At 41.7% G+C, this 72,089-nt stretch overlaps 1 protein-coding gene across 1 annotated transcript; it reads right to left on the bottom strand.

The window, feature by feature from the left end:
* Positions 1-27,440: 27,440 nt before the first annotated feature.
* Positions 27,441-71,659, bottom strand: LOC127570484 (proline-rich protein 36-like). The gene is made up of 16 exons (XM_052016112.1): positions 71,594-71,659; positions 70,328-70,375; positions 66,657-66,707; positions 63,719-63,790; positions 61,245-61,292; positions 59,746-59,796; positions 58,286-58,336; positions 54,827-54,928; positions 45,052-45,114; positions 44,609-44,665; positions 40,180-40,215; positions 37,280-37,315; positions 37,094-37,141; positions 33,187-33,222; positions 30,738-30,773; positions 27,441-27,514 (listed from the first exon to the last, which is right to left on the bottom strand). The coding sequence occupies exons 1-16, from the start codon at positions 71,652-71,654 to the stop codon at positions 27,441-27,443; spliced, it is 870 nt and encodes a 289-aa protein (XP_051872072.1). The 5' UTR covers positions 71,655-71,659.
* Between the last annotated feature and the right edge of the window lie 430 nt (positions 71,660-72,089).

Below are 72,089 nucleotides of genomic sequence, written 5' to 3'. Positions count from 1 at the left end.
TTACTCTGTACTGTTATTGTTTTTACCTGTACTACCTCAATGCACTCTGTACTAACTCAATGTAACTGCACTGTGTAATGAATTGACCTGTACGATCGGTACACAAGACAAGTTTTTCACTGTCCCTCAGTACAATTTACAATAATAAACCAATACCAATACCAATATAAACTGGAGGAATAGGAGATTGACCTTGTATGAAGAACAGCATAAATCATTGCAAGATATAGGGTAGTTAAGCTCAAGCTCAGAGGTGAACTCAGAGGAAAATGCAAGTAGAATTTTTGCAATTCTGCTGAATTCATTGAATCATGGAATCATGGAAACTATGTTGCTATGGCATGCTATGTTAGCGCCAGAAGCATGGCGACACTTGTGGGCTGCCCGCAGAACATTATGCAAAAAATACAGATGCATTTCACTGCATGTTTCGATGTACATGTGACTAATAAAGATATCTTATCCTAAAACAATGCTGTATGACTCGATGAATTCAGCAGAATTCATCAAGCTAGGAAGGTCAGCATCCCATGTGCTTATACAGTAAACCTTGTTATTTACCTGTGCTGCCACCTTCAAGGATCTTTGGGCTTGTACACCAAGGTCCCTCTGTTCCTTAATACTCCCTAGGACCTTACCATTCATGGTGTATGCCCCAGCCTCATTAGTACTCCCAAAATGCATCACCTCACATTTATCAGGATTAAACTCTATCTGCCATTTCTCAGCCTGTTTCACCAACATATCGATATCACCCTGACTACCCTCCACACTGTCAACAACTCCACCAATCTTCATGTCACCTGCAAACTTACTGATCATGCCTCCTACATTCAAATCATTCACGTATCCCAGCAAGGATCTCAGCACCAAACTCTGTGGAATACCTTACTGCAGTCCCTAAGTCTCAAGGTACTTGCCAACTATATGGTACTATATCTATTAAAATCTCCAGGATCATCAATCTGTTATGATCCTTCTTCTTTTCAATCTTTTTATTAGTTTTCAAATTAATACAGATTGATATATAGCATCAATATTTATACATGTAATACAAAGAGATCAGGATAACAATCATAGCATATATAATCATAAAGAACAATAAAATATTTTTAAAAATCTGTAGATCTAACGATCTCTTAGTAAATGAATATAATATAAAAGAAAGGAAAGAAAAAGATTTATTATATAAATTTTAAAAAAACCCAAATCAATAAAAAAATATAAACAATATAAACTAATCTGTTATGATCCAGAGTCAATGCGCTGACCAGCTATTCTGTCCCAGTATGCCAAAACTATGGATATACTTGATTGTTCTCATTCCTTCCTTTTCATAAAGCAAATGGTTATGAGGGCTAAATTGGCATTAATTAATTATTAACTTTGTCATCCAGAGGAACAATAATATTGTAATAAGGGAACTGTTCTACCATAGAGACAGCAGCATAGAAACAGGCCATTTAGCCAACCCATTCCAACCAAGATGTCCATCTAAACTAGTTCCATTTACCTGTATTTGGTCCATATCCCTCTAAACATTTCCTATCCATGTACCTGTCCAAATATCTTTTAAATGGTGCTATTGTACCTGCCTCAACCACTTCCTCTTCCTCTGGCAGCTCATTCCATATATCCACAACCCTCTTTGTGGAAAAAGTTACCCCTCAGGTTCCTATTAAATATTTCCCTTTCACCTTAAACCTATGCCCTCCAGTTCTTGATTCACCAACCCTGGGATAAAGACTGTGCATTCACCCTATCTATGCCCCTCATGATTTTGCACATCTCCATAAGTCCACTGCTCAGTCTCCTACACTCCAAGGAACAAAGTCAACCCCTCCCTATAACTCAGGCCTTCAAGTCCTGGCAACATTCTTGTAAATCTCTGACATCTTTGGTCTAACAAGGTCACCAAAACTGTACACAATACTCTAGGTGTGGTCTCACAAACGTCTTGTACAATTTCAACATAACAACCCAACTCCTATACTCAGTGCCCTGACTGATGAAGGCCAGTGTGCCAAACGCCTTCTTCACCACCCTACCTACCTGTGATGCCGCTTTTAAGGAACTATTTAATAGGCCTTCCAGAGTAAAGGGGGCATGGAGATTAAACAAAGTAAGAACTAAGCTCACACGAATACATATGATTCTTATTGGGCTTAATGGAGTTTGTTCCCTCTAGTTGCAGTCTAGAATTAGGGGCATACATTAAGCGGTTAGCCACTTAGTTCTGAGATAAAGATATAAGATAAGATTTCTTTATTAGTAACATGTATATCGAAACACACAGTGAAATGCATCTTTTGTGTAGAGTGTTCTGGGGGCAGCCCGCAAGTGTCGCCACGCTTCCAGCGCCAACACAGCACGCCCACAACTTCCTAACCTGTACATCTTTGGAATGTGGGAGGAAACCGGAGCACCCGGAGGAAACCCACGCGGACACGGGGAGAACGTACAAACTCCTTACAGACAGCGGCGGGAATTGAACCCGGGTCGCTGGCGCTGTAATAGCGTGACGCTAACCACTACACTATATGGTTTGTGAATCATTGGAAATCTCCAGTACAAATTGTGTCTGTTAAATGTATGCAAGGCTGAGACCAATGGATTTTAGAATCCAGTTGTATTCAAAGAAAATTGAGAGGTGAGGTAGGGGTTAACCTGGAAAGATTTTATTCCCTAGTACAACAGGCCTCTTTCATTCTTCCATTTGGTTTGAAACTCATTAACCTCACTATGACAACTGAATCAACATTTGTGATCAAGCACTACCTGGATTCTCGTGCTAAAATCTACCTGGTTTGCTAACAACTTACTTTACAGGATGCACATAACATGGTCTGACCAATAGAGATCACAATAAGTCATGGCTATACCATCTCTCCATTTTGTGAATGGGGTGAAGCACCCTGACTGTTGGCTCATAAACCACGTTTCCTAACAGCAAAGCATCTCCTACCTTTGGGAAAACTAGCCAGATACAGGCTTAGTCTTAAACTGCCAGAATACTAGTGCCTGAAGAGGAAGGACAAACAGCTAACCTGTTTATTACTCTGACTCTGCTGGACCCCCATAACAATACAATCAGAGAGCAGAGCTGTGTCAGAATCAAAGAGCCTCCTTTAAGCAATGAAAGGGCACAAATTTCATTCACTGAGTTCCTCGCTAGGATGCACAGGACCATGGTATACCAGGGTAGTGAGTGACAAATATGGCCAATCCTTTGTAAATCTTAACTGTTCAATCATACACATTGACATGCCTCTCCTATGAACATAATGACTGCGCTATTATGCATATCACTCACAGCTTCATAGGACAATACAACATGGATACAGAGCCTTCAGCCCAACCAGTCCATGCTGACCATGGTGCCCACCCAGCTAGTCCCAATTTCCTGCATTCAGGGATTATGTGAGGCATGGCTTCTGGGAGCTCGTTCCATATACTCACCATCCTCTGCGTGAAAACGTTGCCCCTCAGGTCCCCTTTAAATCTTTCCCCTCTCACCTTAAATCTATGCCCCCAAGTTTTGGACTCCCCTACCCTGGGGAAAAGACTGTTACCGTCCACCTTATCTATGCCCCTCATAATTTTAAACACTTCTATAAGGTCGCCCCTCATTTTATGTTCCAAGGAATAAAGACCCAGCCTGGCCAACCTCTCCCTATAACTCAGGCCCTCTAGTCCTGGCAACATCCTCATAAATCTTTTCTGCACTCTTTCCAGTTTAACCACGTCTTTCCTATAACAGGGGGACCAAAACTGTACACAGTACTCCAGGTGTGGCCTCACCAATGACTTATATAATTGCAACACAGTGTCCCAACTCCTGTTGCTAAATGCCTTTTTCACCACCTTGCCTACCTGTGATGTTAACAAACTATGCATTTGTACTCCTAGGTCCCTCTGTTCCATTACACCCCCTGGTTCCCTACCATTCATAGTACAAGTCCTACACTGATTTGACTTTCCAGAATGCATCACCTCCCACTTATCTGTATTGAAATCCATTTGCCACTCCTTGGCCCACTTCCCTAACTGATCAAGAATGTGTCCATGTGATCACGAATGTGTATATGAATATAGTTGTAGAGTTATTGGACTAGTACCAAAGGTCTGCGACTTGAATCCCACCAGTACAAGGAACGAAAGAAATCTATGCCAAAAGTTTCAGTCAAAGTTTCACTGTGCTGGTGCCAGTAATGGTGACTATGAAACCACCACATTGTTATGAAAACCCATCTAGTCCACTGATATACTTCAGAAAAAGAAAACTGCCGGTCTGGACTGAATGTGATTCCCAGACCAATTAAGTGCCTGACTCTTAAAGGCCTTCAGTAGAATTAGGGACGGACAATAAATGCTCACCTAGCCAGTAACACTCACATCCTATGAATAAATAAGTAATTATCAAAAACCAGCAGAAAAAGCAATCTCAAAAAGCAATGGGAGAGAAGATGAAATATGAAGGTAAGCTAGCCGATAATATACAGGAGGATACCAAAGGTTTTTTCAGATACATAAAGAGTGAAAGAGAGGCAAGAGTGGACATCGGACCACTGGAAAATGATGCTGGAGAAGTAATAATGGGAAACAGAGAAATGGTGAACGAACTGAATAAGTATTTTGCATCAGTCTTCACTGTGGAAGACACCAGCAACATGCCAGAAATTCAAGAGATCCAGTGGGCAGAAGTGAGTGTAGTCGCTATTACTAAGGAGAAGGTGCTTGGGAAGCTGAAAGGTCTGTAGATGGATAAGTCACCTGGATCAGATGGACTACACCCCAGAGTTCTGAAAGAAGTAGCTGAAGAGATTGTGGAAGCATTGGTAGTGATCCTTCAACAATCACTGGAGTCAGGAACGGTTCCAGAGGACTGGAAAATCGCAAATGTCACTCCACTCTTTAAGAAGGGAGGGATGCTAAAGACAGGAAATTATAGGCCGGAAATTAGCCTGACTTCAGTGGAAGGTAAGATTCCATTTTTAAGGAAGAGGCTTTGGGGCACTTGGAAGCTCATGATAAAATAGGCCAAAGTCAGAATGGTTTCCTTGAGGGGAGAGCTTGCCTGACAAATCTGTTGGAATTCTTTGAGGAATTAACAGGTAGGATGGACAAAGGAGAGACAGTGAATGTTGTTTACTTGGATTTTCAGAAGGCCTTTGACCAGGTGCCGCACATGAGGCTGCTAAACAAGATAGGAGCCCATGGTGTTACAGGAAAGGTACCAGCATGGATAGAAGATTGGCTGACTGGCAGAAGGCAAGGAGTGGAATAAAGGGAGCCTTTTCTGGTTGGTTGCCCGTGACTAGTGGTGTTCTGCAGGGGTCGGTGTTGGGTCCACTACTTTTCACGTTAATGATCTGGATGACAGAATTGATGGCTTTGTGGCCAAGTTTGCCGATGATACAAAGATAGGTGGAGGGGCAGGTAGCGTTGAGGAAGCAGCGAGTCTGCAGAAGGACTTGGACAGGTTGGGAGAATGGGCAAAGAAGTGGCAGATGGAATACAGTGTAGGGAAGTGTTCAGTCATGCACTTTGGCAGAAGGAATAAAGGCATAGACTATTTTCTAAATGGGGAGAGAATTCAGAAATCGGAGGTGCAAAGGGACTTGGGAGTCCTAGAGCAGGATTCCCTAACGATTAACTTGCAGGTTGAGTAGGTGGTAAGGACGGCAAATGCAATGTTAGCATTCATTTCAAGAGGACTAGAATATAAAAGCAAGGATGTAATGCTCAGGCTTTAAAAGGCATTGGTCAGACCACATTTAGAGTATTGTGGGCAGTTTTGGACCCCATATCAAAGGAAGGATGTGCTGGCATTGGAGAGGGTCTAGAGGAGGTTTACAAGAATGATCCTTGGGATGAAAGGGTTAACGTATGAGGAGCATTTGATGGCTCTGGGCCTGTACTTGCTGGAGTTTAGAAGGATGAGGGGGGATCTCAGAGAAACCTACAGAATATCGAAAGGCCTGGATAGAATGGACGTGGAGAGGATGTTTCCATCAGTGGGAGAGTCTAGGACCAGAGGGCACAGCCTCAGAATAAAGGGACGTCCCTTTAGAACAGAAATGAGGAGGAATTTCTTTAGCCAGGGGGTGGTGAATCTGTGGAATTCACTGCCACAGACGGCTATGGAGGTGAAGTCATTGGGTATATTTAAAGCGGAGGTTGATAGGTTCTTGATTAGTAAGGGCGTCAAAGTTACGGGGAGAAGGCAGGAGAATGGGGTTGAGAAGGAAAAATACATCAGCCATGATCAAATGGCAGCGCAGACCCGATGGGCCGTATGGTCTAATTCTGCTCCTATGTCTTGTGGTCTATTAAAACTGTAGCATGTGGTGGTTTTCTGGCACAATACTATAAAATATCTTTTTTATTCACCATGCCAACCTTAAATTGTTACCTGGTCCTTGCCAATTTTCGCCCTACCAGAATGGACCTGAAGTTTTGTTGGACTGCCCCAACTCTCAGTGTCTATCAAGCACCTTGTCTCACTAGCCTTTACTGCATTTGTGAGCACACATCGGTTGCTTAGCTAAAAGTGCCGGCTACTTGGACTGCAAATACAAATCAGGATTGTTAGAATCCTAGACTTTATGGTCACCTTCTCCAGCTTTGCATCTGCAGTTGCTGGGGTTCACTGTGGTGCTGTTGAGCTTACTCGACAGAGGACAGAGCATGAATTAACCTGGGACCTCTCAGGTTTGTACAGATTGGCAACTCCAACTGAATACAGGCATGAGCAAGAATTATCCCCAAAAGAGGATTCCAGTAACTCACGAGCATTTTTTTAACATTCATGACTCACGTGCAGCTTGTTGGTCTCTTTCCTGGGCTTCTCCGAGTTGCAGGAGTGTTTCCACTATCTGTATCAGATTGACCCTTGTTTCCTCATGTGCCTGTTGCAATTCTGTTAGCTCAACCATCAGCTGCTGTTGTACTTCTGGGGCAATATCTGGGCATTCTAGTCTCTCCATGAGGCTTTCCATTTTCGCTTCCTGTTGAGTGAGCAGCTCCTCAAACTCCTGTTGTACTGTCTTCATTTCAACGATTTCTCTGTTTTGGTCCCTTGGTGGTGCTCCTTGATTGAATGTAGCCCACAGATCTTGCACTTGGTTCTCACTAAAATCAAAATTCGGGGACTGTGCCTCTGTTAACAAAGAATGACAGCACATTCAGCAAGACCATGTACAAAGAAAATTGAGCACAGGAAGGGCTAAACGGAGAATATGAGTCTAACAACATTAGGTAAATAATTCAGGGATGCCTTGGGATTTTTATTGGGTTGACAAAGAAAAACATAATATATGGAAAGGATGGAATCCAGGATAAAAGTTCAAAGAGTAATGCAATTGAAATGATCGAGGAAATATCAAGCAAATCCAGTGGGCAGAGGACGTGGTGGCAGGTTCATGGCAGGCTCAGCTACATTTACTTTAATGCAAGGAACCTCACAGCTAAGTCAGATGAACTTAGAGGATAGAGCACCACTTCGAATTCTGATATTATTACAATCACAGCAGCTTAATGTTCCAGGGTATAGAAGTTTCAGATGTGTCAGAGGGGGTTACAAAGGAAAGGGGTGGTAGTGGGGCCACATGACTGATTATGGAGAACATCATGGTTGGACTTGGACGAGATACACCTGAGGGATCATCCAGTGAGGCCATGTGAGAAGTGATTAGGAAATGAGAAGGATTATACGATAGGTTTCCTAACAGTTAGTGGGAATTAGAGGAACAGATATGTAAGCAAATTGCAGAAAGGTGTAAGAGAAAGAGAGAGACAGTAGGTGGTATCTTAACTTCCCCAATATTGACTGCGATTGCCTGAGTGCAAGAGGCTTAGATGGGGCGGAATTTGTTAAGTGCATCCAAGGAAGTTTTTGATATAATACATAGAAGGTCTTACTAAAGGTGGTGAAGTACTTAACCTTATCTTAGGAAATGAAACTGGAAATGTTAGTGGGGAAATCACTTTGGGAACAGTGACCATAATTCTGTACGTTTCAACGTAGTTTTGGAAAGGAGTAACTTGGACATACAAGAGACTGCAGATGCTGGAAATCTGGAGCAACACACAAAAATCTGGAGGAACTCATGGGGTCAGGCAGCATCTATGGAGGGAAGTGGACAGTCAACATTTTGGGTCGAGACCCTTTATCAGAACTGGAAAGAGGGGAGATAGCCAGTATAAAAAGGTTGGGGAAGGGGTGGAGGGGGGTGATAGGCAGGTGAGGAAGTGGGGGAGAGTGGGAATGATGTAAGAAGTTGGGGGGGGGTGATAGGTTGGTGACAAAGTGCTGAAGAAGATGGATCTGATGGGAGAGGGCAGTGGACCATCGAATAAAGGGAAGGAGGTGAGGAGGGGAACTGGTGGAAGAAATGTGTGGGTAATGGGCAGATCGAGAGGATGGGGAAGGGAAAAAAGCAGGGGTGATAAGGGCCAGTGGGATATGGAATAAAAAAAGGGGGAAAAGGTGGGAAAAGGGAAAAAAATCCAGTAATCACTCCCCTCTGTCCCTGTTTTTTCCCCTTGTCCCACTGGCCCCCATCACGGTACAAAGCTAGGTTGGGATTGTGAGCAACAGGGAGGTTATAACGAATCCTGTGACTCTGGATGGAGACAAGCTGCGTGAGTGGGCAAGAACCTGGCATATACAATATCATGTGGTGCACCAAAAAATGGTGAGTCTTTTTTTAAATGGCGAGAGATTGAAAAATGCTAATGTTCAAAGCAACCTACATAATCCTGTATACAAAGCCAAGGCATTGGTTATCTTCTGGTCTCACACCAGTGTCTGATTAGAAGGCAAACAGAAATTTGGTTACTAATAAGAAGATTTGAGTACAGTCATAAAGAGTACTTAATGCAATTACGCTAGTGAACCCCCATAGATGCAGTTTGTTCTATCTAGAGAATCTACAGCAGTTCATAGCTCCCTGAAAGTAGCAACACCAATGAGTAGGATAGTAAAGAAGGTGAACAGCATGCTTGTTTTCATTGGTTGGGGCAATGAATATAAAAGTTGGTGAGATATGTTACAGCTGTATAAAACTTTGGTTAGGCCACATTTAGTGTACTACGTGCAGTTCTGGTCACCACACTAAAAGGAAAGATGTGGAGGCTTTAAGGAGGGTGCAGAAGAGTCTCACCAGGATCTTGCCTGGATTGGACAGTAGTATCTGTAAGGAGAGGTTGGTCAAACTTGGATTGTTTTCTCTGGAGCATTGGAGTCTGAGGAACGACCTGATAGAAGTATGTAAAATTATGAGAAGCACAGATAGAGTAGATAGTCTTTTTCCCCAGAATGGAGATATCAAATACTGGAGGGCATAGGTTTAAGATGAGAAGGGGAAGGTTTAAAGAAGATTTGTAAGGCACATTTTTTTTTTACCCAGAGAGTGGTAGGTGCCCGGAACGTGCAGGCAGGGAAGGTGGTGGAAGCAGATACGATATTAATGTTTAAGAGGCATTTAAACAGACACATGAACAGGCGGAGAGTTGAAAGACCGCGTGCAGGCAGATGGGATTAGTTCAGATTGGCATAGTGGCCAATACAGACATGGTGTGCTGAAGGGCCTGTTCCTATGTTCTCTGTAAACCCCGTAAATCATTCATTGAGATTTCTCCAATAAAATTTCCAAAACCCATGTTCTTCATTGCCTAGAAGTACGAAGGCAGTAGGAATGGGAACAGGGCAACCTCCGAGTTATCCTCTGGTCTCACACCAGTCCAATTTGTATATATTGCTGTACTTTTATTGTCACTATATCAAGATTTTAGAACTTTCTAACAGCACTAAACAGTACTATCACTAAAAAAAGAATGCAGAGGTTCAGGAGATGGTGGGCTGAAGGGCCTGTTTCTGTGCTGCACTGTTCTATGTTCTATTTCTGCGTTCATCTTTCCACCTTCCTCAGGGCAACCTGGGAAAGGCACTAAATGCTGGCATTGCCGGTCATGTCCAGATCCGATCAGAGAATTAGAAAAATAATCTGATCCATTCAAAGATTTCTTCCTGATAGAGTCAGAGTTATACAACATTGAAACAGGCCCTTCGGCCCAACTGGTCCATGCCGACCAAGATACCCCATCCAAACTAGTCCCATTTGGCCCATAACTTTCTAAACCTTTCCAATCCATGTACCTGTCCAACTGTCTTTTAAAAGTTGTTATTGTACCTGCCTCAACCACTTCCTCTGGCAGCTCATTCCACACACATACCACCCTTTGTGTAAAAAAAGTTGCCCCTCAAGTTCCTATTTAATCTTTCTCCTCTGATGTACTCACTAATTTATCTGTCAAACAACATTACTGAAATGGAGCATTTGGTTGTTTCTTTTTGGAGGGGGGGTGGAGAGGGTGGAACTACAGCAGAAATAGCTAATGTCCTGATTGGCATGATTGTTTGATGGGCCAGGTGCTAAACCCTAAGGTAAGAAACTAAAACATAAATTCACAAGATGAGTAGATACTGGTATTAGGACTATTATTTTTCTTAATATATTAATAACTGTAAGTTATCCTGGGCTGTACAAATAGAGGGATACAAGAGCAAGAAGATTATGATGAACCTTTATAAAACACCACTTGTCATACATTGACATTGCATCCAGTAGTGCCATCCTTTACAAATAATGTGAAGGCTTTGGAGAGGATGCAGAAGAGATTTACCAAAATTAAGATTTGCCAAAGTCAAAGTCAGTTTTTTTTCATCTGCACAAGTACATGTGTGCACAGGTGCAATGAAAAACTTACTTGCAGTGGCATCACAGGCACAAAGCATCATATAGGCAGCGTTCATAAGGAAAAGATTAACATAAATTATGCACAATTTTTACAAGAAAGAACACAATTAGAACAAAAAAAAACAAGGAGTCCAAAACCAGGGGGCATAGGTTTAGGGCGAGAGAGGAAAGATTTAAAAAGGACCTGAGGGGCAACTTTTTCACAAGTGAGTGGTAGGTATATGGAACGAGCTGCCAGAGGAAGTGGGTGAGGCAGGTACAAAAGTATCATTTAAGAAGCACTTGGATAGGTACACGGAAGGGTGGACCTTGGAGGGATATGGGCTGAATGCAGGAAATTTAGACTAGCTGGGTGGTCACTGTGGTTGGCGTGGACACGTTGGGCTGAATGGCCTGTATCCGCGCTGTGTTGCTCTATGACTCTAAATGAATTCAGGGATGATTTCGTAACATGGATAGTCTGGAGAAGCTGTTGTTGCTCTCCTTTGGACAGGTCTTTGTGAGGAAATCTGACGGAGGTTTTAAAAATTATGATGGACAAAGACAGTAGATACAAATAATTTCTGTTGCTGGAAGAGTCAAGGGACAGAGAATGAATCTGATTAGAACAAGAACCAAAAGTGACATGAGTAAAATACTTTTTACAGTGATAGGTTAGCGAATCCACAGCCACAGGCAGCGATGGAAACAGAAAGGGAACTGAGGAATTAGATGAAATGAATGGATTTGTAAGGCTATGGGGAGATTATGGGACAATGGGACAAACTGGATGTTTGCTCATGTCGAACCAATACATATAGTGAGCTGAATTGCCTCCTTTCTTGTTGTAATCAATTCAGGATTCTGTCAGAATCAATATTGACTGCTGAGGATATAGTGGGGATTTTTTTTTGTGCTCTTTTAATTTGGGAATCTGGCTTGCTCAAAGCCCTTTACCATGGCTTGAGAGAAATGGTCACTTCAAAGGATAACATAACAATCACAAAACTGGACTACTAACCATTTTGCGACCTGTCAAGTGCGCAAGATCCCTCAGTACTTTCCGGGGAAATAGCTTCATACGTTTTCCTCAGCCTGCGTTCCACGTCAAGCTTCTTTCGCTCTGCTTCTAGTTTCTCATTGAAGTCATCATCACCTTTGTCATCCATATTCCCCTCCTCCCCTGGTCACTCCACGTTGCAAATCTTGATTGTAGGTCCCAGCCAACTCTGGCATCACATGTTAACTTTAAAGCTTTATGACATGGGAGGAAAAATAGTGACAAAATCACAATGTTTATGATCTCATCAAATTTAAATTAACTCATCTGAAGGTCCTAAGTTTAAAGAAACAGGTGCAGAGAAGTTTCACTGATATAGTTCCAGGGGATAAGGAATTTCAGCTAAAAGATTAGACTGGTTAAATTGACCATGTTTCACCTTGGGGGAAAGAAGTTTGAGACCAGATTTGATAGAAATGTACAAGATTATAGCTGACTTAGGTAGGATAAATAGAGAGATGCTGTTCCTATTAATGGATCGTCCAAGAACCAGGGATCATGGATTTAAACTTTTGGCCAGAAAATGGAAGGGGGATGTGAGGACGTTTTTCTAAAGCAGATTGTAGGAACTCACTGCCTGTAAAGCTCATAGAATCATAGAATAATAGAATAATAGAGGGAGTAAAAATAAAATCAATCAGGGCTTTCAAAAAGGAAATGAATAATCATTTGAGAGATAAATGAATAGGTATGGGGAAAAAGTATGGGATTAAGACTGAAGTATTTCTCTGCTAGAAGTTGACAGAGACTCAAATGAGTTGAATGGCCACCCACTGTGATCCTGTGAAGAAGTACGTGAGAACATGTGATGGATAACAGGTTGGTGTGCTCACATTAATTAGTAGAAAGCACAAGGCTATAAAAATCTGGCCTCCTTTCTCTGACTGCTAGTTTTCCTCATCTACCTTCCCCTTTCATGTGCACCTTCCTGAAGCTACAAGGAGAGAAGTGTCCATGCCTACAATTCCCTCTCCTACTATCATCATCTTCATCCCCTTAACCTCCTGCACGCACCACATCATTTTCACAGCAATATTATGTGGTACACACAAAGCAGCTCATTGTGGAGGCTGAGTTGTTTTTGTGGCCCCAAGGTTTCTTTACACCTAAAATAAGATTTCAGAATGTCTAAGGTCTGCTTTATCAACCCACTTGCACAGAGCCCTTTATGTCCATCATACCAGATGCTGGTGAGGCTGCATTTGAAATAGTCTGTTGTCCTGCTGTAGGAAAGATGTCATTAAGCTGGAGAGAGAGCAGAAAAGATTATGAGGACGTTGCCAGGACTGAGTTATAGAGAGAGGTTGAGCAGGACTTTATTCACCCGAGCATAGGAGAATGAGGGGTTGTCTTATGGAGGTGTATAAAATCATGAGGGGAATAGATAGGGTGAATGAACATAGTCTTTTTCCCAGGGTTGAGGAATCAAGAATTAGGGGGCATAGATTTAAGGTGAGAGAGGAAAGATTTAATAGGAACCTGAGGGGCAACTGAGGCAGGTACGTTAGCAATATTTAAAAGACACTTGGACAGGTACATGGATAGGAAGGTTTAGAAGGATATGGGCCAAATGTAGGCAAGTGGGACTAGCTTAGTTAGGCATCTTGGTCACCATGGACTAGCTAGGCTGAAGGGCCCGTTTCCATGCTGTATGACTATCTATATACCTCATTCATTGGAAGTTAAAACAATGATGGGAAACCCAGATCACTCAGCATCCATGTGAATAAATGGCCTTGAGTTGTCTGGTGGCATGGTGGACTGTAACCTAAGGAGACACATGCACTGCAAGATGGAAGAATCTGAAACAAAAAATAGATTGCTAGAAAAACCTCAGTGAGTCAAGCGACATCAGGCAAAGGGATGGTTGACATTTTAGGTCGAGACCTTGCATCAGGACGTCATGAAAACTTTCTGAATTTTGGGCATACATGCGCAAGATAAATTGTTTACACTACCTCTCATTAATCCATTGAAAATGTTCCTGTTTGTGAGACTGAGTTGCCATTTATACCTGTGAACGACATGTGCTTACTGACAGCTGTTTCTAGCCCTAGCGGAAAGGCTATTTTAATTACACTGATCTCATTTTATTCCTCTCCTTCTGCTGAGAAGGCTGTCTGCCTGAATATGAGATTCGCAGGTAAACGAATGTGGATTTGAGGTTACCAGCCAGGATCTTATAAAATGGCAGATCAAGCCTGAAGGACTAAGTGACCTACTTCTGCTCCTAATTTGTATGCATGGTTTTTATGTAGTAATACATCTTTGCTACTGTGCCGAAATCTTCAGGTAATTGAGGCCATAATACAATTTGCCTCCTAATTAACTGCTGCTTCTGCATATTAGCTTTCAATAACTTGTATAAATGGACACCCAGCACATCTTGTTCAGCCAGAAGTTCTGGAGAGATGATCCATCTCGGCCTCTTCCAAAGATCTCCACTGTCAATGAAGACAGTCTCCAGTCATTTCATCTCACTCCACGTCATGTCAAAACTTGGCAGAGACCACTGAATCCAGAGAATACTATGGGGCCAGACAACATTGCAGCTCGGTTACTGAAGATCTGCACTCCAGATGTAGTTGTATCTCTGGCCAAACTGTTCCAGTACAGATGCTACACTGGCTTCAACCTAGTTTGTCCCATTAACAAAAAAGTCGAGACAAATACAATCTAATTACCACCTAATCAATTTATTCTCAACCATCAGCAAATTGATGGAAGCTATATCAGCAGTGCTATCAAGTGGCACTTACTCACCAATAACCAACTCACTGATGCCAACAACTTCCCAAGATCTTTTCCAAGGAGGCTAAAGAAATTTGGTTGTCCCCTTTGACCCTCACCAACTTTTATAGATGCACCATAGAAAGCATCCTATCTGGATGTATCATGGATTGGTACGGCAACTGCTCTGCCCAGGACCGCAAGAAACTGCACAGAGTTGTGGACACAGCCCAGCGCACAACGGACACCAGCCTCCCCTCCTTGGACTCTGTCTTTACCTCTCGTTGTCTTGGTGAAGCAGCCAGCATAATCAAAGACCCCACCCACCCAGGACATTCTCTCTTCTCTCCTCTTCCTTCGGGTAGAAGATACAGGAGCCTGAAGGCATGTATCACCAGACTTAAGGACAGCTTCTACCCCACTGTGATAAGACTATTGAACAGTTCCCTTATACAATGAGATGGACTATGACCTCATGATCTACCTTGTTGTGACCTTGCACCTTATTGCACTGCACTTTCTCTGTAGCTGTGACACTTTACTCTGTACTGTTATTGTTTTTACCTGTATTACATCAATGCATTCTGTACTAACTCAATGTAACTGCACTGTGTAATGAATTAACCTGTACGATCGGTTTGTAAGACAAGCTTTTCACTGTACCTCGGTACGAGTGACAATAATAAACCAATACCAATACCAATCTCTCTGCTCCAGAACACATCAGAGCCATGGTCCAAAAATGGACCAAAGAGCTTACTTCTGGAGGTGACAGAGAGTTTCCTTGACATCAAGGCAGCATTTGACGAATGCCATGGTAAAATTGAAGTCAATGCACAAAGAAAAAGCAATCCAATGGCTCACACAAGGAAAATGGTTTTAGTTGTCAGAGGTCAATAATCCCAGCCTGAGATTTCCTTGGGGCAAAAATCCTCAGCTGCTTTCTTCTACTGTCTTCATTCTCCCTCTACAAAAAGGTTGGAAATAGGGATGCTTGCTTCACAAGATCACAAGACAAAGGAGCAGAAGTAGGCCATTCAGCCCATCGAGTCTGCTCCGTCACTTCACCATGAGCTAAACTATTCTCCCATCTAACCCAATTCCCTGCCTTTTCCCCATATCCCTTGATACCCTGACTAATTAGATACCTATCAACCTCCTCCTTAAACACCCCCAATCATCGGGCCTCCACAGCTGTATGTGGCAACGAATTTCATAAATCCAGGACCCTGTGGCTAAAGAAATTTCTCCTCATCTCTGTCCTAAATGGGTACCCTCTAATTCTAAGACTGTGCCCTCTTGTCCTGGACTCACCCACCAAGGGAAACAGCTTAGCCACATCTACTCTGTCCAGTCCTTTCAACATTCTAAATGTTTCTATGAGGTCCCCTCTCATTCTTCTGTACTCCAACGAATACAGTCCAAGAGCCGACAAACGCTTGTTGTACAATGTTCAATTCCATTTGCAGCTCATCAGCACATGAAGCAGCTCATGCCTGCATGCACGAAGACCTAGACAACATTCAGGTATTATAAGTGGCAAGAAACATTCATGCCACAAAATTGCCAGACAATGACCAATGACCAAGAGAGAATCTAAAACCTACTCTTGACATTCAATGGCATTACCATTGCAGGGCACCAGAGTCCAGAAACTCAACTACATATAAACCATGGCTACAAGGGCAGGTCAGAGGCTGGATATCCTGCAGTGAGTGACTCACTCCTGACCTCACAAGTCCTTTCAAATAAATCAGAGTGTGATGGAATATTCTCCACTTGCATGGATGAGTTCAACACCAACAACTCTCAAGAAGCTTGACATGATCCAGTACAAAGCAACCGCTTGGTTGGAACCCTGTCAACCAACCTAAGCAATAATTCCCTCCACCACTGCCACACATTGGCTACAGTCTGCGTCAAATACAAAATACACTGCAATTACTCACCCATGCCCCGAAAGCATATCTCAAACCCATAGCCTATACCACCAGGAAAGAATAGGGCAGCAGGCGCATGGGAAAAGCTGAACCTGCAGACTCCCACCCTCACTGCCCACCCCTCGTCAACAGTTATGCACTATCCTAGCTTAGAACTATATCGCCAGTCCTTTGCCATTGCTGGATCTCAATCTTGGGACTCACAGCAATCGCACATTGGGAGCCCCTTCACCAGTATGCAGTTCAATAAGGTGGTTCAAGAAGGTGGCTCACCACTTCCTCCTTGTGGGCAATTCGGTACAGGCCATAAATGTGGTAATACTAATAAATCAGCATTGCTAATTTCCAATTAGTTTTCCATTATCAGTGAACTTGGAAATTATACATTTGGTTATTTCTGTTTTCATTCACACTTGGTCCTTTCAGTCAAATAGTTGAGAAGGATTGTGAATAGTTGGGGGGGCAAGCACTGGTTTTGCACTAATCATAGTCTGACTATTAAGGAACATCAGTTTATTTCTTTTCTAGTTTTTAACTAATTCTCAATTCTTGCCAGTATATTACCCCCAATTTATCTTCAGTAACTTCCTTTGTGGTTCCTTTATTGAAAGCCTTCTTAAATTCCAGATACACTACATCCACTGTTCCCCACTCTTCAAATCGACTTGATTCATCCTCAAAGGACACCAATAGGTTAGTCAAACATGATTTTCTTTCCATCAGTCCACATTGACTTTGTTCAATCATATTATTATTTTCCAAATATCTTGATACGGGTCATTTATTACTGATTCCAGCATTTTTCCCATTGACCAGTGTTAGGCTAACAGGTAGGTAGAACATAGAACATAGAACAGTACAGCACAGTAATAGGCCCCTCAGCCCATAATGTCTATGCCAAACACAGTGCCAAATTAAACTAAATCTCTTCGATTTTAGTTTAGTGCCTGCACATGATTCATATCCCTCCATTCCCTGCATTTTCATGTGTCTATCTAACAGCCTCTTAAACGCCACTATCATAAGACCATAAGACAAAGGAGCAGCCCATCGAGTCTGCTCTGCCATTCTATCATGGGCTGATCCATTCTCCCATTTAGCCCCACTCCCCCACCTTCTCACCATAACCTTTGATGCCCTGGCTACTCAGATACCTATCAATCTCTGCCTTAAATACACCCAATGACTTTGCCTCCACAGCCGCCCGTGGCAACAAATTCCGCAGATTCACCACTCTCCGGCTAAAGAAATTTTTCCGCATCTCTGTTCTGAATGGGCACCCTTCAATCCTGAAGTCGTGCCCTCTTTTACTAGACTCCTCTACTACATCTACTCTGTCCAGGCCTTTTAACATTCAAAATATTTCTATGAGGTCCCCCCTCATTCTTCTGAACTCCAAGGAGTACAGCACAAGAGCCGTCAAACATTCCTCATATGTTAACCCTCTCACTCCTGGAATCATTCCAGTGAATCTTCTCTGAACCTTCTCCAATGTCAGCACATCCTTTCTTAAATAAGGAGCCCAAAACTGCACACAGTACTCCAAGTGAGGTCTTATCAATACCTTACAGAGCCTCAACATCACATCCCTGCTCTTATATTCTATTCCTCTAGAAATGAATGCCAACATTGCATTCGCCTTCTTCACCACCAACTCATCGTATCTGCTTTCACCACTACCCCTGGCAGCCAATTCCAGGCAGCTACCATTCTCTGTGTAAAATACTTGCTTGCCCTGCACATTTCCTTTCCCCCTCACACCCTAAATGCATGTCCTCTAGTACTTGACATTTCTACCCTGGAAAAAAGATTCTGACTGTCTACCCTATCTATGCCTCTCTTAATTTTATAAACTTCTATCGGGTCTCCCCTCAGCCTTGGATGGTCCAAGGAAAACAACCCAGGTTTGTCCAATCTCTCCTAGTAGCTCATACCCTCTAATCCAGGCAGCATCCTGGTAAACCTCTTATGCATCCTCTCCAAAGCCTCCACATCCTTCCTGTAATGGGGCAACCAAAATATCACACAATATTCCAAGTGCAGTCTAACCAAAGTTTTGTGCTTGGCAACTGAGTCTCCTCAGCACCCTTGGCTGGAGAACTCCCTGCTCTCTGGATGAAGAAATTTCTTTTCGTCTCTGTCTTGAATGGCCAATACCTCATCTTGAGACTGTGATGACTGGTTCTAGACAACCCAACCAGGGCAAATGCCATCCTTGAATCTCCACTACCCAGCACTATAAGAAATTTGCATTTTTCAATGAGATCACTACTCATTCTTTGACATCCTAGACAGCATGGTCTCAGACTGCTTAATCTCTCCTCAGGACAATTCCTCCATTCCAGGATTTGGTCCATGGATCCTTAATGGCACTCCCTCAATCACAAATATATCCTTCCTTAGATGAAACGTAATTGTATGCAATATTCCAGATGCAGTCTCATCGGGGCCCTATATATCTCCAGTATACTTCTTTACTCTTGCACTCAAATCCTCTTGCAATAAAGACCAACATACTAGTTGCCTTCCTAATTATTTCCTGTACCTGTACATTAACTTTCTGTGATATGTGCACAAAGACATCCAGTTCCCAATGAATACAAATTCTTTTCAATCTTTCACCATTTACAAAAACACCCTGGTACCTACTTTTTCCACCAAAGTATTCAAGCTCAAGTTTGTCCCTATTATATTCCATCTGCTTTGTCCTAATCCATTCACATAACCTATCTACTTCTGTCCTTTAGTCTTTCTGCATCTTCTTCACAATTCACACAATCACAATCACTTTGTATCATCAACACACCTGGATATATTATACATGGTCCCATCGTCCACATCATTGATATGGATTGTGAACAGCTGATGTCCCAGCACCATTCTCTGTTGCACTCCACCAGTCACAGCCACCCAACTCATAATTGGTCCATTCATTCCTACTCTTTAGTTTCTGTTGGTTAACCAATCCTCAGCGTACACTGGTATATTAATCCCAATCCCAAGTGCTCTAATTTTGTTTAATAACTTCTTGTTGTCTATAACACCCTGGATGTCGAGCAATATTGAAGGAGAAATAAAGAAAGAAAGGAAGCATATTCCTGCATAGTGAATTGAAAATGGAGAAGGCCCTTCAGGAGTATGGAAAGTGCAAGAGGTACATAAAAATTCAAGGGCAAAGAGAAAGCACAAAATATCACTGACGGACAAGACGAAAGAAAATCTCAAAGTGTTTTATGTATATTAAGGACAAGAGTGTAACCAGGGAAAGAGTAAGGCCCCTTATGGACCATAGGGGCAATCTGTGCATGGAGCCAGAGGTGAGAGCTTAAATGAATGCCTTTCATTAATATTCACTACGACAGTGTAGTTGGAGAATTCAGGGAGGGGCCGGTGAAACCCTAGAACATGTTATTACCGAAAAGGTGTTAGTCAGTTAAATGGTGGATAAAGACCCAGGACTGACGAGATGTATTCCATGCTGCCATTGGAGGCAAGGGAAGGGCAATTACTAGGGCATTAACAGAGATTTTTAAATCCTGGCTGGCCACAGGTAAACTGCCAGATGAGTGGAGGATAGCAAAAGTGGTACCATTATTCAAGAAAGGGAGCACAAGAAAGGCCTGTGTGTCTATCAGTGGCAGAGATGTTTTTGATTACAGACTAATCTACATTTGGAAAGGCAGAGGCTAATCAGAGACAGCCAGCATATCTTCGTTAGGGGAAGATGTTGTCTGATCGATTTGATCAAAATTTTTGAAAAGGTAATAAAATATAAAGATGGGGCAATCTATATGAACTTCCGTCAGGTGTTTGACAAGGTCCACATGGGAATTTGGTCCAAAAGGACGGAGCTCATGTGATCCAAGGTAAGCTTGATCTAAAACTGGCTTGGTAATAGGAGACAGGGGATGATGATGGAGGATCATTTTGTGAGGAAGCCTGTGACCAGTGGTGAAACAAAGGGATCGGTATTGGGACCCTGACTGTTTATTAATTAGATATAAACACATGATTCACATCTATCACAGCAGGTCAGGCAGCACCTATGGAGGGAAATAAACAGTCGACATTTCGGGTCGAGGCCCTTCATCAGGACTGGTGAAGGGTCTTGACCCGAAACATCGACTGTTTATTTGCCTCCATAGGCGCTGCCTGACCTGCTGAGTTCCTCCAGCACTTTGTGTGTGTTGCTCCAGATTCCAGCATCTGCAGAATCTCTTGTGTCTCTATGATTCATATCTATGATTAGTATGTTTGCAGATGACACAAATATTGATGATGGTGTTGAAAATGAGGAGGAGGGTCTTGGACTACACAATAATATTGACCAATTGGTAAAATGGGCAAAGCAGTGGCAGATGGAATTTAATCCTAATAAGTCCAAGGTGATACACCATGGGAGTAGGACTACTAAGCGTAGGACATACATAATGAATGGTACGGCTCCAGGGAGTATTGAAAAACAGAGGGATCTTGGTGAATATCCAAGGCTCCCCAATTGTGATAACACAGATAAAGTAATGAAGACGACATTTGGGATACTATCATTAATTAAGCCAAGGCACTCAACATGAGAGCAAGGTACAGCTTTGTAAACAGCTGGAATACTGCATGGGAAGGATGTGATTGCACGGGGAAGCGTACAGAGGAGATTCATCAGGATGTTGCCTGGGATGCAGCATTTTAAGCCATGTTTGTTTTCCTTGGAGCGGAGGAAGCAGAGGGGTATTGGTATTGGTATTGGTTTATTATTGTCACTTGTACCGAGGTACAGTGGGAAAACTTGTCTTGCAAACTGATCATACAGGTCAATTCATTACACAGCGCCATTACATTGAGTTAGTACAGAGTGCATTGAGGTAGTACAGGTAAGAACAATAACAGTACAGAGTAAAGTGTCACAGCTACAGAGAAAGTGCAGTGCAATAAGGTACAAGGTCACAACAAGGTAGATCGTGAAGTCAGAGTCCATCTCATTGTATAAGGGAAACATTCAATAGTCTTATCACAGTAGGGTAGAAGCTGTCCTTAAGTCTGGTGGTACGTGCCCTCAGGCTCCTGTATCTTCTACCCGATGGAAGAGGAGAGAAGAGAGAATGTCCAGGGTGGGTGGCGTCTTTGATTATGGGGGCTGTTTCACCAAGACAAGAGGTAAAGACAGAGTCCAAGGAGGTGAGGCTGGTGTCCGTGATGCATCTGACAGAAATTAAAAGGGGCATAGATAAGACAGATAATAGGAAACATTTCTGCTTAGCAGTAGTATCTAAATCTAGAGGGCGTAGGTTTAGTGTAAGAGATAAATTATTTAGAGGGGATCTGAGGTGGAATATTTCACTCAGAGTACTTTTTTTTAAAATGTTGATCTTTTTCAGGAGTTCCCACAGATCTGTGAGAGTATATCAGTACTCAGTGTGGTGTGCTATGGAGACACAAAAAACTGCAAATGCTGAAACTTGGAGCAAAAAACAAACTATTGGAGGAACTCAGTGGATCAGGCAGCATCTGTGGAGGCAAAGGGAAGGTCAACACTTTGAATGGAGACCTTGCATCAGCACAGAGTGTAGACGAAAGACAGCCAGTATATAGAAGTGAGAGGGAGAAGAGAAACAGAGGGAGGGGTGTGTCTCCACCCAAATTGTCAACCTCAGATGCTGCTTTACCTACTGAGTTCCTCCAGCAGTTTGTTTCTTTTGATATGTTATGGGGCTTGGGGAAGGTTATAACTTTATCTACACAGCCATTTTTTAGGCTTCAGCCTGCACAGTGACCACTGAGAAGTATTTGACCATATAAATTGAGGTCTCATAGCAGCATGAGGTCAACAAAGTCTGAACTTCCAGCAGGACCAATAGCTGGTGATCAGGAACAGGGCCTTGTTTAGATGAGATTTTTTGTTCATGTATGCTAAATGCATTGAAAGAAATTGAAGCCCTTTCACAACTGTTGTCAAACAACTCCATTCAAGATGCAGGAGATGGCCCTGACTCCTTTCCAGATCCCTGAGAATATCCTGGAATTCAGCACCAAGGGGCTGAAAGTATTGTCATCCCTCAGAAGGAAAGTTAAAAAACTAAGCATTCATAAATTGAAGAATTTTTACACTACCCTTAAAACTGGAATGAAAGACCCTTTATTGCCACTGCTAATCAAACACAGTCCAATTAATGAAGGTGTCACATTGTGATGACATTTTCTCAATTTGTTGACCTTTCCTCACTCATGTGCCCTTTTACCAACATGGGGAAATTCCACAAGCAATATTAACATGTCCAGTGGTTGAGGTTCTCATAATGTTACTGCACACTGTGTTCAGAATACTTCCAGGACCCTCTGCAAGTGAAGATGTCTCGTTCCCCATGATCTTCAAATGTTCATTTTCTGCATGTAGCATGTATGTCTTTCAACCTTCTAAAGCCTGTAGAAGAAATTGATAGGTCCATCAGAATTATATGGAAAGATCACCAAATTGAAATATTAATTCTGTTTCCCCCTCTACAGTTATTGCCTGATCTGTTGAGTATTTCCAACATTTTCTGTTTTTATTTCAACTCTGCATCATCTGCATTTTTTCTTTCCCATAACGTTGCTAAATTGAACTGAGTTATAGGACGTAAAACAGTATTGCACAGGAACAGGTCCTTCAGCCCACGATGTCTGTGTTGACCATGATGTCAATTTAAACTGCACGTCTGCCTGAAGGTGGTCTATATTCCTCAATCCCCTGCCTGTTCATGTGTCTAAATGCCTCAAATGTTGTTATCATATCTGCTTCCACCAGTTCCACTGGCAGCACATTCCAGGCAACTACCACTCTCTGTGTAAAAAAAAACTTGTAAATCTTGTTTAAACTTTCCCCCTCTCACCATAAATCTATTTCCTCTAGCATTTGACATTTCTACCTTGGGAAAAAGACTCTGACTATCTACCCTATCTATGCCTGTCATAATTTTATATACTTCGATTAGGTTACCCTGAGCCTCTGATGCTCCAAAGCCATCCAAGTTTGTCCAACCTCTCCTTGTATCCAATACTCTCTAATCCAGGCAGCATCCTGGTGAACCTCTTCTGCACCCTCTCCAAAGCTTCCACATCCTTCCTGTAATGGGGTGACCAGAACTCCACACAGTGCTCCAAATGTGGCCCAAAACAAAGCTTTATACGGCTGCAACATGACTTCCCAACTTTTATACTCAACACCCTTACAATTAAGGCAAGCATACCACATGCCTTCTTTACCACCCTTTCTTCTTACGCTGCTCTATATGAATTACTTGTAAATCCCTGGTTTCCTCTCTCGCCGTTCTAAAATAATGAAGGACATGCTCAATATTCTAATCTAAAGGAATGTTTCTAAATCAGCAAAACTTTTGAGAACAAGAGTCACAGAGACAGCAGACGCTGGAATGTGGAACAAAAAATAAACTGTAGGAGGAACTAAGTGGGTCAAGTAACATCTGTAGAGGCAAAGTGATGGTCTGCATTTTGGATTAAGACTCTGCATCAGGACTGAGAGTGTAAATGGGAAATAGTGTAAAGAGGTGAGAGGGAGGGGTGAGACCAGGGACTTATAGGTGATAGGCGGAACCAGGTGAGGTTGGGGGGGTGATGGGCAGATGAAGCCAGGTGGAAGAGGGGAGAGTTTTGAGATAGAGGCTGGTGGGTGATAGGTGGAAACAGATACAGAAAAAAATTGAGCAGATGGAGCCAGGTGAGGGGGAGAGGAGAGGAAAGGTAGAGACGGAGGCTGGAAGGTGATAAGTGGAAGCAGATAAGGGAGGCCTGAAGGGCAAATGGAATCAGATAAGGGTTGGGATAAGAAAGGTAGGCCAAGAGAAAAGAAACCCATGTGGATAGGTGTGTGGGTGATGGGCAGATGGAACCAGGTGAGGGAGGGTAACAAATCCAGGTAACAGGGAGGAGAGGAATGCAGAAGGTGAACAAAAGGAGAGAGAACCTATGTGGACCTAGGTATGGGAAAGGAACACAGCAATGTGGTTACAAATCTTTGGACAATTTTAGGTACGACCTTTGTTTTATATAGCTACAACATGACTTCCTTACTCTTATACTCAGTGCCCCAACCAATGAAAGCAAGCATGACATACACCTTCTTTACCACCCTATCTACTCATGTGACCACTTTTAGGGAGCTATGGACTTGGACCCCAAAATCCCTCTGTACATCAATGCTGTTAAGGGTCTTTCCAGTAACTGTATACTTTCCCCTGTATGCTAATCCTTTGTTCTTCATTTAAGGAGAGGTTTAGAGGAATATGAGTGAAATGGAGGTAGAAGGGACTAGCTCAGGAAGGCATCTTGGTTGGCATGGACGAGTTGGGCAGAAAGAATGTGGAACAAAAAATAAACTGTAGGAGGAACTAAGTGGGTCAAGTAACATCTGTAGAGGCAAAGTGATGGTCTGCATTTTGGATTGAGACTCTGCATCAGGACTGAGAGTGTAAGCGGGAAATAGTGTAAAGAGGTTTTCCATGCTGTATAACTCTATGACTCTCAGATTGCTTTGTGCCACAATATTTTGTAGACTCACTCACTCCATTGAAATAACAATTTTCTTTTTCAGTCTTCCTTCCAAAGTGGATAGCCTCACATTTTCATAATTGATATTCCATCTGCCACCTCCTTGCCCATTCACATTAGCCTTGCCTCTTGACAGTGGTATTTCTTTCAGTTTGGTATCACATTAAATTCTTGTTTAATCACTCCTATTGATTTTCTGTTGTTTTACCCATTAACAGATTTAGTATAGACAGGGTGAGTGGTCTTTTTATCAGGCTTGCGGAATCAAAAATTAGACAACATGGTTTTAAGGTTAGAGGTGAAAGGTTGAATAAGAACTTGAGGGGCAACTTTTTTTTTTTACACAGCAGGTGCTAGATATTTGGAACCTGCTGCCAGAGAAAGTGGTTTAGACAGGTACGTTCAATATATTTAAGGAGTATTTGGACAGGTATTGGATGACAAGAGTTTAGAGGGATATAGGCCAAGTGCTGGGAAATGGGATTAGCTTGAATATACATCTTGGTTGGCATGGACAAGTATGGGCTGAAAGACCCTTTTCCGTGCTGTACAACTCTGACTCTACTGTGGAGAGTCTGTCTCACTGTGTTCATGTGACTCCCATTACTCAGTGTAAAGAGACCATGCTGTGACAGCACAGTAACTGTGAAACCCAAGTACATTTTTTCTAATTCATGATTTTTTAGTGTTTTAAAACTTACTTAATTCGGTGTAATAGTGGCGGGCTTCATATCTTGATGGCTATTGTATCCGTGGTTAGGGTCCTGTTGTTAACAAGAGAACAAAAACTCTTAGTAGACCATAACCAATAAGATCATTACTCCAGATGAGTATGAAGAAGAGGCTGCAAGGGTGAAAGGGGTAGAATTCAGGTTAAAATGGATGAGATAGTGAAGTGAGCAGGTGCACAGAAGTTTAAAGTGCTTTTAAAGAGGTCTAATATAGAGAACAATATATTACAAATGGCACAATTTTGAAAACTACAGATAAACAAATACTTTATCATCCATGTAGATATCTTTAAGGTGGTAGAGTAAGTTGATAAGACGATAGAAGCTTTTGAATTGCTTTATCAATGGATCACTGGATCACAGAAAAATTACAGTACAGATAGAATCTGTACTAGTTCTATATGATAGCAATGTTTAAGAGGCATTTAGACAGACACACGAACAGGCAGAGAATGGAGGGATACAAACCAGATGAAGGCAGATGGGATTAGTTTAATTTGGCATCATGGTTGACACAGACATTGTGGGCTAAAGAGCCTGTTTGTGTGCTGCATTGTGCTATATTTTGTGTTCTAAAAGCAGACCTGTTAGTTCCACACTTCTGTCTTGCAAACAAATATATGAACATATGAATTAGGAGCAGGAGTTGGCCACTAAGCCCCTTGAGCAGACTCTGCCATTTAATAAGATCATTACTGATCTGACTGCAACATCGATTCTGCTTTTTTGTCTACCTGCAATAACTGTTCATCCCGATGCTTATTAATCCATCTGCTTCTACTTTAAAAATGTTCAAAGACTCTGTTTCCTGTCCTTTGGGGAAGAGAGTTCCAATGATTCATGACTTTCTGAGAAAAAAATACATCTAAATTCTTTGTTAAATGGGCAACCTCTTATTGTTGAATGCTGACCACTACTTCTTGATTCTCCCATAACAGAAAATATCTTCTCCACATCTATCCTGTTAAGAGCCCTCGGGATCTTATACATTTCAATCAAGTCATCTCTCACTCATCCAAACAAAGTTGATACAAGCCTAGCTTGTCTAATCTTTCCTCATAAGATACCCCATCCGTTCTAGGTGTTAATCTAGTAAATATGAACTTTCACATTTCATACTTGTTTGGATTTAATTCCATCTGCCACTGCGCTACCCAACTTTCCAGGTAATCTATGTTCTACTTTATCCTTAGACAACTTTCTTCACTATCTACGACTCCACCAAGTTTCATACTTTAGTTTACCAATGTACGTATTTCAGTTTAAATCTTTCTTTACTCCCGAACATACCTCATCGCCATGGAGGGTTTTTCTTGTTGGCAGATCTCCGTGCTTTGCCTGTTATTGGGCACAGAAAATAGTACTTGGTTTAAGGATTAAAATTATTATTCAGTTATAATTACATTTATAATTAAAGAACTCTCCTTGGCGGTATCGTTATCTTTGCTTCATTCACAGAATATGTGTGTCATTAGCAAAACTAGCATTTCTTGACTGTCTTGAAAAGATGACACTTGATAGGGCATCGTCTAATCACAGTGACCATTCCAAAGGATTTCAAAATCGTGCAATAAAGAAGAAAGACCTCTAATCCAATAATATAACTACTAATGTACCTCATCCTCTCCTTTCCTTCAGGCTCCATCATGGTCTATGTCATTTGATTGACATGGATTATTCTCCTTAGCACCCTGACCAACTACTGAATGACAGGCCCTTGCTCCTCCACTGACATACTTGCTGGGTGGTTGGTTACCACAGATCCTTTCTTTCCTGTACACAGTTTCAAAATTGCCATCAAAATCCACTTTCATAAAAAAATCCAGTTTCTATCTTTCTGAACTTTCCAACAGACACCTCTTCTTTAACCTGACTTTGCGTTTGCTTTCTTAGACATTCAGTTATGAACTAATCTCCAAAAAAATATTTGATCAAGTCATTCCAATCTGCCTTTGGCCCTTCTTACAACAACAAGATGGCCAAAATCTGCCATGACCCTGACCATGGGGTGTTATTGTTTTTTAAACTTCCTGAGTCCCTCTACAGCCAATGACAATATCACAGCTCACACAAAAGAAACTAGTTGTAGTTGGAGTTCAATCATCCCATGACATCACTGCAAGAGTTCCTTGTGACTTTGTTCTAGGCCCAACCATATTCAGCTGCTTTGTCAATGACCTTGCTTCCAACATGAGATCAGAAGTGAGGATCTTCAGTAATAATTGACCAATATTCAATTTCATTCACAATTTCCTCACCGAATGAAGCAGTCCATGCCTGCATGCAACAAAACTAATTCAGCATTCAGGAGGGAACTGGAAAGTAGCAATAATATTTGCAATGACTATCTCTAACAAGAGAGGTCCTAACCATGTACTAAATGGCATTACCATCACCAGCTCCCCCAATTTCAACATGCTGTAGGTCAAGATTGACAAGAAACTCAGTTGGACCAGCCACATATTACTATGGCTACAAAAGTAGGTCAGAGGCTGGGGTGGGAATTCTGTGGTGAGTTTCTCACCTCCTCCCTTCCAGATTCTTTTTGCCATCTACAAGGCACAAATCCAGGGTGTGATGGACTTACCCGAACAATTACAGCTTCAACAACTTTCAGCAACCTCAACACCATCCAGGAAAAAACAGCCTAGTTGATTGGCACCTCATCAAACACTCTAATCACTTGTTTCCTCAACCACCAGCATTCAGTAGCTGCTGTGTTTACCTTCTGCAAGATGCACCGCTGTTACTCGCCTAAGCTGCTTTGATGGCACACCTCAGACTTGCAGCTTTTACCACCAAATAGGACAAGGGCAACAGGTTCATGAGAGACAGTCCATTTACAGGTTTCCTTCCAAGTTGTACACTATCCTAATTTGGAAACATATCACCAGTCCTTTATCATCATTGGGTTTAAGTCCTGGAATTCACTACCCAATAGCTCTGTTGGAACATCTTCACCAGAAGGACTGCAATGGTCCAAGGAGAAGTCTGACCAACATCTTCTCAAGGGCATTTAGGGATGAACAATAAAATGTTGACTTTGAGAAAGATATTAAAAATTTTCATAAGATTATTGGCTTGATAAGTATCCCCTCCTTCAAGAATTTAAAATGATGTGGTTCTGAGATGGGTTACATGTGTCTGGTCTCTATGCACTTCACATCAGTAATGTCATGAGGTTGACCTGAAGTAGCTACATCATCTTATTGAGAGGTAACTTACATGGGGGACATGGAGTCAGGTTTCTTCGTGGTGCAGATTGACGAATAGTGGCTCTGGTCTGACGAAGACTGCGTGTTACCGGAGCTAGGGAAGAGATTAAAGAATGAATGGCAACACCTACACTCACACCTCTCACATTAATGATTTGAATAGAAGAACATCTTGCTCCAAATGTAAAGAGCCCTGATAAGATTGCATAGTGTGTACACGTTTTGTCTCCCCACCTGAGGAAGGATATACTTGTGATCAAGGAATACAGTGAATTTTCACCAGATTGATCCCCGGGATGGTGAATTTGTTGTATCAGAAGTTAAGCAGATGGGGTCAAATAAATTTGGAAGAATGAAGGGTGTTCTCATTTAAAAAGTATAAAATTCTTGTGGTTAAATGTAAGATGATGTTTCCCTTGATTGGGGTGTTTAGAACCAAGGATCTCAGTCTCAAAAAATAAGGGAGTCGTCATTCAGAAGGGAGATGAAAAGAAATTTCTTCACCCGTAGGGTAGAGGTTTTTTGGAATTATCTACCCAGGGCACTTTATTTTTCACTGCATTTTGCTTCTTTTTCCAACATTTTGAGAAGGAATTTTTGGCCTCCCAAAATATTTCTATTTTCACTCCTAACCCAACCACTGACATACATTCCCCCAACTACCAGATGTAAATGCTCAATCCAGACATCTCCCCCTCAGTTCCCGCGAGCCGTTGGGCACGGAGCTAGTTTAAAGAATCCAATAGTTATTCTCTCTGGGACGACTCCATCTATATCTATATGAGTTCAATGGAACTAAATTTCAATATGCTGCCACTGTTATCCAGTATTTAGTGTGACAAGGGATGAATTTCTAGGAAATACTTCCCCCCCCCCTCCAAAAATACTTACAGAGTTACACTCTACTCTATTCACCAGCAATGATCCCCTGAAATCATTCACCTCAACATGACAGTTAACCTACATCTAGCCTTCCTCTCCATACCCATACTTCCTCACCTTACTGATTTAGACATTGACACGTCAATCAAAATCAAGTATCTCATTACTCATTTATATAGCCCCTGAGACCATTTGTCTTACATGGTAAATCAATTACCAAATTGAGGAATTGAAGTATGCAGCTTAGCATATGCTAACTGAGGGCATAAACCAGTGTTTTGAGTCTCCCAACGTTGGTTCTGCAGTACACTAAATCCTTCAAATGGCTTTTTCCCCAAAACAACTGAACTCAACCGTTAATTATAACCACTTGCTGATGGAGCAGGAGTCCTTGGACATAGAGCTAAGAAGAAAAGGCAACATCTCAACGTCCACGTTATGCATCAAGAAAATGCTATATAAGGTTTAGATGTATCAGTGGTATATGTTCATTGGGTAAATAATCATACTTTAATAGAGATCAATTCCAGTTGCTCATATTAAGATCATAACAAATACAAGAAAGTATATATCATTCAATAAGAAATTCCTTTACCTCAGTACCACTTTCCACATCAATTTATTCCCTTCCCAATGACGATCCTCCAGTGCACTTAACCCTTCAAAATCAAACCCAGATTCCTTCAACTGAAATCAACCATTAATTATACTTACTACTTGCTGAGGCTTCTACTCGTGGAGCAGGTTTCCTTGGACACACAGCTGAAAGAAATGATACTGTGTCAAGTGTTCTGAGTCTCCCAGTGTTGGTTCCCCAGTACACTAAATCCTCGAATAGCAATTTTTCCGAAAACAAACCTGAATTTCTTCAACTGAAATCAACTGTTAATTATACTCACCGCTTGCTGGTGGAGTAGTGGTCCTTGGACGTACAGCTAAAAAGAAAAAAATAAAGTCTCAATGTCCACATGATGCATCAAGAAAGTGCCATATAATGTTTAGGTGTATTAGCAGTAATTGTAGCTCATTATGTGGATCAATATCTGTAAGTTAGCCCTTGAAGTGTAGGTCGATACAGTATAATCTCCCTTTAGTGAGGGTACTCGTAAATACTTACACCAGATAGGGCTTAAAGTCTTGACTTAAGTTTAGAGCCCTCGGATGGTACACTCAATATCACCTCAGAGGAACGCAGTCCTAATGCAGGGTTTTGAACCGAGACATTAACAATTCCTTCCCCCCCACCACCCACAGATGCTGCTCCACTCACTGAGTTCCTCCAGCAGATTGTTTGTTACATGTAAATAATGACACTCTAATAGAACATAAATTTGTGTTCCTCATATTAAGACCATAAGGAATACAAGACGGTATGTACCATTCTGCACCCAATTCCTACCTCGCCGTTCAATAAGAAAATGTCTGTTCCTTTACCTCAGCACCACTTTCCTGTGCTAACCCCACACCAAATGATGCCCCTTATATCCAAAAATCCAACTGTAGGGATAGGAAAAGTTTAGAGGGATATGGGTCAAATGTGAGCAAATGGGACAAGCTTAGATGGGAATTTCGTCGGCATAGACGAGTTGGTCTGAAGTGGCTATTTCCGGGCTGTGTTACTCTATGACTCTGTCCTTTTCCAGGATACTATTTAGCACTGGAGTCTCACTGAGTAATCTACACGTTGCTCAACACTGAGCCTTCCTTGCATTTCAACAGCACTCAAAACTATTTTCCAATGGGGATTTATCCACATCTAACACTTTCTCTTGCAAGAGGGCATGAAGATGAATCAAAGGCATGGAGACATCAAAGGCAACTATGGGAACTGCATGCATGGAAGCATAGGTTTCAGCATCCAAGCTTTTATGCAACTAGTACTTACAGGGATCCATCCTCCCAGCTGGATTTCTGAGGATAATCAAAATCCCTAACAAAAATCCCTCAGAAGTTAGAGATTAAATTTTCTTTTGGTTAGTAAAATGTCTGGAAGTGGGTGCAATTTTGCACTACCCAGCTTTGACTTATTTTGCACTACATTACACTTTTTTTCAACATTTTGAGAAGGAATTTTTGGCCACTGTCTCCAACCCCAAAATATTTATATTCTCATTCATAACCCAACCACTGACATATATTTCCCCAACTTCTAGATGTAAATGCCTAATCTGTCTTCACATCCAGTAATTAGTTCCCTGTTCAAACCTCCCATTCTCTCTAGGACTACTCCCTGATAGATATGACTTCAATGGAAGTGAATTTCAATATGCTGCCACTGTTATCCAGTATTTAGTGTGACAAGAGATGAATATCTGGGAAATACCACCCTCCCCAAAAAAAAGCCTGACAGAGCTACTCTCCCCTCTATTCGCCAGTAATGATACTCTCCCCTGAAACCACTCACATCAACATGACATATAATCTACATATAGCCTTCCTCTCCACACCCATACAGATTTCCCATCTCCCTACTGACTTAGACACTGACATATCAATCAAAATCAGGTAGCTCATTACTCACTTATATAGACCCTGAGACTATTTGCTTTACATGGTAAATCAATTACTAAATTGACCTTAATGGATTAATTGAAGTATGCAGCTTAGCATATGCTAACTAAGGGTATAAACCAGTGTTTCGAGTCTCCCAACGTTGGTTCTGCAGTACACTAAATCCTTCAAATGGCTTTTTCCCAAAACAACTGAAATCAGCTGTTAATTATACTTACCACTGGCTGGTGGAGCAGGAATCCTTGGACATACAAAGTGCTATATAAGGTTTAGATGTATCAGCGGTATATGTTCATTGGGTAAATAATCATACTTTAATAGAGCTCAATTCAAGTTGCTCATATTAAGACCATGGAGGAATTTAAGATAGAGGGATATGTGGGAGGAGGGGGTTAGATAGTCTTAGGTGTGGTTTGAAGGGCAGCACAACATGGTGGGCCAAAGGGCCTGTATTGTGCTGTATTGTTCTATGGTTCTATAACAAATACAAGCAAGTATATATCATTCAATAAGATAATAGCAATTCCTTTACCTCAGCACCACTTTCCACGCCAATTTATTCCCTTCCCAATGTCGATCCTCCAGTGCACTTAACCCTTCAAAATCAAACCCAGATTCCTTCAACTGAAATCAACCATTAATTATACTTACTACTTGCTGAGGCTTCTACTCGTGGAGCAGGTCTCCTTGGACACACAGCTGAAAGAAATGATAATGTGTCAAGTGTTCCGAGTCTCCCAATGTTGGTTCCGCAGTACACTAAATCCTCGAATAGCAATTTTTCCCCAAAACAAACCTGAATTTCTTCAAGTGAAATCAACAGTTAATTATACTCACCACTTGCTGGTGGAGCAGCAGTCCTTGGACGTACAGCTAAAAAGAAAAAAATAAAGTCTCAATGTCCACATGATGCATCAAGAAAGTGCCATATAAGGTTTAGGTGTATTAGCAGTGGTTGTGGTTCATTATGTGGATCAATATCTGTGATTCATTCTATATTCTACAAATGAAACATCTTTTTAAATGTATACTTAATATAACATTCAGTGAAGGTACATATTGCCGCTTTTATATGCTTAATTTGGTGTCCCACAATATAAATACACTGTCTGCTGACTTTCAGATAAGTATTTCAGGTGATAATCAGCATCAGACCCACATCTAACACATTCCTGTACCAACCCCACACCAAATGATGCCCTTAATATCCAAAAATCTATCAATCTCTTTCAGAACACTTCACAGAACTGAGGTCATTTGCTGACACACCAAATGGGTTGTACAAAACTGTTACTGTATCATACCACTGATTAATTTCTCTTCCTGCCTTCCCTCATTAACTCCGCAACTTCTAACCAATATTCCCTGCTCAGGCTCTTGATATAATCAAGGCGAAACAATGGGGTCCACGTTAATCTAATTAAACACTCCAGTCACCTGGCCTGAAAACGTGGTTGGAAAACATCACACGCCAATGATGTCAACTAAGTGGAAAAACAGCATAAATGTTAGAAGGCGGTCAGGCTCGTTAAGAATGACAGGTGAAATGACAGAGAGAAAGGGTGGCACAAAGAACACATAGAATTCATTCCTCAGCCTTTGGTTTTTGCGACGGACGACTTGCTTGTCAGCAACTTGTTAGTATGACTTTTTAGCTTGTAAGAATTGTACTTGTGTTTGGAACTCCTTTGTAAGTTAAAGATCTTTGTTAAGAAGTACTTATTGGAATTAAACGTGTCTCACTTAAAATAAAATAAACTGCTTAGACTGCTTCCTTAGCTGGATGTATCTCCTCGGTTGGGCGGGGGGGGGGGGGGGGCGGGGGTGGCGGTGGGGGTGGTCTCACTGCTCGAGATAGTGATTATTGTCAGCTAGACCTTACCGTGGAGACTAAAGTAGTGAAGTAAGTTAGCCCTTGAAGTGTAGGTTGATACAGTATAATCTCCCTTTAGTGAGGGTACTCGTAAATACTTACACCAGATAGGGCTTAAAGTCTTGACTTAAGTTTAGAGCCCTCGGATGGTACACTCAATATCACCTCAGAGGAACGCAGTCCTAATGCAGGGTTTTGAACTGAGACATTAACAATTCCTTCCCCCCCACCACCCACAGATGCTGCTCCACTCACTGAGTTCCTCCAGCAGATTGTTTGTTACATGTAAATAATGACACTCTAATAGAACATAAATTTGTGTTCCTCATATTGAGACCATAAGGAATACAAGACGGTATGTACCATTCTGCACCCAATTCCTACCTCGCCGTTCAATAAGAAAATGTCTGTTCCTTTACCTCAGCACCACTTTCCTGTGCTAACCCCACACCAAATGATGCCCCTTATATCCAAAAATCCAACTGTAGGGATAGGAAAAGTTTAGAGGGATATGGGTCAAATGTGAGCAAATGGGACAAGCTTAGATGGGAATTTCGTCGGCATAGACGAGTTGGTCCGAAGTGGCTATTTCCGGGCTGTGTTACTCTATGACTCTGTCCTTTTCCAGGATACTATTTAGCACTGGAGTCTCACTGAGTAATCTACACATTGCTCAACACTGAGCCTTCCTTGCATTTCAACAGCACTCAAAACTATTTTCCAATGGGGATTTATCCACATCTAACACTTTCTCTTGCAAGAGGGCATGAAGATGAATCAAAGGCATGGAGACATCAAAGGCAACTATGGAAACTGCATGCAAGGAAGCATAGGTTTCAGCATCCAAGCTTTTATGCAACTAGTACTTACAGGGATCCATCCTCCCAGCTGGATTTCTGAGGATAATCAAAATCCCTAACAAAAACCCCTCAGAAGTTAGAGATTAAATTTTCCTTTGGTTAGTAAAATGTCTGGAAGTGGGTGCAATTTTGCACTACCCAGCTTTGACTTATTTTGCACTACATTACACTTTTTTTCAACATTTTGAGAAGGAATTTTTGGCCACTGTCTCCAACCCCAAAATATTTATATTCTCATTCATAACCCAACCACTGACATATATTTCCCCAACTTCTAGATGTAAATGCCTAATCTGTCTTCACATCCAGTAATTAGTTCCCTGTTCAAACCTCCCATTCTCTCTAGGACTACTCCCTGATAGATATGACTTCAATGGAAGTGAATTTCAATATGCTGCCACTGATATCCAGTATTTAGTGTGACAAGAGATGAATATCTGGGAAATACCACCCTCCCCAAAAAAAAGCCTGACAGAGCTACTCTCCCCTCTATTCGCCAGTAATGATACTCTCCCCTGAAACCACTCACATCAACATGACATATAATCTACATATAGCCTTCCTCTCCACACCCATACAGATTTCCCATCTCCCTACTGACTTAGACACTGACATATCAATCAAAATCAGGTAGCTCATTACTCACTTATATAGACCCTGAGACCATTTGCTTTACATGGTAAATCAATTACCAAATTGACCTTAATGGATTAATTGAAGTATGCAGCTTAGCATATGCTAACTGAGGGTATAAACCAGTGTTTCGAGTCTCCCAACGTTGGTTCTGCAGTACACTAAATCCTTCAAATGGCTTTTTCCCAAAACAACTGAAATCAGCTGTTAATTATACTTACCACTGGCTGGTGGAGCAGGAATCCTTGGACATACTGTTACGGACTCAGTGAAAGTCCCTTTAAGATAGAGAGTGTGTGTGTATGTGTGTGTGGGGCGTGCTTACGTCAATAGAAGATAAAGGACGTAATGACGTTGTTGAAGAAGGCAGAAGAAGAAGGAGAGAGAGAGAGAGAGGAGGGAGAGAGACACCAGCCTGCTTGTTTTCTCTATTGATGGATGAGAAACAATAACTGTGTTTGCCACTGAAATCCATGTATGGAAGTTGGAAGTAATCCAGTGGAGTTCACTTTGTTGCTGACCTGTAGAAGGAAACAGGTATTTGTATGTGGACGACCACGGTTCGGATGCTTTTCGGGGTGAGGAAGTCACTACCGAGTAAACACTGAAGTGTCGTTTGGGTTCCATCGTGGAACATTTGGATTTCGTATGTACTCTCTCTATGTTTTTCTACATCTACATCTTATCTTCAGACAACGGTGGTTGTTGAAGAAGCCCTTGCTCATGTTTCACCTTATGGCTTGCGGAACTGAACTTTAAGAACCATTCAGGAACTGGGAGTTTTGGACTTTGTCACACACACACACGAAGAGTTTAGTTTTGGGGTTAACGTTCGAGGTTTAACATTTTTGAATTCTAACATACTAACATTTTTTTAAACTTTTATTTTACGTATTATCATAAGTAGTGATTAATAAAATAGTTTTTAACACTGAATCATGCTCAGTGTGTTTCTTTTGTTGCTGGTTTGTGACAATACAAAGTGCTATATAAGGTTTAGATGTATCAGCGGTATATGTTCACTGGGTAAATAATCATACTTTAATAGAGCTCAATTCAAGTTGCTCATATTAAGACCATGGAGGAATTTAAGATAGAGGGATATGTGGGAGGAGGGGGTTAGATAGTCTTAGGTGTGGTTTGAAGGGCAGCACAACATGGTGGGCCGAAGGCCCCGTATTGTGCTGTATTGTTCTATGGTTCTATAACAAATACAAGCAAGTATATATCATTCAATAAGATAATAGCAATTCCTTTACCTCAGCACCACTTTCCACGCCAATTTATTCCCTTCCCAATGTCGATCCTCCAGTGCTCTTAACCCTTCAAAATCAAACCCGGATTCCTTCAACTGAAATCAACCATTAATTATACTTACTACTTGCTGAGGCTTCTACTCGTGGAGCAGGTCTCCTTGGACACACAGCTGAAAGAAATGATAATGTGTCAAGTGTTCCGAGTCTCCCAATGTTGGTTCCACAGTACACTAAATCCTCGAATAGCAATTTTTCCCCAAAACAAACCTGAATTTCTTCAAGTGAAATCAACAGTTAATTATACTCACCACTTGCTGGTGGAGCAGCAGTCCTTGGACGTACAGCTAAAAAGAAAAAAATAAAGTCTCAATGTCCACATGATGCATCAAGAAAGTGCCATATAAGGTTTAGGTGTATTAGCAGTAGTTGTGGTTCATTATGTGGATCAATATCTGTGATTCATTCTATATTCTACAAATGAAACATCTTTTTAAATGTATACTTATTACAACATTCAGTGAAGGTACATATTGCCGCTTTTATATGCTTAATTTGGTGTCCCACAATATAAATACACTGTCTGCTGACTTTCAGATAAATATTTCAGGTGATAATCAGCATCAGACCCACATCTAACACATTCCTGTACCAACCCCACACCAAATGATGCCCTTAATATCCAAAAATCTATCAATCTCTTTCAGAACACTTCACAGAACTGAGGTCATTTGCTGACACACCAAATGGGTTGTACAAAACTGTTACTGTATCATATCACTGATTAATTTCTCTTCCTGCTTTCCCTCATTAACTCTGCAACTTCTAACCAATATTCCCTGCTCAGGCTCTTGATATAATCAAGGTGAAACAATGGGGTCCACGTTAACCTAATTAAACACTCCAGTCACCTGGCCTGAAAACGTGGTTGGAAAACATCACACGCCAATGATGTCAACTAAGTGGAAAAACAGCATAAATGTTAGAAGGCGGTCAGGCTCGTTAAGAATGACAGGATGAAATGACAGAGAGAAGGGGTGGCACAAAGAACACATAGAATTCATTCCTCAGCCTTTGATTTTTGCGACGGACGACTTGCTTGTCAGAAACTTGTTAGTATGACTTTTTAGCTTGTAAGAATTGTACTTGTGTTTGGAACTCCTTTGTAAGTTAAAGATCTTTGTTAAGAAGTACTTATTGGAATTAAACGTGTCTCACTTAAAATAAAATAAACTGCTTAGACTGCTTCCTTAGCTGGAAATATCTCCTCGGTTGTGGGGGCGGGGGGGGGGGGTCTCACTGCTCGAGATAGTGATTATTGACAGCTGGACCTTACCGAGGAGACTAAAGTAGTGAAGTAAGTTAGCCCTTGAAGTGTAGGTTGATACAGTATAATCTCCCTTTAGTGAGGGTACTCGTAGATACTTACACCAGATAGGGCTTAAAGTCTTGACTTAAGTTTAGAGCCCTCGGATGGTACACTCAATATCATCTCAGAGGAACGCAGTCCTAATGCAGGGTTTTGAACTGAGACAATGACAATTCCTTCCCCCCCAACACCCCGCCCCCCACAGATGCTGCTCCACTCACTGAGTTCCTCCAGCAGATTGTTTGTTACATGTAAATAATGACACTCTAATAGAACATAAATTTGTGTTCCTCATATTAAGACCATAAGGAATACAAGCCGGTATGTACCAATCTGCACCCAATTCCTACCTTGCCGTTCAATAAGAAAATGTCTGTTCCTTTACCTCAGCACCACTTTCCTGTGCTAACCCCACACCAAATGATGCCCTTTATATCCAAAATCCATCAATCTCTTTCAGAACACTTCACAAAACTGATACACTGAATATGTTGTACATACTGTTACTGTATGACCAATGTACCACGTATTACTTTGTCTTCCCAGAAGAAGTGGTTGAGACAGGTACAATAACAACATTTAAAAGACACTGGGACAACTGTAGGGATAGGAAAAGTTTAGAGGGATATGGGTCAAATGTGAGCCGATGGGACTAACTTAGATGGGAATTTCGTCGGCATAGACGGGCTGGTCCGAAGTGGCTATTTCCGGGCTGCGTTACTTTATGACTCTGTTCTTTCCCAGGATACTATTTAGCACTGGAGTCTCACTGAGTAATCTACATGTTGCTCAACACTGAGCCTTCCTTGCATTTTCAACAGCACTCAAAACTATTTTCCAATGGGGATTTATCCACATCTAACAATTTCCCTTGCAAGAGGGTATGGAGATGAATCAAAGGCATGGAGACATCAAAGGCAACTATGGGAACTACATGCAAGGAGGCACAAGCTTCAGCTTCCAAGCTTTTATGCAACTAGTACTTACAGGGATCCATCCTCCCAGCTGGATTTCTCTGAGGATAATCATAATCCCTAACAAAAATCCCTCAGGAAGTTAGAGATTAAATTTTCTTTTGGTTAGTAAAATGTCTGGAAATGGGTGCAATTTTGCACTACCCAGCTTTGACTTATTTTGCATTACATTACACTTTTTTTTCAACATTTTAAGAAGGAATTTTTGGCCACTGTCTCCAACCCCAAAATGTTTATATTCTCAGTCGTAACCCAACCACTGACATATATTTCCCCAACTTCTAGATGTAAATGTCTAATCTGTCTTCACATCCAATAATTAGTTCCCTGTTCAAACCTCCCATTCTCTCTAGGACTACTCCATCTTATAGATATGACTTCAATGGAAGTGAATTTCAATATGCTGCCACTGTTACCCAGTATTTAGTGTGACAAGGGATGAATATCTGGGAAATACCACCTTCCCCAAATAAAAAGCCTGACAGAGCTACCTCCCCTCTATTCGCCAGTAATGATACTCTCCCCCGAAACCGTTCACATCAACATGACATATAATGTACATCTAGCCTACCTCCCCACACCCATACTTCCTACTTCCACACTGATTTAGACACTGACATGTCAATCAAAATCAGGTATCTTATTAGTGATTTATATGGACCCTGGGTCCATTTACTTTCCAAGGTCTAAGAATTACCAAATTGACCTTAATGTAGTAATTGAAGTATGAAGTTTTGCATATGCTAACTAAGGGCATAAACAAGTCTCCCAATGTTGGTTCCCCAATACACTAAACCCTCCGAATGGCAATTTTTCCCAAAACAAACCTGAATTCCTTCAACTGAAATCAACCGTTAATTATACTCACCACTTGCTGGTGGAGCGGGTGTCCTTCGACATACAGCTGAAAAGAAAAAAATAAAGTCTCAATGTCCACATGATGCATCAAGAAAGTGCTATATAAGGTTTAGGTGTATTAGCAATAGTTGTGGTTCATTATGTGGATCAATATCTGTGACTCATTCTCTATTCTACAAATGAAACACCCTTTTAAATGTATACTTAATACAACATTCAGTAAAGGGACATATTGCAGCTTATTTGCTTAATTCTGTGTCCCACAATTTAAACACACTGTTTGCTGACTCTCAGCTGAGTATTACGTGTGCTGATCAGCATCAGACCAATGTATGGCAGGCACGGTAGTGTTGAGGTTAGGGTAACACTATTACAGCACCAGCAACCCAGGTTCAATTCCGGCCACTGTATGTAAAGAGTTTGTACATTTTTCCCGTTTTTTCTGTATGGGTTTCCTCTGGGTGCTCTGGTTTCCTCCCACATTTCAAAGATGTACGGGTTAGGAAGTTGTGGGCATGCTATGTTGGCGCCGTAAGCGTGGCGAACCTTGCAGGCTGCCCCCCAGAACACTCTACACAAAGGATGCATTTCACTGTGTGTTTCGATATACACGTGACTAATAAAGATATTTTACCTTATCATATCCCTCAGGATTACATCTATGTTCATCAGTATAATCGTACTCTAATAAGAGCACAAATTTAAGTTGCTCATATTAAGAAATATAAGCAGGTGTATACGGAATATACAGTATACAAGCCCCCAGAACACTACGCAAAAAGATGTATTTCACTGTGTGTTTCGATGTACATGTGACCAACAAAGATATCTCATATCTTATCTTATACCATTCAGCACCTAATACCTACTTCACCATTTAATAAGATACTGGCTGCTCCTTTATCTCAGCACCACTTTCCTGTACCAACCCCACACCAAATGATTCCCTTAATATCCAAAAATCTATCAATCTCTTTCAGAACACTTCACAAAACTGAGGTCATGGGTTGTACAAAACTGTTACTGTATGACCAATCTACCACTTATTACTTTCTCTTCCCTCCTTCCCTCATTAACCACTCAACCAGATAGGTCATTTCACATTTAAAAAACTGAACTTTTTAAAGATTTTTATCACATCATTAGGAGTAATTGTTCTATGTTCTAATTTCCATCAAGCTTGTTTCTAAAATTCCAACACAGAAACAGACTCTCTCCTTCCCAACTACCAACCCATGCAACTACAGGAGATGCCACTCCTGACATTTTACACTGCCCTTCCTACCATGGGGTACCCAAACAGTCCTTCCAAGTGAAGCAGTGATGCTCTTGTACTCCTTCTAATTAGTGTACTGCATTTGGTGCTTACAATGTGGTTTTCTCTACACTGGCGAAAACAAACTATGATTGGGTGATCACCTACAGAGCACCTACCTTCAGCCCACTGAGGCAACTCAGTCAACCCATTGACTGCCATTGTAATTCTCCATCACATTCTGACTCATCTCCCTGTGACCTCCTGCACCATTATATCGATGCCATATGTAAGCTTCAGGATCAGCAGCTCAGCTTCTGTCTGGGCACGTTGCAGCCTTCCAGTCTCAATACTGAATTCTACAACTCCTGCTAACCTGCTTTCTCTGTCTGTATTAGACCTGGTCATCTCTGCTGTAAATCATCCATCTGCAATATTAACTCAGCTTTTCTCTCTCCTTTCATGGACCTGTTGGGCATGTCCCACAACTTTGCATTTCATACCTTTTTCTGTCCCGTTTTGTCTGTATTCCTCAGAGTGCCCTCATCTCATGGCTTTCCTATTTTTTGCTCTCTTTAACTGCCCCTATTAGCCCATTGACTGATCACCTCATCAATTTATCTCCACACTCACTCAGAGATATTAGCTTTGTCTTATCCACTCCTTCCCAACCTTCTCTGCAACTTATAGATAAATTGTTTTCTTTAGTGCTAACAGTTAATGAGTCTCAAAAAGAAAACCAAGAAACATGACTTCAAAATTTGTCCTCTAATTGATTTACTTGACTTTGTTGTAGATGAAATTACTGATGCACAGATTCTTCTTGCAGGACTGAAGAAGGGTTGCAGCTCATATGGCTGATCTTTCAGAGTTTGCCAGAGACTTTTTGGCAGGCCAGCCGACTGCTAATAAATGGTTTTCCAGAGCTTTATGTTTCCCCCATGCACCTTGTTCACTTCCAAACTGCTCCATAGACACAACGTTTTGTCAGGCTGCTTAATCTTATGGAAAATGTCTACAAGATGCAATACCAGCTTTTGTTTCAAGCTAGTTCCAGCACTATATAAGATTCTTGTACACCTTCATGACCAACAATATCTTTTCTATGGTGCCCTCCAGCTAAAATTGCATGAACACCTTCCAAAAATAGCAATGGCTATTGGTTGATACCTTACAGATTGCCAGTCCAAAGCATATTAAGCCAATCCCAGACAAGGTTGCACAGGAGAATGAGGGAAGATCTTGTAGAGTTATAAACAAAATTATGGGGGGTATCGATAGGGTGAATGCATACAGGCTTTTTCCCCTAAGGGTGGGTGAGACTAGAACGAGAGGACATAGGTTTAGGGTGAAAGGTGAAATATTTGAGGGGAATCTTAGGGGGATCTTTTTCACTCAGAGGGTGGTGGGAGTGTGGAACGAGCTGCCAGCGGAAGTGGTAGAAGTGGGTTCAATTAACATTTAAGAGAGGTTTGGATAGGTAAATGGACGGGAGGAATTTGGAGGGATATGGTCCGGGTGCAGGTAGATGGGATTAGACAGAAGATCAGGTCGCATGGACTGGATGGGCCGAAGGGCCTGTTACTGTGCTGTTGTACTCTATGACTCTATGCTATTGCGTGCATTATATAACCTTCTATACTCAACCATGGGTTGAAGATTGATTTTCACATGAAAGAGAGAGAGTCACAATAAACATTTTATGGGCTAGAAGCATGGGGATCTTGATCAGCTGGGTATGTGGGCTGAGGACTGGCAAATGGCTTTCAATCCCAATACATGAGAGGTATTCCATTTTGGGAGATCAGGACAGGACTTACACAGTGAATGATAGGGCCCTGGGAAGTGTTATGGAACAGAGGGGCCCAGGAGTGCAAGTGCTAAATTCACTGAAATGGTATAATCCCAGATAAGCCCTACTTTCCGTCATGATTGAGAAGCACTGAATAAACACCAAGCCAAGCGGAGCAGGACTCCCAAAGTTATGGCCACATAATTGATTGACATCACACAGGCAACTGACGAATGAATAATGAAACAGACTATGATGACGTTAATTAGCACTGCCCACTGTGGTAATGGAGACAGATTCAACCGGGAACTGAATAAAGAAAAGAATCTGAAGGACTATGCTGAGATAGGAAATTGCAATTAGCTAGATTGGAAATCAAAACAACTGCAGACACAGGAAATCTGAAATATAAACAGAAAATGCTGGAAACACTCAGCAGGTCAGGCAGCATCTGTGAAAAGAGAAGCAGAGTTGACGTTTCAGGTCCAGGATCCTTCATGAGCCAATTGAATGGTCTGAAAGTTCTGATGCGGGGTTCCAGATCTGAAATGTTAACCATTTCTCTATCCATTAAGGCTGTCTGACCCTGCTGAGTGCTTCCAGCATTTTCTGGTTTTATTGCTTTTTCACAGAACTGGTACAGATTCAGCAGGCCCAATGGCCTTCTGCCATGCTGGGACCATTATGTAGTTCTGTGAAAACCATATTTATTTATAATTACCACTGGCTTGAGCTTTCAGCTGAGATGGAGCAGCAGTCACTTGACGTACAGTTATTAAAGAAAATTCTCAATGTCCACATCATATACCAATGAAAGTACTAAAAGTGCTTAAATGATATTAAAATTAAATGTAATGTTAACAGGCAGAGGGCAGTTGGGGATCTGGGTAATCCTTGAAAAACTTGCATTTACTTCACATTCCTAATTGTTCTTGAGAATGCGATGGTTAGCTACTTTCTTGAACACCACAGTTCCTCTGATGAAGGTGCTCCTCAATGTACTTAAGTATGGAATGATATTATCTGGATCTCACCAAACAAAAGCTTTTAACTGTATCTCAGTACATGTGACGATTATAAACCAATTAATAATTATTCCCAGTCCTGCTGGTTTTGGGATTTAAACCCAGTGATGCCAGAAGAGCAGCAATGTACTTCCAAAGATACTGCTTCTGGATTGTAATCTTGTCTACCAAATGGAGACAGATTCAGTTGTAGTATACAAAAGAGAGCTGGATAAGTTTCTGAATGAAAAGAATTTGCAGGGCAGGGTAAGGAATTGATGCAAACTGGATCCGTTTTACACAGAACTGGTACAGATTCAACAGGCTGACTGATCTCAGTCCATGATGGAACTATTGGTGTGATTCTGTGAAGACTATTTGTACTTACTCCTTGCTACAGTTGGTGGCCTTTGAGATGGAGTAGCAGTCCTTTGACATACAGCTGCTAAAAAAGAAATAAGGTCTCAATGTAACGTTATAGATCAACGGAAGTGTAAAAAATCTCTGTGGCATTCACTGTAAATGTGCTTCATAATGTCAACAAGCAAAGTCCAGAGCCACGATTCACTCTGCATTCCCTGCCATTCCACCTTTTTGGGTTGTTATATGACACACTTAAGGTGTTCATGAGGAGTTAGTTACATAACTAACATATAACTCACCGATACATACTACAAATTAAAAAAGTTCTAGCCTATCCAGCCTCTCCTTGTAACTCAAGCCCTCCAATCCTGGCAACATCCTCGTGAATCTTTTCTGCTCCCTTTCCAGCTTAGTGACGTTCTTCCTATAGCTGAGTGACCAGAACTACACACAATTTATTTTACTTACTGCTTGCTGCAGCTCTGACCCTTGGTGGCCTCTGAGATGGAGCAGGAGTCCTTTGACATACAGCTGCTAAACAAAAGAGAATCTGATGTTCACGTTATATATCAATGAAAGTTTTAAAAATCCTTAAGTGATATCAACTGTAAATGTGTCTCTTAATGTTGACAGGCAAAGTCTAGGTCTGTGATTCACTCTCTATTCCACTTCTTGGATTGTTATATGGCATACTTATAAGGTTTTCATGAGGAGTTAGTTACATAACTAACATATAACTCACCGATAACTAATAACTAACTGCCTTAGTTTGCCTACTTCCAGCTGAGTAGCTTTGGTATTGACCTATGCTTTACATGTAGCAAACCTTGGGATAATCCATCTTACATTCAACTTCTTTACATTTTTGGGGAACTAGGCATCAGCGACAAAGCCAGCTGTAATTGGCCATTCCTAAATGTCTTAGTTCAGCCTTCTTTTTGGACTACTATGGTCCTTCTGCTATTTGAATGTATGACTTAGACCCTGTAATGATAAAAGAACAGCAATATGTTTCAACATGGATTTAGCAAAGGAAAATTGTGTTTGACAATCTGCTGCAGTTCTTTGAAGATGAGATTTGTAGAATAAATAAGGAGGTGATGAGTGGGCATGTATATTTGGTTTTTCAGAAGGCTTTCAATAAAGCCTTGCCCAAGTGGTTGATCAACAAGTTAGAGCATACAGAATTGGGGTAATATACTGACATGGATAGGGAATGGGTTATTGCACAGAAAGGAAAATGTGGGAATAAGTGGATCGCTCAAGTTGGTATTGGTTTATTATTGTCACTTGTACTGAGGTACAGTGAAAAACTTGTCTTACAAACCGATCGTACAGGTCAATTCATTACACAGTGCAGTTACATTGAGTCAGTACAGAGTGCATTGATGTAGTACAGGTAAAAACAATAACAGTACAGAGTAAAGTGTCATAGCTACAGAGAAAGTGCAGTGCAATAAGGTGCAAGGTCACAACAAGGTAGATCATGAGGTCAGAGTCCATCTCATTGTATAAGGGAACTGTTCAATAGTCTTATCACAGTGGGGTAGAAGCTGTCCTTAAGTCTGGTGGTACACGCCATCATGGCAGGCTGTTACCTGTGGGATACCATGGGAATCAGTGCTTGAGCTCCAGCTATCCATGGTTTATATCAATGATTTGGCTGAGGGGACAAAATGCCTATTTTTGCTGAAGTTACTAAACTGGGTGAGTACAGACGAGGATGCAAAGAGGATTCAAGGGATAAAGACAAGTTGACCTCCTTACTCAGAAAGGATTTACTTGCCAAAGAGGGAGGACAGCGAAAATTCACTTGACTGATTCCTGGGTTGGCAGGTTTGCTTTAAGAGGAGAGATTGAGTTGACTAAGATTGCCTTCTTTAAAGTTAAGAAGAATGAGGGGAGATCTCATACAAACTACAAAATTCTTAAAAGGGATTGGAGGAAGGACAGAGGCATTTGGGGTCTGGAATACAGTTTGAGAATAAGAGATGGGCTGTTTAGGACTAAAATGAGAAAATACTTCTTCATTCAGTGGGTAGTGAACCTCTGGAATATTCTGCCCCAAAGGATAATGGGGGCTCAATCATTATGTTCATTCACACAGAGGTCGATATATTTTTGGACATGAAGGAGGTTTAGATATATTGTGATGGAGCTTGAAAACAGCACTGAAGTAGAACATCAGTTGTGATCTTATTGAATGAGGAAGCTGACTCATCCTAATCAGATTCTGCCTTTCCGAGTGAACACAAGATCACAAGACAAGGGAGCAGAAGCAGGCCATTTGGCCCATCGAGTCTGCTCCAAGGAAAGGGAAATAGAAATGAGAAATAGGGAATGGGGGAAGAAGAAAAAAAAACTATTCTAATCCCAATTTCCGGCCTTATCCCCATATCCCTTGATATCCTGACTATTTAGATATCTATCTATCTCCTCCTTGAACGCCCCCACTGATCTGGCCTCCACTACTGTACGTGGCAAGGAATTCCACAAATTCACCACCCTCTGGGTAAAGAAATTTTTCCTCATCTCTGTTTTGAAACTGTACCCTCTAATTCTAAGATTGTGCCCTCTGGTCCTGGACTCACCCACCAAGAAAAACAGCCTAGCCACATTTACTCTGTCCTTTCCTATCAATATTTTAAATGTCGCTATGAGGTCCCCTCTCATTCTTCTGTACTCCAGTGAGTACAGTCCAAGAGCCGACAAACGCTCCTCATACGTAAGCCCTTTCATTCCTGGAATCATCCTCGTAAATCTCCTCTGAACCCTCTCCAACGTCAACACATCCTTCCTAAGATGTGGGGCCCAAAACTGCGCACAATATTCCAAATGAGGCCTCACTAGTGTCCCGTAGAGCCTCATCAACACTTCCTTACTTTTATACACTATACCTCTCGAAATGAATGCCAACATAGCATTCGCTTTCTTTACCACCGATCCGACCTGGTGGTTAACCTTTAAGGTATCCTGCACGAGTACCCCCAAGTCCCTTTGTACTTCCGTGCTTTGGATTTTCTCTCCTCCTAGATAATAATCTGCCCACTTATTTCTGCTTCCAAAGTGTACAACTGCACATTTCTCTACATTGAATCTCATCTGCCATTTCCTTGCCCATTCTCCTAAACTGTCTAGGTCCCTCTGCAACCTTCCTATCTCTTCAATACTCCCTACTCCTCCCCCTATCTTAGTGTCATCCGCAAACTTAGCCACGAAACCATTTATTCCATCATCTAAATCATTAATGTACAAGGTAAAAAGGAGCGGTCCCAACACCGACCCCTGCGGCACACCACTAGTAACCGGTAACCAACCAGAAGGAGATCCTTTTATTTCCACTCTTTGCTTCCTGTCAACCAGCCAATGCTCCACCCATTCTGTTATCCTACCCGTAATTCCATGACCTCTCATCTTATTAATCAGTCTCTTGTGAGGCACCTTATCAAAGGCCTTTTGAAAGTCTAAATACACAACATCTACTGTCTCTCCCTTATCCACCCTACCTGTGATTTCTTCAAAAAACTCCAATAGGTTGGTCAGGCAGGATCTTCCCTTCACAAAACCATGTTGGCTAGGACCTATCTTGCCTTGCGCCTCTAGGTATTCCGTAACCCCATCCTTAAGGATAGATTCCAATAACTTTCCCACCACTGACGTCAGACTAATAGGTCTGTAATTTCCTTTATGCTGCCTCCCACCTTTCTTATACAACAGAACTACATTTGTGACCCTCCAGTCCTCCGGAACCACGCCGGAATCTATCGATTTCTGGAAAATTATCGCCAATGCCTCCGCTATCTCTAAAGCCACCTCCTTCAGAACCCGGGGATGCACCTCATCCGGTCCGGGAGACTTATCAGTCTTTAGTCCATTTAGTCTTTAGCCCATAAGATGAGAGATGAGATGAGATATAGTTATTAGTCACACGTACATTGAAACACACAGTGAAATGCATCACAGTAAAGTGTTCTGGGGCAGCCCGCAAGTGTCGCCACGCTTCCGGCACCAACATAGCATGCCCACAACTTCCTAACCCATACGTCTTTGGAATGTGAGAAGAAACCCGAGCACCCGGTGGAAACCCATGCAGACACGGGGAGAATGTACAAACTCCTTACAGAGAGCGGCCGGAATTGAACCCGGGTCACTGGCGCTGTAATAGCTTTAAGCTAACCGCTACACTACCGTGCCTGCTACATCCTGTCCCTCAGAATTTTCTTGAACATAAATTCTGTCCCTCAGAATCTTTTTGAACTGATGTAAGACTCAGAGGTTCGTAGTTTCCAAGCTTATCCCTACTGCCCTTTTTGAACAAGGAGCCAACATTAGCTGTCCTCCAACCTTCTGGTACCTCACCCTTGGCTAATAAAGATGCAAAAATCTCCATCTGAGCATTAGCAAGCTCCTCCTTTGCTTCCTTTAGCATCCTGGGATAGAACCCATCTGACCCTGACCCAATATTTCTAACATTTCCTCCTGCCTGATATAGACATGCTCTCATATATCATCACACCCCGCCCTTAGCTCTCCAGGCTCCACATCCTTCCTCCTGGTGAACCTAATGAGAAGTATTCATTTAGGACTTTGCTCACGTCCCTCCCTCCACACATGAGGGGATCTGCTCTTTCCTTAGCTATCCTCTTGTTTCTAATATACATATAAAAGGTTTTAGGATTCTTCTTTATCCTACTTGTCAAGATCACTTCATAGCCCCTTTTTGTACTCCTAAATTCTTAACTTCTCTCCTATTTCCCCTATAAACTGCAAGTGACTTGTTCGTTAACAATTTCCTATATCTGACATATAGTCCTTTCTTTTCCGTGATGAAACCTTCAATATCCTCCATTAACCCTAAAATTACCATCTTTACCTCTTACCCTTACAGGGAGATGCTGACTCTGAACTCTTACTAACTTGCTTTTAAACATTTCCCACTTATCAGATGTTTTCCCCACCAGCAGCTTCTCCCAATGTACCTCTCCAAGTTACTGTCTTATAAGATATCTTTATTAGTCACATGTACATCAAAACACACAATGAAATGCATCTTTTGTGTGGAGTGTTCTGGGGGCAGCCCACAAGTGTCGCCACGCTTCCAGCGCCAACATAGCATGTCCACAACTTACTATTGAAATCTGCCTTCCCCAGTTTAGTGCCCCAAGGAGAGGACCAGCTTTATTTTTTTCCATGTCTACCTTGAGGTTCAGCAACCTATGGTCACTGTCCCCAAGGATTTCCTTCACAGACATTTCAAGCATTTGTCTGTCTTCATTCCATAGTACCACCATTGTACCACCCATGATACTACTGTTGTAGGCCGTATCTCAAACAGCGATGAGTCGGAGTACAGGAAGGAGATAGAGAGCTTAGTGGAATGGTGCCATGACAACAACCTTGCCCTCAATGTCAACAAAACAAAAGAGCTGGTCAATGACTTCAGGAAAGGGGGCGGTGTACATGCACCTGTCTACATCAATGGTGCTGAGGTCGAGAGGGTTGACAGGTTCAAGTTCCTGTGAGTGAACATCACCAATAGCCTGTCCTGGTCAAATCACGTAGATGCCACGGCCAAGAAAGCTCACCAGCGCCTCTGCTTCCTCAGGAGGCTAAAGAAATTTAGTTTGTCCCCTTTGACTCTCAGCAACTTTTACCGATGCACCATAGAAAGCATCCTATCTGGATGTATCATGGCTTGGTACGGCAACCGCTCTGCCCAGGACCGCAAGAAACTGCAGAGAGTTGTGGACACAGCCTGGCACATCACAGACACCAGCCTCCCCTCCTTGGACTTTGTCTTTACCTCTCGTTGTCTTGGTGAAGCAGCCAGCATAATCAAAGACCCCACACACCCGGGACATTCTCTCTTCTCTCCTCTTCCATCAGGTAGAAGATACAGGAGCCTGAGGACAGCTTCTACCCCACTGTGATAAGACTATTGAACCGTTCCCTTATACAATGAGATGGACTCTGACCTCACGGTCTACCCTGTTGTGACCTTGCACGTTATTGCACTGCACTTTCTCTGTAGCTGTGACACTTTACTCTGTACTGTTATTGTTTTTACCTGTACTACATCAAGGCATTCTGTACTAACTCAATGTAACTGCACTGTGTAATGAATTGACCTGTATGATCTGTCTGTAAGACAAGCTTTTCACTGTACCTCGGTACAAGTGACAATAATAAACCAATACCAATACCAGTAACATAAGGTAAGGTTAAATACAGCCCCTTCCAAGTAGGACTCTCTACATACTGCTTCAAATAACCCTCTTGATTGCATTTTACAAATTCCTTCTCATCCAAGCCCTTTGCACTGAGGCAATCCAGTCAATTTTGGGAAGGTTATGATGATATTGGTGAGGTCACATCTGGAATATTGTGTGCTGTTCTGGTTGCCATACAATAGAAAGGATATGATTAAGCTAGAGTTGGTGCAGAAAAGTTTCACAAGGATGTTGCCAGGTCTAGAGGGCTTGAATTAAAAGGAGAGATTGCATAGGATGGTACTATTTTCTGTACTAATGTTGTGCCTTTATTTAAGAAGGGCTTCAAGGACAAGCCAGGGAACTACTGGCTGGTGAACCCAACATTAATGATGGGAAAGTTACTGGAGGGGAGTCTGAGAGACAGATATACATGCATTTGGAAAGGCAAAGACTGATTAGGGATAGTCAGCATGGGTTTTTGCATGAGAAGTTGTGTCTCACGAATTTGATTGAGTTTTTTGAAGAGGTAACCAAGAGGATCGTTGAGGGCAGGGTGGAAGACATTGTCTGCTTACACTTTAGCAAGGCCTTTGACATGGTCCCACATGGTAGGCTAGTCCAGAACGTTAGATCACATAGGACCCAAGGTGAGCTAGCCAACTGGATACATAATTGACTTGGTGGAAGGAGACAGAGGGTGGTGGTGGAAGGTTGTTTTTCAGATTGTCTGTGACCAGTGGCGTGCTGCAGGGATCGGTGCTGGGTCCTCTGTTGTCATATATATTAATGATTTAGATGAGAACATAGGTGGCATGATTAGTGCGTTTCTGGATAACACCAAAATTATTGGGGTGGTGAACAGTGATGGTTGTCTAAGGCTCCAACAGGATATTGATCACCTGGGAAAGTAGGCAAAGGAATGGCAGATGGAGCTTAACTCAGACAAGTGCGAAGTGATGCATTTTCAGAAGTTAAACCAGAGTAGGACATATACAGTGAATGGCAGGGCCCCGGAGAATATTGTAGAACAAAGTCCAAGGGGTACAAGTGCATAGTTCCCTGAAAGTGGTTACAGAGATAGACAAGATAGTGAAGGAAGCATATGGCACTCTTGCCTTCATCAGACGGGGCACTGAGTACAAGAGTCGGGATGTCATGTTACAGGTGTACATGACATTGTTGAGACCACACCCAGAATATTGGGTGCAGTTCTGGTCGGTGTACTATATATGCTCAAGCAAGAGAGGATAGCAGAAGAGGATAGCAGAAGAGACTAACAAGGGTGTTGCTGGGAGTGGAGTTATAAGGGGAGAATTGGAATTGGAATGGGTTTATTGGTCATAACGAGGTAGATTGTGTGGTCAAGAGTCCATCTTATCATACTAGGGGACCGTTCAATAGTCCTATAACAGTGGGATAGAAGCTGCCCTTGAGCCTGGTGGTACGTGCTTTCAGGCTTTTGTATCTTCTGCCTGATGGGAGAGGGGAGAAGAGAGAATAAACATAGAAACATAGAACAATTACAGCACAATTCAGGCCCTTCGGCCCACAAAGCTGTGCCAAACATGTCCCTACCCTAGAAATTACTAGGCTTACCCATAGCCCTCTATTTTACTCAGCTCCATGTACCTATCTAACAGTCTCTTGAAAGACCCTATCGTATCCGCCTCCACCACCGTCTCCGGCAGCCCATTCTACGCACTCACCACTCTCTGAGTAAAAAAACTTACCCCTGACATCTCCTCTATATCTACTCCCCAGCACCTTAAACCTATGTCCTCTTGTAGCCATCAATTCAGCCCTGGGGAAAAGCCTCTGACTACCTACCCTATCAATACCTCTCATCATCTTATACACCTCCATCAGGTCCCCCCTCATCCTCCATCTCTCCAAGGAGAAAAGGCCGAGTTCCCTCAACCTGCTTTCATAAGGCATGCTCCGCATTCCAGGCAGCATCCTTGTAAATCTCCTCTGCACCCTCTCTATGGCTTCCACATTTTTCCTGTAGTGAGGCGACTAGAACTGAGCACAATACTCCAAGTGGGGTCTGACCAGGGACCTATATAGCTGCAACAATACCTCCTAAATTAAATTCCCCGATTGATGAAGGACAATACACCATATGCCTTCTTAACCACAGAGTCAACCTGCGCATTCGCTTTGAGCATCCTATGGACTCGGATCCCAAGATCCCTCTGATCCCCCACACTGCCAAGAGTCCTACCATTAATACTATATTCCGCCAACATATTTGACCTACCAAAATGAACCACTTCACACTTATCTGGGTTGAACTGCATCTGCCACTTCTCAGCCCAACTCTGCATCCTACGTCTATGTCCCTCTGTAACCTCTGACAGCCCTCCAAACTATCCACAACACCCCCAACCTTTGTGTCATCCACAAACTTACTAACCCACCCCTCCACTTCCTCATCCAGGTCGTTTATAAAAATCACAAAGAGCAAGGGTCCCAGTACAGATCCCTGAGGTACACCACTGGTCACCGACCTCCACTCAGAATACGACCCTTCAACAACCACTCTTTGCCTTCTGTAGCCAGCCAGTTCTGGATCCACACTGCAATGTCCCCTTGGATCCCATGTCTCCTCACCTTCTCCATAAGCCTCGCATGGGGTACCTTATCAAACGCCTTGCTGAAATCCATATACACGACATCTACTGCTCTCCCTTCATCGATGTGCTTAGTCACATCCTCAAAAAATTCGATCAGGCTCGTAAGGCAGGACCTGCCCTTGACAAAGCCATGGTGACTATTCCTAATCATATTATACCTCTCCAAATGTTCATAAATCCTGCCTCTCAGGATCTTCTCCATCAGCTTACCAACCACTGAGGTAAGACTGAGGTGAGAATGTCCAGTGTGGGAGGGGTGTTTGATTATGCTGGCTGCTTTACCGAGGCAGTGACAAGTGTCGACAGATTCCACAACTCTCTGCAGTTTCTTGCAGTCATGGGCAGAACAGTTGCCATAACAAGCCGTGATGTAACTGCTTGATCCGGATTCAGACTGGATAGGCTGGAACTGTTTACCCTGGAGCAAAGAATGCTGATGTTTATAAAATTATATAGGTCAGAGATAAGTCTTTTCCCAGGGTGGGGGAGTCCAAAATTAGAGGGCACAGGTTTAAGATAAGTGGGGAAAGATTTAAAAGGGAACTGAGGGGTATTTTTTTTTCCACACAGAGGGTGGTGGGTATATGGTGGGTCTGTGGAATAAAGGTGGGTACAATTACAATCTTTAACAGGCATTTGAACAGGTTCATGGATATGGCCAAGTGCTGGCAAATGGGACTAGCTCAGGAAGGCACCTTGGCCAGGATGAAAGAGTTGGGCCAAAGGGCCTATTTCTGTGCAGTATGTTGGAATTCATGGCTGGAATCATAGGGATATACTGTACGTTGGATTTTTTTGCAAGAGGATTTAAGTACATGAGAAGAGATATTTTGCTCCAATTTTAGAGAGCCCTAGTTCTTACAAGGCTTGTCAGCATCAGTGTAAAGTTGATGTTTTCTGTGGCTGGGGTGTCTAGAACCAGGGGCCTCTGTCTCTGTCTTGTATGACAGACCCCTTTCTCATCTCTGTCCTGTATGACAGACTCCTTATTTTGAGGGTAATAATCTTTGGAATTCCCCATGCAAGAGTTCAATAGAGGCTTAGTTGCTGAGTTTATTCAAGGCAGAAATTGATAGATCTTCAGATATTCAGGAAATTAAAGAATATGGGATTAATACAGGAAAGTCGCATTATAGTAAAAGATCAGCTATGATCTTACTGAATGGCCTAATCCTGCTGCTATTTCCAATGTTCTTGTGTTTATGGTGCAAATTCAAAATGAACAAACAAGATGCTTGAGCACCTGTGTAGACAAATTGTTGCAGATAGCAGGAAAAGAAAGATAAGATATTGAGAAGGCTGTGCTAAATTTTCATGAAATCCTAATGCCTAATGACTTAATGCCACAAGGCTGTCCTTATATTACAACATCATCAGACTTGAGAGTTAATGTACCTGAGCCACCTGTCCTTACACTCCTTCGTGCCACCCTTCGACTGATGGGATGCCTTGCAGTGACTTTCCGGCGAGGGCTACGAGTTGTCAGAGCTCTTCTTTCTAAGGGATTGTTATAAACAGAAAAATGAATATTGACACCTACATTCATACTTGCTTCAACATTAAACAGTGGGAATCTGCACACATCTCACATATCAACATAAAGAATGATAAGATTCTGCTCAAAAACGCCCCCATCTCTACACCCCCACCTCAATCCTTTGTTTCTCTAAGATTTTGCTCATATCTCATACATCAACACAGTGAACAGTAAGATTTCACCTACACCTCCTGCATCAATACTGTAAACAATGAGCGTTCTCAACTCATCCATCTAGCTGGCAACCCATGATCATGGCAAAGAGAGAAGGAAACACAATCATGGTCTCAATTTTCCCATGTAGGACTGACAAAGCAATCTAAGACAAATCCTACTGGGAGAATTTTCCATGCTGTGGGGTGTGCCCAACCCCCGACAAAAATGCCTCACCTTCTTGTTTCATCATGCTCACAAAACTCTGGGCAAACACCAAGCTAATTGCAGCAAGGACTTCCCTTGTTAGGCTGCAGCAAATTTTATTTGTAGCTTAATTGGGTGTGAGTCAAAAAAAAATCAGTCTTCTCCAGGGCCAAAGGTTGCTGTCAGATGAAAAGTTAGGACTACCCATTTATAATTTTTTTTAAATTTTGCGGATTCTTCACCTTGTAGCACTTCTACTCAGCTTTGCAGTTGAATATGGCTCAGTGGGTCACACTCTTGCCACTGGGTCAAAAAGTCAGGGTTTAAGTCCCACTCTGCTATTTGATCATGTGGGCCTAGAAATTCATCTGTCCTGTTTTTGAGGGGTTTTAAACATTGTTACATGGGTCCCCTGCAAAATTCCTGAGCACTGGTTGAAGAACAGAGTTGATGGGCTCCCCTCCCACTCTGGTATAGGAACAGCAGGCTTTATTGGTTGGCTTTCATACTGTTTCTAGCATTTACACACAGCTGAAAGCACAACCACCAACCATTCAAAACACATAAACCAGCAGCATTCTTCCCATTACTGGAGACTAGTTGACCAAGGCTGCCCCAGTGATTCCTGAGGGGAGAGAAAGTGCTTCAAGGTATTGTTCCTCTGTTTAAGAAGGGCAATAGAGACAAACCAGGAGATTATAGGCTGGTGAGCCTTACATCAGTGGTGCAGGAATTATTGGATAAGATTCTTAGGGATAGGATTGACTCCCATCTGGAAAAGCATAGACTCATTAGGGATAGTCAGCATGGCTTTGTTCATGAGAGTTTGTTGATTGAGTTTCTTTGAGCAGGTAACCAAGAGAATTGACAAGGCGGGGGCGGTGGATGTTATCTACATGAACTTCAGCAAGACCTTTGACAAGGTTCCATGTGGTCCAGAAGATTAGGATACATGCGATCCAGAGTGAGATAGCAGATTGGATACAGAATTGGCTTGGTGGTAGGAGGCAGAGGGAGATGGTGGAGGGTTGCTTTCCGAACTGTAGCCAGTGGTGGGTCCTTTATTATTCATCATATTACTGATTTGGAAGAGAATGTAAGTGGCATGATTAGTAAGTTTTCAGATGACACCAAAATTAGTGATATAGTGGACAGTGAAGAAGGTTATCTAAGGTTACAACAGGATCTAGATTAACTGGGAAAGTGGGTGAGGGAATGGCTGATGAAATTTAACTCAGACAAAGGCCAAGTGATGTGTTTTGGGAAGCAAAGCCAGGGCAGGACATACACAGTGAATGGCAGGGCTCTGGGATGGGTTATTAAACAGCAAGACCTTGGGGTACGAGTACATAGTTTGCTGAAAGTAGTAACACAGGTGGTGAAAAAGCCATATGTATGCTTGACTTCATTGGTCAAGGCGTTGAGTATAGGAGTTGGGATGTTATGTTACATTTGTACAAATCATTGGTTAGGCCACACTTGAAGTGTGCCGTTCTGGTTGCCATGTTATAGGAAGGATGTGATTAAGCTAGAATCTGTGCAGAAAATGATTCAAAGGAATATTGCATGGACAGGAGCTATAAGGAGAGATTGGATACACTGGGACTGTTGTCTCTGAAGTGAAGAAGGCTGAGGGATAACCTTATAGAGGTTTAAAAAATTATGAGGTGCATAGATAGAATAGATAGTCACTGTCCTTTTCCCAGGGTAGGGAAATCTAAAACTAGAGGGCATAGGTATAAGGTGAGGGGGGGAAAGATTTAAAGGGGATCTGAGGAGCAATTTTTTCACACAGAGGATGGTGGGTACATGGAATGAGCTACCAGAGGAGGTGGTAGAGGGGGGTACAATTACAACGTTTAAAAAAAATATTTTGATAGGTGCATGGGTAGGAAAGGTTGAGGGGATATGGACCAAATGCGGGTAAATGGCATTAGCACAGATAGGCATTTTGGTTGGCATGGACGATTTGAGCCTAAGGGCCTGTTTCCATGCTGTATTACTGTATGAATCTATGGACCACGGTGTCACACTTTACAAATAATTCCAATTTAGGAATTGTAGGTTTATCCTAACAAGTAAAATGAATAGTCTGGATTAATGAAATTTTTCAACTACTCTAATATTATTAGAATATTATCTGTATTGGTCATGTCTGACTAACAGTGGAATCGTTTGAGGAAGTAGCAAAGAGAATTGATGATGGTAGCATATTTGATGTGGTGAAGGTGGATTTTAGATGGATTTTACAAAGGCACTTCACAAGGTCCTATATGATAACCAAGTAAAAGTAAAAACCCACTGGATCCAAGGGAAACTGCAATTAGTGTAGTTCTCACGGTAAGGGATAGGAAAAAGACACAGGTATATTGAGTTATATATGGTCAATCAGCAATAATTTTATTTGGGGCTATATAGACCTTGCTGTTCCTACTAGAAAATGTTTGTGTGGTGTATTACATTAGCAAGAGCTAATTCAGCTGAATGGCTTTTCTCCCTTTATCCACAAATATATCTACCCCTTGAAACACCTACAATAATACCCTCCACCTCTGATCCATAATGAAATCATCTCCCTGTTTGACTAAGATTCACCTGTGCCTGTACAAAGATATAAGTACAGGAGAATCAGTATCTGAGAATCTCTCTCTCTCTAATTTCTGCCAATTCAGAGATTAATATACTAACTATGAAAATCTGATAGTGCTGAGTCAAAATCAACCTCAGCTTCTTCTGGTTTCTATGGTTTAAAAATTACCAAGGTATAACATAACTTAGCCTCTATCTACCTGGATGGGAAAACAGAGGTGTGAAGAGTAGCTTATCCTTAATTGCTGACATGAACCATACTTTCAGTTTCACATTGGGTGCCAAATATTCAAAATCCTGCCAAAGACTTTTTATCTGAAACAGAACTCAACTTCCTTCAACTAAGGGTTATCTCTGATTGAACTTACGCCTTATTGAAGCTGGTGTCTGTGGAGGTGCTGCAGGTGGAGGACATACAGCTATTCAAAAAGACAGAAGATTTTAATATCCATGTTATACATCAAGAAATTATTGAGAGCAGTTAGATGTAAAAAAACTGTAAATGTGCTTGATATAATTGACAGTCCTAATCTGCGACTCATTTCCATTCTACACCATTGTGATTTATTCGATCCATTTTCTGAACATTTGTAAGGTGTTCAATAGGTGTTAATATTTTATCAGATTTTACCCTCACAACATAAATTTACTATTCATTGACTCCAATTCAAGTGTCACCCTCTAGCTTTAGACTCTCATACACTGGGAAAAAGACTGTGACCATCCACCTTAACAATGTTTTATAAAATATTTCATAAAACCATTCATTTTGTAAACCTCTATCAGGTCACCCCTCAGCACTCCAGGGAAAACAGTCCCAGCCTATCAATTCTCTCCTTATAATTCAAGCCCTCGAGTCCTAGTAACATCCTTGTGAATCTTTTCTGCACCCTTTCCAACTTTAGATATTTTTCCTATATGGTGACCAGAACTGCACACAATATTCCAGGTGCAGTCTCACCAACATCTTATGCAGCTGTAACGTGACATCCCAACTCTTGTACTGTTTGTCACGACTGATGAAGGCAAGCATGCCCTGTGCCTTCTCTTCACCACCCTGTCTGCTTCTGTCACCATTTCAGGGAACTATGCACCTTTACCCCCACGTCTCTTTGTTCTACAACACTCCCCAGGGCTCTGTTATTTGTGGTGTAAGTTCTGCCCTGGCTTAATTTCCCAAGAGACATCACTTCACACTTGTCTGAGTTAACTGAGTTCAGTTTCAGGTCATAATCAAAGACCCCACCCACTCAGGTCATTCTCTCTTCTCTCCTCTTCCATCGGGTAGAAGATACAGGAGCCTGAGGGCACGTACCACCAGACTTAAGGACAGCTTCTACCCCACGGTGATAAGACTATTGAATGGTTCCCATATACAATGAGATGGACTCAGACCTCACGATCTACCTTGTGACCTTGCACCTTATTGCACTGTACTTTCTCCGTAGCTGTGACACTTTACTCTATACTATTATTGTTTTTACCTGTACTACCTCAATGCACTCTGTACTAACCCAATGTAACTGCACTGTGTAATGAATTGACCTGTACCATCAGTTTGCAAGACAAGTTTTTCACTGTACCTCGGTACAAGTGACAATAATAAACCAATCCCAATACTTCCATCTGCCATTCTTTTGCCCACTTTCTCAGTTGATCTAGTATAACCTGACCTCGATTTACCTGGATGGGAATACAGAGGGATGAAGAGTAGCATATCCTTAATTGCTGACATTAGATGCCAACTATTCAAAACCCTGCCAAAGACTTTTTGTCTGAAACAGAACTCAACTTCCTTCAACTAAACGTTGTCTATAATTGAACTTACGTGTTGTTAAAGCTGGTGTCAGTGGCGGGGCTACAGGTGGAGGACATATAGCTATGCAAGAAGACAGAAGATTTCAATATCCATGTTATACGTCAAGAAATTATTGAGAGCAGTTAGATGTTAATAACAGTAAATGTGCCTGATAAAGTTGATAGTCCTGATCTGTGACTTGTTTCCATTCCACACCATCAGGATTTTTTTGATGCATTTTCTGAACAACTGTAAGGTGTTCAACAGATGTTGTTTTATCAGATTTTTCCCTCACAACATAAATTTACTGTTCAAACTCATGCTTAAACCTTTCACACAGTGGCACAGTGGCAGAAAAAGTAGTGCTGTTACGTCATAGGTCCAACAATTGGCTTCAATCCCGATATCTGGTATTGTTTGTGTGGAGTTTGAATTTTCTTCCTGCCACCATGTAGGTTTCCTCTGGGTTTTCCAGTTTATCCCACATCCAAAAGATGTACAAGCTATTAATGGCACGATCCGTCTGGATGGCATGCAAATAAAAGTTTTTCACTGTATCTCGATACTAATACTAGTACCCTTAATGTAGGTGGATGGTAAGAGAATTGCAGGAGAGTTCATTGGACATATGTGAGAGAATAAGTTACAGGGAAAAAAAGTGGGGGAATGGGATTAATGGGTTTGCCCTGAGACCTTACATTGACGATGACTTCAGTGCCCTTTTATATAATAAGGAAATATGAGAAACATGATATATAAAATCATATTTCCAGGGAGGTGCATATTCAAGCTGTATTAAAAGCATAAGCATGTTCACATTTTCAAAACACATACTGTGCTAAAGATGTAAGATAAATTACTGACACAGCATAAGATACAGATATGCAGATTGTTTAGATATTGGATGTTACCCACTTTGGATTTGCTAAATTAAGGACATGAAAAACTCTCCAAATTGGTGCAAAAATTGCTGTCTTGCTTTTCTCTCATTTGAAAGTGCTAGCAGTCAATCTGCATGATCAAAAAGCAACAATGACTTTACTTCATTGGCCCAGTGCTTACCATCCTCATGCAGGTGGACATAATTTTCCTTTACTTCATTATTCACCTGATTCCATCAATTCCATGGTCCTCGGCTTTTTTATTAATTGCATCTGTGTCGATGAGGGCAATTCACATTCTGTTTTTAAAGAAGTTTCTCCTGAATTCCTGAGATCTTTGAGAGAAAATCTTATAATTCTGCTGCCTGGTGAAGGAATTATCTATGTGGAAAGATTGTTTCTTTGTCTGGACCTCCAGGTCTCCATTGATGTTACATAACTAAGTAACACCACTGTCCTTGACAGGCATACAATTGAGAAGGTCACCATCTCTTGAAATGTGACAAGAACCACTGCGAATCAGTGCCATCCATAAAACATAGAACAGTACAGCACAGGAATAGGCCCATTGGTCCATGAGGTTGTGCCAAACTAATAATGCTGAAACAAACCCAAATAGCTTTCAATTTAAGGTCACTGATAACTTACTGTGAAGTGGTGAGATCCGTGCTTCAATTGTATCCTTTGGAACTAATGCTGTTAAAAGAAGGAGTTGGTGTCAGTGCCCACAGTGACAATTCTGAAGACAGTTCTCTGCTAACTAACACTAAGTATGCCTTATGCTGGAAGGGTCATCAAAAAATCTTCAAATTGGTGGTAAATCTCAGTCTTGCTTTTTTCTCATTTAAAAGTGGTACTCGTCATCCTGTACAATCGCAAAATTCATATGCCTGAGCTCACAACTGCTGTCTCAGCTGCCCACTACTTACTAGGAGGTCACTCAGCACTGCTTAAGTGAACTATGCATGGCTGCCTATGACAGACACCATGTCACAGAGTGGATCAATTGAAATCAATATAGGGGATTCAGTGATAGAGTCACAGAGTTGTGCAGTATAAAAACTGGCTCTCTGGCCCACCACATCTATGATAACCATTGTGCCTATTTATACTAATCCCATTTGCCTGCATTAATGCCATATCCCTCTATGCTCTGCTCATTCAAGTACCTGTCCAGATGTGTAAATGTTATTACTGTTCCTGCCTCCACCACCTCCTCTGGCAGCTTATTCCAGCTACCAACTACCTTCATGTGAAATATTTACCCCTCAGACCTCACCTATTTCCCATGGCTTCAAACATAGATTAGCACATTGAACCTTAAGGAGACTTCCTTTCTCCCTAGCTACCCTTTTACTCTCAATATACTTATAAAATCTTTTAGGATTCTCCTTCATTCTATCTGTCAGAATATTTCATGGCCCCTTTTAACCTCCTAATTTCCTTCTTAAATTTACTCCTACATCCCTTATACTCTTAAGCCAATAGATAGAACATGTCACAAACCAGCAACAAAAGAAACACACTGAGCATGATTCAGTGTTAAAAACTATTTTATTAATCACTACTTATGATAATACGTAAAATAAAAGTAAAAATGTTAGTATGTTAGAATTCAAGAATGTTAAACCTCGAACGTTAACCCCAAAACTAAACTCGTCGTGTGTGTGTGTGACAAAGTCCAAAACTCCCAGTTCCTGAATGGTTCTTAAAGTTCAGTTCCGCAAGCCATAAGGTGAAACATGAGCAAGGGCTTCTTCAACAACCACCGTTGTCTGAAGATAAGATGTAGATGTAGAAAAACATAGAGAGAGTACATACGAAATCCAAATGTTCCACGATGGAACCCAAACGACACTTCAGTGTTTACTCGGTAGTGACTTCCTCACCCCGAAAAGCATCCGAACCGTGGTCGTCCACATACAAATACCTGTTTCCTTCTACAGGTCAGCAACAAAGTGAACTCCACCGGATTACTTCCAACTTCCATACATGGATTTCAGTGGCAAACACAGTTATTGTTTCTCATCCATCGATAGAGAAAACAAGCAGGCTGGTGTCTCTCTCCCTTCTCTCTCTCTCTTCTTCTTCTTCTGACTTCTTCAACAACGTCATTACGTCCTTTATCTTCTATTGACGTAAGCACGCCCCACACACACATACACACACACTCTCTATCTTAAAGGGACTTTCACTGAGTACAGTACAGCACAGTACAGGCCCTTCGGCCCACAATGTTGTGCCGACATTTTGTCCTGCTCTAAGATTTATCTAACCCTTCCCTCCCACATAGCCCTCCATTTTTCTATCATTCATGTGGCTATCCAAGAGACTCTTCAATGTCCCTAATGTATCTGCCCCCACAACCTCTGCAGGCAGTGCGTTCCATACACCCACCACTCCCTGTGTAAAAAAAAACAACTTACCCCTGACATCCCCCTTATATCTTCCTCCAATCACCTTAAAATTATGTCCCCTCATGTTAATCATTGTCGCCCTGGCGAAAAGTCTCTGACTGTCCACTTGATCCATGCCTCTTATCATCTTGTACACCTCTATCAAGTCACCTCTCATCCTCCTTCTCTCCAAAGAGAAAAGCCCTAGCTCGCTCACCCTATCCTCATAAGACAAAGATCTTCAAGGGGCTCACTTAATCCCAGCAACTATACCTGACAAATACCGCTGCCTTATTCCTGACCAGGTCCTCAATATCTCATGTCAACCAAGGTTCCTGAATTTTGCCAGCCTTGTGCTTCACTCTAATAGGAATATGCTAGTTTTGAACTCTTCTCATCTCACTTTTAAAAACCTCCCACTTGCCAGATGTTGCTTTACCTGCAAACAGCCTCTCCTAATCAACTTTTGAGAGTTCCTTCTTCAAAATTAGCCTTCCCTCTCGACTTAGGACTTTAATTTGATGGTTATATTAATGTCCCAGAAGGAACTAATCAAATCATAAATAGTTTTTGACTTGCTGCAGATTGCTTCTTGTGAGTCAAAAACCAAGGTCGTAACTTGCAAATCTTTCATCACTATCAGTGAGCCAGAAATATAGTATCACTTGCATGAAATAAAGCCACTGAAACAAACTTTGCAAAGAACAAAACTAAAGCTATACTTACAGCGTAAGTATGCTGGATCATCCAGTGAGTCAGCACTCATATCAAGTGAATCTGCAGTCATGTCACGTGTTGCTATAGGAGGAAGGAGACAACCTTGATGCTTATACTTGTACTTCAGTCAAAATGATTATTTGACCATGAACGATAATTGCATGCAATGTTGTGTCAGATTGTGGTATTATTGTTCTTTTATAATTATGCCACAATGTTGTATTTTATTTTCAAGTATTACCTCTTAAAAACTGTACATTGTTCTGAGCACGTGCATTATTTCAGGTATGTCAAAAAGCACCAGCAACAAGGATGGAAGATATGGGAATTCAATTGCTGTCAGTCTGAACATTTTGCATCCATAGGTACCATCCAAAATAAACCCTTGCAGCTGTGTCTGTAACAGTGTCTGCCAATTAACCAGCTACATGGATAGGAAAGGTTTAGCAGCATATGGGCCAAATGCAGGGAATTGGGAGTAGCTCAGGTAGGCAACTTTGTTGGCATGGACCAGTTGGGCTAAAGGATTTGTTTCTGTGCTATATAACTATGATTCCATGTTTTCTACAAAGCGTCAGAGGCTGAGGGGTGACCTGATAGAAGTAAAATAAAATTATGAGAGGCATAGATAGGGAAGATAATTAGTCTTTTCCCCAGGGTTGAAATGTCAAATAGTAGGGGGCACAGCTTTAGCTGCAGGGGATGTGGGAGTCGGGGGAGTTTAAAGGTGATTTACAAGGCAAGTTTTGTTACAGAGAGAGTGGTAGGTGCATGGAACGTGCTGCCAGAGTAAGTGGTGGAAGCAGATATGATAGCAATGTTTAAGAGGAATTTGGACAGACATGATTAGGCAGGGAATATAGGGATATAGATCATGTTCAGGCAGATGGGATTAATTTGGATTGGCATCATGGTCAGCACAGACATTGTGGCCAAATGTGAGGTGTTGCACTTTGAGAGATTAAATGTAAAGGGACAGTGCACTGTTAATGGCAAGACCCTTAACCGTGTTGATGTACAGGGGGATCTTGGGGTCCAAATCCATAGCTCCCTGAAAGTGGCAACACAGGTAGAGTGAAAAAGAAGGCATGGACCAGTTGCTTGCCTTACACTGGAGTGTAAGAGTCAGGAAGTCATGTTACACCTTATAAAACTTTAGTTATACCACACTTGGAGTGTTGTATGAAGTTCTGGTCATCCCATTACAGGAAGGATGTGGAAGCTTTGGAGAGGGTGCAGAAGAGGCTTATCAGGACGTTGCCTGGATTAGAAGGCATGTGCTATGAGGAGAGGATGGACAAACTTGGGTTGTTTTCTCTGGAGCACAGAAGCTGAGGGGAGACCTGATAGAGGTTTATAAGATTATGAGAGGCAGCCAGTATCTTTTTCCAACGGTCGAAATGTCTAATACTAGAGGGTATGCATTTAAAGTGAGAGAGAGTAAATTCAAAGGAGATGTGCAGGGCAAGTGTTTTTTTACACAGAGAGTGGTGGGTGCCTGGAATATGCTGCCAGGGGTGCTGGTGGAGGCAAATATGATAGAAGCATTTAAGAGTCTCTTAAATAGGCACATGAATTTGCAAGGGATGGAGGGATATGGACATTGTGTAGGCAGAAGGGATTAGTTTAGTTAGGGATTTAGTTACTTGGTTAATTAATTTGGTACAACATCGTGGGCCAAAGGTCTTTTTCCTGTGCCATACTGTTCTACGTTCACTGGTTTTGAAAGGGATAATAATTTAGAAGGCTATGATGAAAGAGCACAGGAATGGGACTGATCACATTGCTCTATTAAAGACAGTGTGGATTCACTGGGCTGCAATGGCTCCCGTGATCCATAAAAATTCTTTGATTCCATGATAGCCTCTGCTTATTTCAATTGTATCTGTGTTTTTGCCAAACTCTTACAAGGAGGTGAGGAGTAGATAATTCAAATTCTGTTTCTGAAGAAGATTGACCTGAATTCCTTAGACATTTTGAAGAAAATTTTATATTTCTGCTGTGTACATTTGGATTAGCCTGTGTAGAAAAATCATTTCCATGCCTGGATCTGCAGGTCTCCGTGATGTTATATAATCATGTAACATCACTAACAATGGGTATAGAATATGGGAAGCTCACCGTCTCTTGAATTGTGACAAGAACCATTGCCATGTTGATGCACCAAAGCTCAAATGCCTTCCAATGCGTGGAATGGCAGGGCCCTGTGGAGTGTTGTCGAACAGAGAGACCTTGGAGTTCAACTACATGGTTCTCTGAAAGTGGAGCCAGAGGTAGGGTGGCAGTCAGGCCATTGAGTATAAAAGTTGGGAGGTCATGGTGTGGTTGTACAGGACGCTTGTGAGGCCGTACTTGGAGTATTGTGTTCAGTTTTGGTCACCCTGCTATAGGAAAGATGTTATTAAACTGAAAAGAGTGCAGAAAAGTGTTACAAGGATGTTGCCAGGACTTGAGGGACTGAGTTATAAGAAAAAATTGAACAGGCTAGACTTTATTCCTTGGAGCATAGGAGACTGAGAGGTGATTTTATAGAGGTGTATAAAATCATGAGGAGCATAGATAGGGTGAATGCACTCAGTCTTCATCCAGGATTAGGGAATCAAAAACTAGAGGGCATAGATTTAAGGTGGGAGGGGAAAAATTTAATAGGGACTTGAGTGGCAAGTTTTTTAGACAAAGGGTGGTATTTATGTGGAATGAGCTGCCGGAGAAAGTGGTTGAGTTAGGTACAATAACAACTTTTAAAAGACAGTTGGATAGGTACATGGATTGGGAAGGTTTAGAAGGTTATGGGCCAAACACTGGCAAATGGGACTAACTTGGATGGGCACCTTGGTTGGCATGGACCAGTTGGACTGAAGGGCCTGTTTCCATGCTGTATAACTCTATGACTTTAAACCGAAACCCAAACTCAATATCTTTCAATTTAAGGCCACTTAAAACTTACTGCGAAACTGTGAGATCTTTGCTCCAAATGTATCCATTGGAACTGATGCTCCTAAAGGAAGAACATAAAAATATAAGAAAATAAGAAGTAGAAACAATTTTATATTTTTCAGTGAGTTAACTATTCACTCTTTTAAATATAAGAATGTACAGGCCCAGACTTCTCCTCATGCAATAGACCCACTACGCCAGGAATCAATCAATCCAGCATTTTTGGTTTGTATTTCATACACAGATCCTTGGTGTTTGGCAAGTTAACATGCCCTCAACTGCTGCTCTTCTATTAAATCTAGAAATAACCTTCTGGGAAACTAACAGAGTGTACTTGCAGAAGAAAGGGAAGGTGAGCTTCCAAGGTTGAAGCCTAAATTAACTGGAGCCTGCTGCCTGTAAATGTTGCCCATAATTGGACAGCTGAAAGGGAAGATTTAATTAATTTAATGATTAGGATTAGAGTTCACACTTCTATAGTACGTCTAGACATCAGATGTTACCCACTTTTGAATTGCTAAATAGGTGCCGACTTTCTGTGCTGGATCCTCCAATTTCAGTTTTTGTTTGTAAGCAGGGAGAAGGAGCACAGCTTGATGGTCTGATTTTCTAAAATGTGGGTAGGGAATGGAGCGGTAGGTGCCTTTGATAGTTGTGTAGCAATGGTCGACGGTATTTGGGCTCCTAGAGGGACAGGAGATGTGCTGATAGTATCTTGGTAACATAGTCTTCAAGTTGCCTGATTGAAGTCCCCAGTTATGATGAACAAGACCTCAGGGTAGGCCATTTCCAGGCTATTGATCGCAGGGTATAGTTCAGTGAGTGCAAGCTCCCAATGGTCTCTCTGCACATCAACACTCCTGTGATCCCTGCCATTTACTCTATACGTCCTACAAGAATTTGACCTCACAAAATACATGTCTGCCACCGCTCTGCCCAACTTACCAGCTGATCTATGTCCCACTGTGTCCTTAGGCAACCTTCTTCACTATCTACAACTCCACCAATCTTGTGTCATCTGCAAACTTACTAATCAGACAATTCCCTTACATTCTCATACGTTATTTATATATATCACAAACAACAAAGGTCCCAGCAGAATCCCTGCAGTACATCACTTGTTACAGCCTTCCAGTCAGAAAAACACCCATCCACCTCTACCCTCTGCCTCCTCTCTCCAAGCTAGTTTTGGATACAGGTTGCCAACATGTCTAGGATCCTTTGTGCCTTAACCTACTGCACCAGCTTATCATGCAGGACCTTGTCAAAAGCCTGACTGAAGTCCATGTAAAATATGTTTACTGCCTTCATCAATTTTCTTGGTTACCTCCTCAAAGGACTCAATCAAATTTATTAGGCATGATCTCCCCTGCACAAAACCATGCCGACTCCTCCCAATCATTCCCTACCATTCCAACTGATCATCAATCCTGTCCCTCAGAATCTTCTCCAACAACCTCCTTAAGGCTCACTGGCCTGTAGGTTCCATGCTTATTCTTACTGCTCATTTTAACTAAGGGGATAACATGAGCTACCCTTCAGTTTTCGGGTACCTCACCCAAGTGTAATGAAGTTGCAAAAATCTTCATCAAAGCTCCAGCAAACTCCTCCCTTGTTTCCCTTAGCATCCTGGGATAAATCCAATTAGCCCTGGGGAATAATCCACCCTAATGTACTCCAATATTTCGAACTCTTCCCATTTTCTGATATGGATGTGCTCCAGAATTTAGGACATTGCTCATGCCGCTACCTCCACACAAGGGGACCCACTCTTTCCTTGGCTATCCTCTTGCTTCTAATATACGTCTAAAAGGTTTTTGGATTCTTCTTTATCCTACTTGTCAAGGTTATTTCATGGCCCCATTTTGCACTCCTAAATTCTTAAGTTCTCTCCTGTATCCCCTATAAACCTCAAATTACTCATCAAATACTAATTTCCTATGCCTGACATACACTTTCTATTTCCTGATCAAATCTTCAATATTCTTTGTTAACCAAGGTCCCCAAACTTATAATGCTTCTTATGCTTACAGGGATATGCTGATTGTGACCTCCTGCTATCTTGATCTCAATCACCTCCCACTTATTGGACTTATCGGATATAATTTTCCCCTCCAGCAGCTGCTCCCAATCTACTTCTGTCAGGTCCTGTTAGACTACTGAAATCTACCTTTCTCCAGTTCAAGGCTTTATCTCAAGGACCAACTGTATCTTTCTCCATGACAACTTTGAAACTTCCAAACTCTGGACACTGTTCCCAAAGGGCTCCTGCACAGACACTTCTATCACTTCCCATCATCATTCCCTTAGATAAGGTCTATTACAGCCCCCTTCCCAGTAAGACCCTCTACATACTCTTTCAAAAGACCCTCATGGATGCATTTTACAAATTCCACCCATCTAAGCCTCTAGAACTAAGGCAATCTCAGTCAATATTGGGAAAGTTAAACTCCTACCCCACTTCTACAACACCTACTGCTTTTACACCCATCTGCAATCTGCCTACACATCTGTTCTAATTCCCTCTGACTATTGGGAGACCTACATCAAAGTGATCACCCCTTTCTTATTCCTTGTTCTACCCATACAGCCTCATTGGCCAATCCCTCTATCTTTGGCCCTAGCACCTGAGAGGCAACACAAAATCCTGGAGTCTCACTCAAGACCATAGAAAGGCCTGTCTGTTGCCCCCTAATTACTGAGCCCCTTATCACTACTGCTCATCTAGACTTTGTCCTTCCCTGCCCCACCAATGACAGCATCAATTCAAGGTGCTAGAAAGCCTCCCATGACTCATAAAAATTCTACAATTCCATGATGACTTTTCACAATAATTACAACAGTTTACATTGTTAGGATGTTCCTGTTAGTGAGGCCTTGTACATAACTTGATGTCCCATTCCCTAAAGAGCAACAATGACTGTACTTCATTGGCTAAATCTATTGATTACCCACTTTGCCTTACTTTTATATTCACCTGATTCCTTAGGCCACCTGGGCCCTACTTCTCTCTTAATTGCATCTGAGTTATTTGCCTAACCACTATAAAGATGTAGGAGCGGACAACTCACATTCTGTTTCTAAAGAAGTTTCACCTGAATTCCTTAGACTTTTTAGAAAAAAAATTATATTTCTGTTGACTACTTTTAGATTAGTTCATGTAGAATTTTTTGTTTTTTGCTTGGGCCTCTGGTTCTCCATAAAGTTAACTCAACCATGTAATATCATTGGACTCAATTGATGTACAAGTGAGAAGTCCACCATTTCTTGAATTGTGACAGGAACCAGTGCCATGCTGATACACAAGACCTCAAGTGCCTACCAATAGCTGTTGCTGAAACAAACAGAAATACCTTTCACCATAAGGTGCAGGCACAGTAGTGTAGCGGTTAGCGTAACGCTTTACAGTGTCAGCGACCCGCGTTCAAATCAGGCTGCAGTCTGTAAGGAGTTTGTACGTTCTCCCCGTGTCTACATGGGTTTCCTCCGGGTGCTCCGGTTTCCTCCCACGTTCCAAGGACGTACGGGTTAGGAAGTTGTGGGCATGCTATGTTGGTGCTGGAAGCATAGCGACACTTCCGGACTGCCCGCAGAACACTCTACACAAAAAAGATGCATTTCCCTGTGTGTTTCGATGTACATGTGACTAATAAAGATATCTTAAGGTCACTGATAGCTTACTGCGAAGTGGTGAGATCCGTGCTTCAATTGTATCCCTTGGAACTAATGCTGTTAAAGGAAGGAGTTGGTTTCAGTGCTCACATTCAACATCAATGAAAATTCTGAAGACAACTCTCTGACTAATGGTAAATACGCTTTATTATATTGACAATGTAAAAAGTAGGCTGATGTTAATTTGACAAAGTCATGCCTGTATCTTGTAGTGAATGATTAATATATGTAAAATATACACAAGCAAAACATTGAAAAATAAAATAATTGTAGATAATGGAAATCAAATATCAAAATGAAATTGCCGGAAATACTTAGTAGATCCAGCAACATCTGTGGAGATAAAGCCAATAAGCTAAAATGTTAACTCTATTCTCCTTTACACAGATGCTGCCTCATTTGCCGAGAACTTTATAAGAACATAAAATATATAAAAACATAAGACACAGGAGTAGCACCATAAAAATGTTATACTTTGTTTTGAGTGAAAAACTAAGGTAGTAGCTTGCAGACTTTTCATCACTTTCTAGCAGTGAGCTAGAAATGTGTGCCATATGCATTGATGATGCTATCACACACGCGCAAAATAAATCACAGAACTGACATGTTCTCTGAGGTGAATCTCGACAGGAAGTGCAAGCTCCAATTTCCCAACAGATGGGACTTTTGCCCGAAACTAGTGCAACCCCTTCAAAGCATCAAAATATACTCAGTTTACATATAAAGAAAAGACACAAAGGATTTTTTTTTCCCAAATCCATTTTTTGGGCCTATAGACTGTTAAGGAGAAGTAAGGGATATAGAGGAAAAGAAATGGACAGAGGAGATGAGGAGAACCATAAAGAGAGAGACTGAGAAAAGGATGAAAGCAGACAGAGTGAACTCTCAACAGAGGTTTAAGGTTCATGAGTAGGTGCTGATCTCTACTTTGAGCACCTTGGTGGTAATGTGTGTATAATCAATTATAATTCAATACTTGCTACAATATGCCGCACAGGATTTTGCTATAATGTTGTAAACTTATCTTTGATTTAATAAACTATTTAATAAACTATTGAAGGACTGGTTGGTCAATTGAATCCTGAATTAAGCTATGTTTAACAACAGAAGGAGCCGAGATTGCTGAATGATTCAACAGCCTACAGTATTTACCGATGAACTTACTTAATGTATGTTGGGTTTTCACTGGAGGCAAAAAGCACTGACGGAAGGAACAAGAGAGCAGATCACTGAAACAAAATATGTAAAAACAAACAAAACTAAAGCTATACTTACAACGTAAATATGCTGGATCATCCAATGAGTCAGCACTCATATCAAGTGAATCTGCAGTCATGTCACGTGTTGCTATTGAAGGAAAGAGACAATCTTAGCGCTCCCAATCTTTCCATGAACATAAGCTTGTAATACTGCATTTGGATTGTGTTTTTATTATGTCAGTTCATTGTTTTGCTATGATATTATATTTCATTTTTAAGTATTACCTCTTAAAGACTGTATATTGTTGGCATATTGTGTACAGTTTTGGTCACCCTGTTATAGGAAAGACATCATTAAGTTGAAAGGAGTGCAAAGAAGATTTGCAAGAATGTTACCAGGACTTGAGGGCCTGAGTTATAGGAAGAGGTTGGGCAGGCTAGAACTTTATTCCTTGGAACATAGGATGACCTGTCCCAGGCCCAGCATATAGAAGCAATCACTAAGAAGGCATGCCTGACTCTTTACTTTCTTAGGACGTTCAGTACATCACCGAAAACTCAAGAATCAGAAT

The sequence above is a fragment of the Pristis pectinata genome, chromosome 5, assembly GCF_009764475.1.
Source record: "Pristis pectinata isolate sPriPec2 chromosome 5, sPriPec2.1.pri, whole genome shotgun sequence".
In the NCBI taxonomy this organism is placed as follows: Eukaryota; Metazoa; Chordata; class Chondrichthyes; order Rhinopristiformes; family Pristidae; genus Pristis; species Pristis pectinata.
The sequence above is the reverse complement of the archived record's forward strand: the minus strand, read 5'-3'. Positions and strand labels throughout refer to the sequence as shown.

Excerpts from the sequence above, each read along its gene's own strand:
- LOC127570484 (XM_052016112.1), bottom strand. The coding sequence starts at position 71,654 with ATGACTGCAGATTCACTTGATATGAGTGCTGACTCATTGGATGATCCA. Across the intron at positions 66,708-70,327 it reads ACGGATCTCACCACTTCGCA|GAGCATCAGTTCCAATGGAT; the intron begins GTAAGCTATCAG and ends TTCTTCCTTTAG. Across the intron at positions 37,316-40,179 it reads ACCCGCTCCACCAGCAAGTG|CTGTACGTCCAAGGACTGCT; the intron begins GTGAGTATAATT and ends TTTTCTTTTTAG.